Genomic DNA, 72089 nt, shown 5'->3' on the forward strand with positions numbered 1-72089 from the left:
TCTTCAGTTTTGAAGAGTTTCACCTCTTTAGTTTGAGCTCAACATTAGTTATAAATACCTGTCCATTCTCTCAGATTTTCAATACGAAATTCTGACTTCTCCTCCTTTCTTATGCATTGTTTTAACTACAAACAAGTAAGTGTGATTTGCTACCGATCTTTGTATTTGCTGAAATACTGGGTTTGAAGTATCGCTATACTAGTGTGTAATTCATTCTATCCTGGGAGGAAATAATCCACAACCTTGGGTACTAGGAGGGGATTAAATTCCTTAAGGAAACACTATGAATTCAGTGGGCTCGAATTAAATTCTGTTTCTTTTATATTTCTGTTTATATGTTATTTTATCTTCTCCAGAATTATTTTATAAATACAGAATAATAACATGTTATGCTGCCCTTCCCTTGTTCAAGAGAAAGTACAACCCGCTCATTTGACACCCCTAGCCTTGAAAACTCAAAATAACTCATAATTGCATATCTTAAAATATTTAACTTTTAAATTTCACTTTTGGTGTAAAGAGTTTTGTGTAGGGGATGCAAAATCTATTCTACAATTTTTGGAAGCCTTGCAAAAGTTCACAAGGATAGTAGCCTGTAAATACTGTTGCTAGCATAATCTTTGTGCTGATCATTCTCAAAAAATAAAATTAACATATCTAACTACAACTTCAGGAGTTTCCTCCTTCATTGAACATAATCATGGCAGTCCTTGGGGGATACGAACAAGTATCGGGCCAGATGATCAACAAAGCTAAGAGCTCATTTTACATGCATGCCAATGTATCACATGAATTGTCCAAGGCAGTGGAAGATATAGCGGGATTTACTAAAGGACAATTCCCCTCCACCTATTAGGTTGTCCTATCTTTTACACTAGAAGAAGGAAAGACTACTATGATCTAGCGAAGATGGTTAAGTCTAAATTGCACTATTGGAAAGGAAAGTTGCTTTTATTTGGAGGCAAAGCAACACTGATTATTAGTTCTTGACCGCCCTCCCCCCCAAAACACAATCGACCACCTACATAAATTCTTTGCAAGGTTCTTCTGGAACACAAAAGAAGAAGGGAGGAGTAGACATTGGTCTTCATAGAAAAAGCTTTGTCTCCCTAAAGAGGAAGGAGGACTAGACTTCAGATCATTATATGATATTTCAATGGCACTATTTGCCAAATTTTGGTGGAGATTTAGGACAACCAAAACTTTGTGGTCTAATTTCATGTGGAACAAGTACTGCAAAAAAAGAATTACCTACTGTTGTACAATTTAGACAAGGTTCTCATGTGTGGAGGAAAATGTTGAATGTTAGGGAAAAAGTAGAACATGTGATTCTTTGGGAATTGAAGAGTAGAACAACAAATATATGGCGTGAAAATTGGACAGGATTGGTGCATTATATCATGTTGTACCTCAGGAATATCAAGTAAATGAAGAAATGCAAGAGGTTTCAGAACTATGGCAATCAGGAGCATGGAATGAACATCTCATTAATCAATGTATACCTGAAGACATTGTGACACACATCAAACTAAACGTCAACTATGAAGACACTAAGGATTCATGGGACACTCCACAGTGGATGCCAAATCAATCAGGAAAGTTCACTTTCAGTAGTGCCTGGCAGATCCTTAGGCAGAGGTGCAACTTCAATAAAGAGTTCAAATACATGTGGACTAAAGGATTGCCATTTAAAGTATCAGTTTTCTTGTGGAGGTTATGGAGACATAAGTTACCTACATATGACCTATGGAGAAGTCAAGGATATACAAATGTATCTAGATGCTGGTGCTGCAAAGCCCACATGAGGAGACACCTGAACACATTTTCCTAAGTAGCCCTACTGTTGACAAAGTCTGGAAAACATTCATGGGGGCTGCAGGAATTACAACTACAATGGTACAGGTGAAACAGGCTATACCAGCTTGGTGAAATGCTGAATGTTGTCCAAAATTAAAACCTACATCTCAAGCAGCTCGAACTATCATCACTTGGGAATTATGGAAGAAGAGAAATACTTGTAGAAATGGAGGATCAGTATCTACTACTAGAGTCATTCATGAAGTTAACAAGATTCTTCACTTCTTGGCAAGGGTTAGGTACTCATGGCTACACAACATACATGTGTTGTGGCCTGATATGATTCACTTCTTTGAAAGATACAAACCTATTCTTATCACTACAAAAGTTACTTGACAATCCTTATGAAGGGTGGTATAAATGTAACATTGATGGTACCTCAAAGGGGAATCCTAGACATAGTTCACTTGGTTTTAGTGTTAGAGATGATGCATGTGATTTGATCCATGCAAGAGCAGAGGACATAGGGGTAACTACCAATGTTGTAGCTAAGGCAAAGGCAATACTGGCATGTCTGGAATACTGTGTTGAAAAAAACTCCATCAACTCATTTTGGAGACTGATTCCTTGGTTTTGAAGAAGGTCACTGAAGGGGAATGGAATACACCATGGTGCATAGGGGGAGAAGTGCAGAAGATTAAGGGGATAACAGATCATTACAATGTAATCTTCCAACATGTGTTCAGAGAGAGCAACACAGAAGCAAATTTTATAGCTAACTTAGTGTTCTCTTTTGCAGGTAATACTCATTTTGACAAGTTCTATGAATTGCCTGCTGTAGGAAGGAGACTGATCAACATGGACAAATTTCAAATTCTAAATCTAAGGGTTAGGATGGCAAAGAGAAAATCAACAGACTGATGGCTAGCTATCTTAACAAAATGACAGCTAATGATCCTAGTAAAGCCTTATGTTGCAGTATTTTAGTAAGACATCTACCAGTAGTATCAGCATGCTATCATGCTCATTCTGGTGGTGTCGTGCTAAGATTACAAATAGGACATGCAAGTGGTTTAGCTCATTTCAGACAAAGTCTAAATGCTCTAAGATGCCAAGGAACAGGTACTGGAATGCTTTTCTAAGCTGTAAAAATAATATCAACAACACACTACACCTTTCTGTACAAATACTCAAGGTATGACTTGACAACCTGTTCAACAGACACATAATATGGGATCCAACAATGCAATGAATTCATCATCTACAATGTGTTTTACTGCTGATGTTAGAGCACTCTTCAAAGATGTTGACAATGTTACATGCACACTTCAGGGATTGATAACATTAATGCTAATAAGGCAGTTGATACTGATGAATGATTCTCGAAAAAAGTTTCTACCATAAATTAATATCTGTCTTTTGTGAGAATGCTATCAAGTGATATTAGCAGGTTTTCAAGCTCGAGGAAGAAGCTACAGTACACTGGTATTAATCTGGCAAAATGATTAGGAAGCTGCTACTTTAAGTATGGATGGGAATTACACTACATCAACGCATCTTAGTAGTTTCTACAAATACATTTGTGTTTCTGATTTCATCATGCTACTTCTACTTACTGAGGAGCTATCAAAGTTCTACCATACAGTCTTCAACAATGCCAGCCTTCAATTGGTCGAACTGATTGTGCTAGAATCTTTTGAACATTATACGTACAACATGGAGATGAGTCATTACTCAGTGGTATTAGCATTAAAAATGCTCATTCTGGATTGGTGCATCATCATATGGTAAGATAATGACAAAAGGGTCCAGCGGCAATACATACATCACTAGACTGTTTTGATATAATTGTGTATGCATAGCAGTTCATTTTAAACAAATTGAAATCAATCTGGAATGCCTATTGCCAATGCAACTCTGCTATGGATACATCATCACCAAATACAATGGAATGCAATTAGAGATCGATGTGTGCTTGCAAACGATCACTGAACGTGGTGTGGTTTGGACATTCACTTTTGCCATTTTCTTTGGAAAGCAGAACTTGGCGCCTGATGAGAGAAATGACGGTGCTACACTGAGGTTTTGCACATGGCTAGTGGATACACGCACCATCCCATGTGGGGAATTGACAGGAACATCTTCTGTAATAAATTGCATTTATCATTTCACTTGCTACATCCTAGTTTATTTTTCTTTTCAATTTATTCAACCTTTTGTAATATTATGGATATTTGTTTTTATTCAATACATAATATAATGGCCATAAGGCAGCCTGCCTAGTGGTATATTTGCTTTAAAAAAAAACTTAAGAGTTTTGATAATACAATCCACTTTTACCAGAAACAAGAACTGGAACAAAACCAATAGAAATACCAAGCATGTGATTTAAAAGAACATCGGTTTGTTACTATCTGGAAATTCCTCAGCAACCAGTCTACCTTCCGTCACAAGTCTACCTTAAAACTCATTTGCTCAAGTCTTCCTCTGGATCTTTTTCTTCTCCACATCTCCCTCTGCTCCTTCTTCATCTGAATCTAACTCTGTAAAATGACCATTACAAGAATAAGAGATTATTAGAGTTGGAAACTCGACAGAACACATAATACATAATGACATGCTTTAAAAGATTTAACATATATATCTAACTTCAACCAGAAGACCATTGTTAAAAAAGTTCCCCTGTTTATTATAGATGTAAGGGCACAATTTTATTTTCTTTGCAAACAATAATGTGCCACTTTCGAACAGACTTGTATCATCAAATATCCCAACATTTAAAGAACAAATGTTTCGACCAAAGTAGTGATACTATAGGAGAATACTGATGTTAATTGTAGAAGAAATTCTCCCCTCAAAAAGTCTTTCCCACACAGTTAGTTCTCTTACACAAGTAGATCTTGAGGGAAATTTACTAGTCATTCTTTAGCCAAGTCTGCAGTTCCTAGCGTTCAGTTTTTTCTGAAGTTGCTTCCTTATAGATTTGGTAAAGTCCTCAAAAGATGCAATAGAAACATTAGTTTCCAGCGCTCCAATCTGCTTCAACCATATCTTCCTCTGCTGATTCTTCATCTGAATAATATTCTCTATACTAAGTATAAAGTATAAAAAAAAAGAGAGAGGGAGATTATTAGACTTGAAAACTCAGAATAACACATAATCACATAGCCACACTTTCAAAAGAGTTCATCTATAGTTAGTTCTATTACATATACATAATTAGATCCTGAATTTTATGGGTGTCAAAGGGCGGGAACAGGCCAAAATTTTTGGAGCCTGGTTCCATCATCGGGCCGGAATGTATTAGACTCGGAACCGTTTCGATCGGTTTAAGCACCTTAACCCCGGCCCTTAGAAGCCCGATTCCCCAACTTGCGTTTGGCCAGGCTGGTCAATTTTTGTTTTCTTTGGTAGATTCAATTAAACTAGTACAATATAATTTTCATTTGAAGCTTGTTAAACCTGTAACTTACAAATAAATAAATAAAAGATCAAGATTCAAAGAGTAAATTAATAAACACTAAAACTAAAACTTTAAAATTTTAGAAAGTACTATTAAGACCAATATTTAAAAAATGCTTCAAAAAGGCTCAAGAGCCTTAAATTTCATTACAACTTGCAAGATTTACTTTTATATTTGCACTTGCAAAAGTTTATTACAGTTTTTTAAATTAAAAGAAAAAAGAAAAGACTAAATTCAAAGGTTCTCCATCATTTTCGTAAGTTCTTCCATGTTAACATGATTTTCTTGGTAACCTACTTTTAGAGTGCTTTGTTATGATGGAGCGCCATTTGACATGATTTCTTCAAGATCCTCATCCTCCGGAGGATTTTATATCTACATGTCCTTGATTTCTTCACTTAATGTTCAATTTAATATAATCTCTTAAGCATGCTAGAGATTTCAAAGTGTTGCTATCCAATGAGTGTTCGGTGTCTCCTAGTTGGTGCATTCCTTGGCTAGATGCGTTTTCTGATGTAATACTATTTAGCACAAATATTATCTTTGACCCTATCGGTATCCTTTATTTCCGTAAGAAAAAAATCCACCACTTACTTGTCCTTATTGAAACCTCATAGTCGGGGGGCATAGGAAGCCTAGCACCCCTAATAACCCTATACTAAGCGACCTGAGATGGCTGAGACTAACAAATAAAAGAACTACTAGATGTAGGTGCATGCTGTATCAGTATCATTTAAATCATCATCTATACCATATTATTCTTGTAGACTAACATAATCTATATTAGGTGATGTTTCAGAAGCATGTATTTAATCTTTGGATTACCAGAAGAAGCACTTCTTGTTTTCCTACCCATACCCCTCACAAACTCTTTTAATCAAAGCAGCCATTATGCAAATTAAAATAACAAAATTTAAAATTAAATTATGATAAAATTAAATATATGAGGATTAAAAACTAAATAAGAGTAAGAGTTGGAAGTGTACCAAAATATAACAATAATTTGAACATTTGAATTCTTGAATTTGAATTTTGAAACTTGCACAGTAGCACAGGATTAAAATCTTGAACGTTGGGCAACAGTCACATTGTAGTTCTGACTGTAGCATTGTTGCCAACGGTCATATCTAAAAAACCTGTTGAACAACTGACCGTTATACCTGGTCGAGTACTCGGCTCCCGAACCTTTCCGGAATAACCCCCACTAAAACCTATAAACGGCCCAGCCCCTTATTACTGGGCGAAAAACGGGTCAGCCCGCCCGTTTGATACCCATACTTGAACTATCAATCGTTTTTAATCTAAGTTCACTGTTCCTTATGTTCCGATATCATTTCGATTATTTTATTTTTTATTTGATTAATGGACTAGCCCTCTCAAGATTACTTACCTAATGAATTCCGCTCTTGTCAAAAAATAAAGAAGTTCAATAGAAATCTTAATTACTTACTAAGTTACCATCTGGGAAGATTGTTATACACCCTGTCATAGAGCCTATACATCATAATAAAGGACCAAACAGAAAAATCATATGTATGTAATACTGTGGGACCAACCCTAAATTAAAAAGAAAAAAAAGATAAGCAAGTTGCCAATGAGGGCGACTGGAAAAAGATTACAAATTGCAACCAAAATAATGTGTGGACGATGCAAATTACAAAGAACCAATCAACTTAATTGGCTGAGAGGTTGGCAACTTTGCCTATAAATAGAGATGCTTCTCTCTCTGTTAAATACACCAAAACAAAGAGAAGCTAAGCAGAAAGCAAAGCAGTGAGAATAATCCACAGATTGTTGTGTGTGAGATAAATAGTGAGTGACAGTAATATTGTAGTGAGGTATTTTAAATAAAGAGTATTATTTCTTTTAAAATTGTAGTAGCCTCTTGACACTACTAAGTTGTAATATTATAGTGGTATTATTGCTCCGCTCGGGTATTGTATTTACCTCGTTAAAAGAGTTGGTGTCGTTGTTACTCTCTTATGTTATTATTATTTTTCGTGGATATTATTTCTGGGCGGGATTATTACTTTTTTTCAATAACGTGGTATCAGAGTCATGGCGAATAATGGTCCGCTATCTTTTCAGTACCCCCGTCTCACAAAAGATAATTATGAGAAATGGTGTCTACGTATGAAAGCCATTCTTGGCTCTCAGGATGTATGGAAAATCATAGACAAATGGTATGCAAAACCCGATAATGAGGAAGCTCTGCCTCAAAATGAAATAGAAGTCTTGGCAAATATGAGGAAGAAGAATCAACATGCCCTCACGCTCATCCACCAATGTATGGATGATGCCATGTTTGAGAAGTGGCAGAATTTTACAAAATTCTCTTAAAGGAGTTGACAAGGTGAGGAAGGTAAAATTTCAAACTCTAAGGGCTGATTTTGAAATCTTAAAAATGAAAGAATCCAAATGCATTTCGGATAATTATTTAAAAGTGAAGGATGTTGTAAATCAACTAAAAAGATACGGGGAGGACATAGAAGATGTCTGTGTGGTAGAAAAGATCCTTCGCACTTTAACACCTAAATTTGATTTTGTGGTGTGTGCTATTGAGGAGTCTAAAGATTTAGACTCTATAATGGTACAGAAATCGAAGGGCTCTTTACAGGCATACGAAGAAAAGATCAAAAGGAGACAAGAAGTGCCATTTGAATAACTTCTTAAAACTCGGGCATCCTTCTTTGAAGGTGAAAAGAGCTATCGAAGGAATGGACAGGGACGAGGCCGTGACGGTCATGAAAAAGGATGAAGTAATGGTAACAACTTTAACAATGAAGTTAAAATCCACCAGACATTTAGAGGTCGTGGTTGTGGTTATAGAGGAGGAAGAGGACGTGGCTTCTACCAAGAAAATAGTGGAAAAAGGTATGACAAATCAAAAATTGAGTGTTATAATTGTCATAAATTTGGTCATTACTCTTGGGAATGTTGTAGCAATATTGAAGAAAAAGCTAACCTCGTTGACGACAAGAAAGAAGAATATGAGTTAATGTTGTTGATGGCACTCAAGGAAGAAGACATGGATGATTGCAACTCATGGTATTTGGATAATAGAGTAAGCAATCATATATGTGGATGCAAAGAGAAGTTTGTGGAGATCAATAAAATGATGAGAGATAATGTGTCCTTTCGAGATACCTCAAAGATTCAAATCGAAGGGATAGGTACGATTCTGATCTCCTGTAAAGATGGTAGTCACAAGCTAATTCAAGATGTTTATTATGTGTCAAAATTAAAAAGTAATATTTTGAGTTTGGGCCAACTTCTTGAAAAGGAATATGATATCCACATGAAAAATATGCATTTGTGGCTTAGAGATTCAGGTGGAATTCTAATTGCTAAAGTGCATATGGCAAAGAATAGATTATTTTCTCTGAATATTAAAATAATTGATGCAAAGTGTTTAAAGGCTAATGTGCAAGATGAATCATGGTGTTGGCACATGCGATTTGGGCACTTGAATTTTGAAGCGCTCAAATCAACGGGAGAAAAGAACATGGTGCATGGGATACTATCAATCAACCATCCCAACTAATTGTGTGAAGCTTGTCTTCTTAGAAAACATACAAGGAGGAGTTTTCCAAAGAAGTCCATGTCAAGATCAACCAAACCGCTCCAGCTTGTTCACACTGATGTGTGTGGGCCAATCAATCCACCTTCCTTTAGTAAAAGTAAATACTTTCTACTCTTCATTGATGACTTTAGTAGAAAGACTTGGGCTTATTTCTTGAACCAAAAATCTGAAGCTTTTGCTACTTTTAAAAATTTCAAAGTAGTTGTAGAAAAAGAAAGTGGCTATGAAATAAAAGCTTTAAGGTCTGATAGAGGAGGCGAATTCACTTCAAAGGAATTTAATGACTTCTGTTAATCTCATGGAATTCGTCGCCCTCTAACAGTACCTTATTCAACAAAAATGGAGTTGCAGAGAGAAAGAATTGAACGATTCTTAATATGGCTAGATGTATGTTAAAAGCTAAAAATATGCCCAAGGAATTTTGGGCAGAAGCTGTATCTTGTGCAATTTTTTTGAACAACAGGTCTCCAACAAAGAATGTTAGAGAACAAACCCCTCAAGAAGCATAGAGTGGAAGAAATCCAAGTGTCAAGCACTTGAGAATCTTTGAGAGCATAGCTTATGCTCATGTGCCACATCAAGGGAGAACGAAGCTTGATGATCGAAGTGTCAAGCATGTGTTTGTTGGCTATGATACAAGTTCAAAAGGCTACAAGCTATATAACCCAAGTAGCGGCAAGATGGTGGTGAGTTGTGATGTTGAATTTGATGAAGAATTGGCATGGAATTGGGAAGCTTAGGAAGAAACTTCATATGATTTTCTTCCATACTTTTGCGATGAAGAAGAACCAGAGACCGTGGAACTTGTGCAAGATACAAATCCACATCCTTCTCCAACTAATGTTGCATCTCCTTCTTCTCAACAAAGTTCAAATAAGCAACCGCAAAGGACAAGGAGCATTCAAGAGCTCTATGATGGCACAGAAAAAGTTACTAATTTTGATTTTTTTTATATTGCCTCTTTGCTGATAGTGAACTAATGAACTTTGATGAAGCTGTTACAGACAAAAGGTGGAGACAAGCCATGGAGGAGGAGATCGAGTCAATAGAGAAGAACAACACTTGGGAGTTAACAACTCTTCTCAAGAGTCATCGTGCAATTGGAGTAAAATGAGTATACAAGACAAAGAAGAATGCTGATGGAGATATGGAGAGATACAAGGCACGACTTGTGGCTAATGGATACAAGCAAAGGCAAGGAATTGCTATGAAGAAGTCTATGCACCTGTTGCCTGCATGGAGACGATTCATTTGCTGATCTCTTTGGTGGCACAAATGAAGTGAAAGATCCATCAACTAGACGTCAAGTTAGCCTTTTTGAATGGCTATCTTGAAGAAGAAGTCTATGTTGAACAACCATTGGGCTTCGTGATCAAAAACCATGAAGATAAAGTGTTGCAGTTGAAGAAAGCTTTATATGAATTAAAGCAAGCCCTACGAGCATGGAATAGTTGCATCGACAAGTATTTTCAAGACAATGGGTTTTCTCGTTGTCTCCATGAATATGCTCTTTACCTTAAAGTTCATACTAATGGAGATATCTTGCTTGTTTGTCTTTATGTTGATGATCTTATTTTCATGGGTAATAACCAAGTTTGTTTGAAGTTTTTAAGAAAGATATGTCCCGTGAGTTGGAGATGACAGACGTAGGGCCTATGTCATACTACTTGTGCCTATAAGTGAAGCAGATGGAGGATGGAATTTTCATCTCTCAAGTAAGCTATATGAAGGAGATCTTGAAGAAGTTCAATATGCTCGATTGCAATCCCGTGAACACACCGATGGAGAGTGGGACAAAATTGTCCAAGTTTGATGAAGGAGAAAATGTGGATCCCATATTTTTTAAAAGTCTTGTGGGAAGTTTGAGGTACTTTAATTGTAACAGGCCAGATATACTCATTGCAGTTGGAGTAGTAAGCCGCTTTATGAAAGCTCCTACCTCCACCCATTTGAAAGTTACTAGAAGAATTCTTCGTTACCTAAAAGGTACGACTGACTTTGGGCTATTTTATTCTTGTTCTAGTGATTTCAACCTTATGGGATTTTGTGATAGTAATTATGCGGGAGATATTGATGATAGAAAAAGCACAACTAGTTTTGTGTTTTTCTTAGGTGATTCTGTTATTTCTTTGAGTTCAAAGAAACAATCAATTGTTACTCTCTCGACTTGTGAAGCTGAATATGTAGCATCAACATCGTACGCGTCATGCTATTTGGTTGAGAAGATTATTGAAGGAGCTCAATTTATCACAAATTGAAGCTACAGAGATTTGTATTGACAACAAATCCGCATAGGCACTTGCGAAGAATACGGTATATCATGATCGAAGCAAGCATATCGACACAAGGTAACACTTCATTAGATAATGCATTGCCAAAAAGGAAGTCGAGCTCAAATATGTGAAGTCTCATGATCAAGTTGCGGATATCTTTACAAAGCCCTTGAAGTTTGAAGATTTTCACAGATTGAGATCTAGAATTGGAATGAAGAAAAATCAAAATTATGGGAGAGATTTGTGGGACCAGCCCCAAATTAAAAAGAAAGAAAAGATAAGCAAGTTGCCAACGGGGGCGGCTGGAAAAAGGTTGCAAATTGCAACCAAAATAATGTGTGGACGATGCAAATTGCAAAGAACCAATCAACTTGATTGGCTGAGAGGTTGGCAACTTTACCTATAAATAGAGATGCTTCCCTCTCTGTTAAATACACCAAAACAAAGAGAAGCTAAGCAGAAAACAAAGCAGTGAGAGTAATCCACCGATTGTTATCTGTGAAATAAATAGTGAGTGATAGTAATATTGTAGTGAGGTATTTTAAATAAAGAATATTATTTCTTTCAAAATTGTAGTAGTCTTTTGACACTACTAAGTTGTAATTTTAAAGTGGTATTATTGTTCCACTCAGATATTGTATTTACCTCGTTAAAAGAGTTTGTATCGTTGTTACTCTCTTGTGTTATTATTATTTTCCGTAGATATTATTTCTGGGCGGGATTATTATTTTTTCCCAACAAATACAACATCATACGAGCGACGCAATTTTCCCTACCTTATTATAATCAAGCAATATACTAGCAGTTATGCATCAAAGTCTGCAGGTGAATTATATTCTCAATAACTGAAACATATAATGGATATTGAAAATTCATGCTAAATTGTTTTACTTACCACTAATAGTGTCAAAGGCATAAACTTTAAGCACGTCGTTTCCCAAATTCTCTAATTGCTCTTTCTAGATCCGTTTAGCAGAATTCACAAGGGAAGAGGAACATTGATGTAACTCAATTAGCTGCAATGTCATACTATCTGCAAATCCTTGAGGAATCTCATTTAAGAAAAAGCAACTTCTGATAATTATACGCTGCAGGCGTGGGAAATAATCATAAGTGGCTCTCCAATAATGAAGATACAACCACTCAAGGAGCAAGAATTTCTGTTACTTTCCAGACATCTTCTCCAGCATTCTCGCCATCTGCAAAGGCATTCATCTTCAATTTGAGCACCTCAAGTTTGGGCTAAGATGATTAAAGCAAGCTAAGATGATTTACCTGCTTGTATATTTTCAAAATCCTATTAGATAGTTGTACCACACAAAATGCATTTTAAATAAGGCCAATTTTTTTGTTGAGAAGCTGATGAAAAAAATCCCTTAGCAATATATCTCTTTCAGAAAAAAGCTCTTTGTCATTCCCTTTTCCAATATTGGTCTTTGTCGACAATCTTCATCAGAATCACTATTTGTACGATAGCGATGTCACGACCCAAATTTCCACCACAGGCATCGTGATGACACCTAATCTCTAAGATTAGGTAAGTCGGTTTCAATTACATTTTGAAGCCATTTTTTTTATTGAAACTAACAACGAAAATAATTACAATATACAACCTCCCAAGACTGGTAGTCCTGAGTCACGAACTCTAACTGAATACATGGAATGATCACGAGGACCGAATATACAATACTGTTTGATTAGAAATTAACAGTACAATGAAATGAAAAGACTCCAAAGGACTGTGACGGCCAAGCAGCTCTACCTTGAATTCTTACGATCCCGCTTTAACTCTACTCAAGTCCGATATCTCTAATACCTGGCTCTGCACAAAAATGTGCAGAAGTGTAGTATGAGTACACCACGGTCGGTACCCAGTAAGTATCAAGACTAACCTCAATGGAGTAGAGACGAGGTACAGTCAAGATACTCACTAGTCTAATAACTTGTGCATTATAATATACAAAAATACTAGGAAACATATAGCAATAAGGGCAGGATAAAACAACCAGTAGTATACGCAGCAAGACAACAAGAATACCATAAATATCACTCATAAATTAATAAATACATATATGCCCAATTAATTCAAGTTTTTCAAATAAATATCCTTCACATATAATTCTTCTAAATAACTCTCTTTTAAATGTAGTTTTCTCAAATAATTATTTTTCAAATATAATTCTTTCAATAAATCTTTTCAAATATAATTTCCTCAAATAAATATCTTTCAAATACAATTCTTTCATATAATTCTTTTTGAATAAAAATCCTTCCAAATAAATATTTTTGAATATAATCCTTTCAATTAAAAAGTCACTATGTGACACCTCATTTCATAATCGTAAAAAAATTAGGGTCTGAGCCCATTTTCATATTTTTCGTAAACACGGGTCTCAGCCCATTTTTCATATTTCCACGGCACCTCGTGCCCATAATTAAATCATATCACAACTGCACGGACAATTCACGTGCTAATTATCATTATCATTTCATCCCAGCACCTCATGTCCACATTTCATATCACAACTGCACGGACAATTCACGTGCCAATTATCCTTATTATTTACTCACGGTACCTCGTGCCCACATTTCAATTTATAATCCGCCTGGCAATAGCCACAGGCTCTCAATTTCAACATAAATCAGATTGTTATCAATTTACCAACAACAAGACAAATTGCACAAGGTATAAAAGTAAACACAAGAAAATCACAACATCACATGAAAATTATCAACACCACAACGCCACATCATCACATATCGTCCCTGACAATAGCCACCCTTATCGCTCCTATTGCCACCCTTATCACTCCTACATATACCCTTATCGCTCCGCCCAGACAATATCAATAGCCACCATTATCGCTCCTATTGCCACCCTTATCACTCCTACATATACCCTTATCGCTCCGCCCAGACAATATCAATAGCCACCCTTATCGCTCCTATTGCCACCCTTATCACTCCTATAGCCGCCCTTATCGCTCCGCCCAGACAACATTCTAACAAACACAACGGTGAAATGTCACCCTTATATCCACATAATATCAACAGTGAAATGCCACCCTTATCTCCCCAAAATAACAACTCAAACAACACAACAATTTACACGGAAAATTATCACAGCAACATAACAAAAATCAATTCATATCACAATTTGCCCAATGGCCACAACCAAATTTCAAAGCTACAACCAAATCAATTAATTTCACAACAAATAGCCAGAAGCTCCACATAATGTGTACAACACCCAAAAACAATCAATAGAGATAGAAATTACTCAACATAAAGCAAAGTCTTCATTAAAATCAAATTCTCAATAATTATATAAACACCTCTTCTTAAGCTCATTTAATTAATTATTTACAGAGGAAAAATTCATAATTAAATTAAATTTCAATAATTATCAAACCAACAAATTCACGGAATTACATAAATAATCAAGTAACAGTCACATCAAATTGTCATATAACAACAGATTCAACAAGAACAAGGATTTAGGCACGACAATTAGATGATTAAATATATACCAACAATTACCCAATTTACCACACAATATGCTCATGACTTTAACTCAATAAAATTTACACATATAAGCCAAGTACGTACTCGTCACCTCGCGTACATGGCTTTTCACATTTCACAAATGGCACATAAGACTCGATACCTAAGGGGTAATTCTCCCACTCGAGGTAAAGCAAGACACTTACCTTATTGAAGTTATGCCGATATTCCAAAATTGCTTTCTTGCTTGAATTTGATCTCCGGACAGCTCAAATCTATCCAATTCAATTGTATAATTTCATTAAAATTCATCGGAAACAATTCCGGATAATAACACGTCGACTTAAAAATTTATTCCAAAAAGTCAACAAAAGTCAACACGAGGTTGCCTCTCGGAACCCGACATATTTTTCATGAAATTCGAACACCCATTCTGATACGAGTTCAACCATACCAATTTCATCAAATTCCGATACCATTTCGTCCCTCAAATCGTGATTTTTCATTTTGAAAATATTTCTTCAAAAATCACCCTTTTCCTCAACTCAAAACACAATTTAAATGATAAACATAAAGATAGAATCATGGAAATAAATAGATTCTAGGTGAAGAATACTTACCCAATCGATTTGCTTGAAAAACCCACAAGGAATCGCTCAAAACCGAGCTCTACAAGTCAAAATGTGATAAAAATGGCCTAAACCTCGATTTGGAAAACTTATAATCTGCCCAGGTTTGAAACATCGCGAACACGGAGAAAGGCTCGCGTTCGCGAAGAAGGAAGGTAAGGCTGTCCAAAAAAACCCTTCCGAACGCTAGGGAAGGAGTGCGAACGCGAAGAACAAGGGACGGAACCTACGCGAACGCAAGACATTGAACGCGAACGTGAAGAAGAAATATGAGGCGACCATGAAGAGCTTCGCGAACGCGAGTGGCTAATCGCGAACGCGATGGAGGAAAAGGAAAACCTTCGCGATCGCGAATGTGATCATGCGAACGCGAAGAACAATGAATTCCTCCTCCAAAATTACTCTTCGCGAATGCGAAGGAAAGGACGCGAACGCGATTAAGGAAACCAGATGACAGAAAACAGCAGTTCTAAAATAGAAGAAAATGGCCCGTAGCCCATCCGAAACACACCCGAGGCCCCCGGGACCCCGTCTAAACATACCAACAAGTTTCATAACCTATCACGGACACGCTCGAGATTTCAAATCACATCAAATAACGCCGAAAATACAAATCGCACCACGAATCGAACTTATGAACTTCCAAAACGTCCAACTTCTAAAACTCGTGCCGAAACCTATCAAACCAACCCGGAATGACGTCAAATTTTGCAGGCAAGTCCCAAATAATATAACGGAGCTGTTTCAACTCTCGGAATCGCATTCCGACCCCAATATCAAAAAGTTCACTTCCGATCCAAAACTTCAAAAATTTGACTTTTCGCCATTCAAGCGTAAATCAGCTATAAACCTCAAATTCACAGTCTGTACATGCTTCTAAGCCCAAAATCACCCAACGGAGCTAACGGAACCGACAGAACTCCATTCCGGAGTTGTCTTCACACAATTCTGACTACAGTCAAAATCCTAAGACTTAAGCTTCTGTTTTAGGGACTAAGTGTCCTAAATCACTCGGAATCATCCGTAAATCAAACTCGACCACACCCGCGGGGTCATAATACATATTGCGAAGCTGCTCGAGACCTTAAGCCACTGAACGTGGTGCTAATTCTTAAAACGATAAGTCAGGTCATTACAGGCGATTACAAGTGAATATTCAGTAAGTATAAAGTGAAAAGGGTGAGATATTATCAAAGTTAGAAACTCAATATAACGCATAATCACATCCATGAAAAATATTTAACATATCTAACTTACCAAATTTTTTCTTCTTCTTTGGAACAGTTCATGTGCCAGCAATTTGAGTTTAGTCCTCATTTTCCCATTTTGTTCAACTGAAAAATACACAATAATGTACTCTAAATGTAGAAATTTAGAGAATTTGGAGAATTTTTCTTGTGTATTCATTTCTGGTGAATAATGTATATATACATGTATCCTAATAAAATAAAATAAAAATGCTTAAATAAAAGAGAATATACAGGTATGTTAGTGCCTGAAAATATGCCTTAGATTACTCCACTTTGTCTTCTTTGTGGTTGTCCACCACTTCACTTTGTCTTCTTTGTGGCTGTGCACCACTCCACATGTTGCTGTTACTTTGTCCAGATCTTTTAAAGATTATTTAAAGACCTTATTTTATTTGTCTTGCTCTTGTGTACTTTTATGTCTGTTGTTTGAAACTTTGTGTTCATCGACATCACCATATCTCCCTCCATTCTCTTTTCTTCTACAATGATCAGCGACCTCGAAATTGAGAGTTCCAATTTCAACACCCCCCTCAAGTTGGAGGGGAGAGAAGCAACCCCCAACTTGCCAAGTAGATTGTGATGCGGAGAACCATATAAAGGTTTTGTGAACAGATCTGCCAGTTGACACGATGAAGGGACAAACGAGAGTGAAATTAAACCAGAGAGGAATTGTTGCCTAACAAAATGGCAATCAAGTTCGACATGTTTGGTCCTTTCATGAAATATCGAATTCCATGCGATATCAATCGAAGCTTGACTGTCGGAGTGAATTGGAACTGGAAGAGAGGGAGGAGTACCCAGATATGAAAGTAAACGAGTCAACCAAGTGATCTCTGCCATGACTCGTCGCATAGAACGATACTCTGCTTATGCGGAGGAAAGGGATACATAAGATTATTTTTTCGATTTACAGGAAATTGGAGATCCGCATAGTGTGATGAAATATCCACTAATTGATCGGCGAGAGTCTGTGCAAGATCCCCAATCGGCATCGCAGAAAGATAAAAGATCGAGTTTGGGATTAGCAGAGAGAAAAAGTCCCTGACCTGGGTCTGAATGGAGATAACGAACAACTCTGAGTGCAGCTGTGAAATGGGGAATCCTGGGTTGCTGCATGAATTGGCTTAGGTGATGTATTGAAAAAGATAAGTCTGGTCTGGTGTGAGTTAGATAGTTTATTTTCCCAAAAATTCTCCGATATGTAGTCGGATCCTTCAACAACTCACCCGATTCTGCATTCTATTTGTAGGAAGGATCTAGAGGCAATGATACCAGTGGCATATGATCACAATTGTACTTGGCCTGAAGATCCAAGGTAAACTTTCTTTGGCTCACTATCACTCCTTGTTTTTCTCTAAATATTTTCGGTCCCAGAAAATAATGTAAGTCTCCTAGATCTTTGACTTTGAACTCGAAATCTAAAAAACACTTTAATTGAGATAATTCTTCTGGATTGTTGCATGTTAGGATAATATCATCCACGTAGACTGCAATAATAGAAATAAAACCATTTGATTTTTTAAAAACCAATGAATAGTCGTTCATGAATGAAATAAATCCTTCGGAGTTCAAGGCTGTTGTAAGCCTTGCATACCACTGTCGGGATGCCTGCCTCAAACCATATAATGATTTTTTGAGTCGGCACACATGATTAGGACTTGGGGCAGGTAGTCCTACCAGAAATTTCATGTACACTTCTTCTTCCAATTCACCATGAAAGAATGCATTGTTCACATCTAGTTGTGATATTTTCCAGCCCTTTTTGACTGTTACTGTTAAAATGCATCTGATTGTGGTCATTTTAACCACGGGACTGAAAGTTTCATTAAAATCAATCCCTTCTCTTTGAATGTCTCCTCTAATGACTAATCATGCCTTTAATCTTTCAATGTTGCCATATGATTTGTGTTTTACCTCATATACACATTTATAAGGTAAAGCTTTTCTTCCTTCTGGTAAGTTAACAACTTCCCAAGTTTGATTATCAATCAGAGCCTATATCTCAGAATCCATTGCTTGTTTCCACCCTGGGTGTAAGGATGCTTGAGAAAAGATTATAGGCTCAGTCATGCTAGAAATACAGTTTAAAACTTTTTGATTTATAGTTGATAATGCAGGAAAATAATAGGTTGATGGATTGGCAGGTTGGCTAAAACAGGAATTAGTTAGATTAGTTAAGAAGACAGAATTACATACATAGTCTTTCAAGTATACTGGTTGATTATGAGGTCTTTCTAATCTTCTCAAAATGATTTCAGGGTCCTGTTGTCTGATTTTCTCAGATGGTGAATCAGGAGGAGATGAATGATTAAAAGTTAAAGGTGAAGATTCATATGAGATGGGAGAATCCAAATTCACAGTTTTTAATGAGAATCAGAGGTGATCATATCTGAGATCTGATGGATGACAAATTCTTCATCAACTGGAGATCCTTGGCTGGAAAAGAAAGGTGAAGACAAATTGTCAAGGTGAGAATGATCTTGAGAATGGGTAAATAGCTTTATTAAAATGTACATTTCTTGAAACTATCATCTTCCTGTTATTTAATTCCGACAACTTAAACCCTTTCTTGCCATAAGGGTATCCCATAAAGACACATGCATTAGCTCTAGGTTTAAACTTTCCTCTATTGTGTGAATTTGTTGAAACATAACATACACCCAAAACTTCTCAAAAACAAATAAAATGGGACTTTTCCAAAAAGAACTTCATATGGTGTTTTGTTTCTCAGTATTCTGGATGGGTATCTGTTGATCAAGAAAGCTGCAGTTAATGCACACTCTCCCCAAAATGATATAGGAACCTTGGACTGGTGCAATAGAGCTCTAGACACCTCCAATAGATGCCTATGTTTCCTCTCCACAACTCCATTTTATTGTGGAGTATGTACACATGATGTTTGATGAATAATTCCTTTAGAGGCAAAGAAGGCAGAAGACTCTGCACTTCCTCCTAACTCCAGTGCATTATCCGACCTAATTACTTTTACCTTAGTATTGAACTGTCTTTAAACCAGAGCCAAGAAACACTTTAGCAGATATAAGGCATTGTTTTTAGCCTTTGGGAGATAAATCCATGTCCCTCTGCTATAATCCTCAACTATGGTTAAGAAGTATCTATGCCCATCATGAGTAGATACTTTGTAGGGGCCCCAAGTATCAATGTGTATTAATTCAAAAATATTTTTAGAACTGATTTCACTGGATGAAAATGGTAATCTTGACTGTCTTGCCAATGGACAAATATTGCAAGTAGAATCAAAATGAAAAGGAGACATAGATTTTGAACAAACATTCTTCATTGCTGAAAATGGAATGTGCCCTAATTTAAGGTGACACAGCCTTACATCAGTAGCATTTCTTACAGGAATTTTAAAAGAACTAAAAACTGAAAGACAACTAGGTTGTTTTTGACTACATAAAGAAGCCATAGTGGCTGAACTAAACTTCTTAGGATTCTGAATAAAAAACTCTAATAGATAAAGTCTTGTCCTAGCTTCACCAAATTCCAGAGGCCTCTTCATTGAAGGGGCCTGTAATAAACATCCAATAGAAGAGAATATGAGCAGACATCTTAATTGTTAACATAATCTTTGAACTAAAATAAGATTAAATCTGAAACTAGGAACAAAAAGAACATTCTTTAGAGTGACGTTAGAGTTGAGAATGACACTTCCATCTTGAGTTACCTTAATCCTATAAGAATTTGGAAGATTGACAAAAATAGGCGAGATTAGAGATTTTTGTTCTAAAATTATTTTTGAATGAAAGCACATGTGCTCTGTTGCCCCTGTATCTAATATCCAAGTCCTCTTTTTGAAATGAACAATTCTGTAAGTAGAATTATTAAAGGAATTATCAGCACAATTTGCTACATTTGCTGATGCCTCTTGAACTGATCCACTTGGCTGATTTGCATTTATATTTTGAAGTAACTACATGAGTTGTGAATACTGCTCTTGAGTGATTGGTTGTCCCCTGCATCCTACATCAAGGGTGTTGGATCCATGTCCCTGTTCTTTTTCTGTTGAGAATACTGCATTGCTCCTTGCATTTCCTTGAAATTTCTTACCCTTAGTAAACTTGAAATCATTTGGAAATCCAACTATCCTGTAACACTTATCAACTGTGTGTCCATAGTTTCCAGCTCTTTGATTGAAAACCAGGTTGTTCTTTCTTCCTTTTGCCTCATAGTTTCCAGCTCTTTGATTGAAAGTGTTCTGATTCCCAGCCAAGAAAGATGCAGATTCTCCAGGAAATTTTGAGCTTACATACACCTCTCTTTGTTTTTCATCTTGCATTAAGAGTGCATATGCATGATTCATACTCGTAAGAGGAGACATCATTAGGATCTTTCTCTTAACAGCAGCATATGTATCATTTAAACCCATCAAAAAACTTAATCAGTATCTCATCTTGAAGAGATTTGGTCATTTTTGTCTTTCCACCACACTGACATGCACAAGAACAATTCATACTTGTGTTCAGTGCATCAAGCTCATCCAATAGTCCTTTCAACTTTGTGAAGTAACCAGCTATGCCATTTGATCCTTGCACTAAGTCACTTAACTTATTCTGCAAATGATAGAGCTTCGCTCCATTGGATTGTCCAAATATGTCCTCAAGCTCTTTCCACAAATCCCTGGTTGTTTTTGAATAAATAACATTGTCAGCTATCTCCTTGAACAATGAGTTAAGCAGCCATGATATCACCATGTCATTGCATCTGGTCCATAGTTTGAAATCAGCAGAGTCTACATCTGGTGCTTTGTGAGTTCCATCAATAAATCCTACTTTGTTTTTTGCCGACAGGGCTATTAAGATAGATCTTCTCCAGCCTCCATAACCTTTTCCGTTGAAGGATAAGTTCACCAGGTTCATCCCTGGTGAATCTGAAGCATGAAGAAAAAAAAGGTGACTGTGATCTGGTCCAACATCTGTTGTATTGACAGTGCTTGAAGTTGTTCCAGAGGTGACCTCAGATGTTCTAGTCATCCTTTGAGTTTTAGATGAATGCTGTGCAAATCAATGAAGAAAAGAATTAATTAGAGATTAGGATCTCAAAGCTGCTTCTAATACCATGTAGGAATTTAGAGAATTTGGAGAATTTTTCTTGTGTATTCATTTCTGGTGAATAATGTATATATACATGTATCCTAATAAAATAAAATAAAAATGCTTAAATACAGTATTTATGTCTGTTGTTTGAAACTTTATGTTCATCGACATCACCATATCTACCTTTATTCTCTTTTCTTCGACAATGATTAGGGAGCTCGAAATTGAGAGTTCCACTTTCAACACTAAAATACATGTGCTATTGTTACGATCGAGAAAAGCCATTGTAACGACCCGATCATTCGTTCTGAGAGTTATAGCCCAATTTCCCCCATTTCTGCTTCTTATTATGTTGTTCAGCTGTGTTGAGTTATATCGACTTGGTAGGTTTGGGTTTGGAGTAGTTTTTAGAGTGAAATGAACACTTAGTCTCTTATTTAGAAAGCCAAGTTAGAAAAAGTTAACCTGAATTTGACTTATGAGTAAACGAATTCGGATTTGGATTTTTATGATTCGGTTAGCTTCGTTGGGTGATTTTATACTTATGAGTGTGCCCGGAATATAATTTGGAGGCCCGTGGTAGAATTAGGCTTGAATTAGCAAAAATTAGAAATTTGGCGATTTTGGTCAGCAGTGAAAAATTAGGTATCTGGGTCGGAATGGAATTCCGGAAGTTGAAATAGGTTCATAGTGTCATTTGGGACGTGTGTGTGCAAAATTTGAGGTTATTCGGACGTTGTTTGATCGGTTTCGGCGTCATTGGCGAATTTTGGAAGTTTAGAAGTTCTTAGGCTTGAATCTGAGGTTGATTCAGTGTTTTGGTGTTATTTTGGGTGTTCCGAAGGTTCGACTAAGTTCAGGTAGTGATATATGACTTGTGAAAATTATTAGTTGAGGTCCCGAGGGGCTCGGGTGAGTTTCGGATAGGTTTGGGCTGCGTTGTGCTCGTTTTTCTTATGTTTTAACGTCGTTTCTTCCAGCATAAATGGTACCACATTAAGAAACTGAGCTCCGATTTCTGTTTTGATTGAAGAATTAGATCTGTATCGTAATTACGGAGCCATAGCAAAAAGAATCATCAAATTTGGGCATCGTATGAGGAATTTATGGTCATTTTATTAAAAATATTAGGTTGCCAGATTTTTCAACCTAATTACGCAATTGCCACTGAGTTCGTAATTAAAAATCTGCACTATTTGCAAATATTGAAACCAACATATCGCATTTATTATAAGGTAAAATTGAGTGGTTGAAAAACCTAACTTGACTAGAATTTCACAAGGAATCCATTGAAGTAAAAAAAAAAGCGAGTTTCAGGATCGTTTGGCATGAGAAATGAGGCAGAATAGCTGACAGAAAAATATATAAAACGAGAGTTTGTTCATTCAATCATATTTTGAGTTGGGGAGCACAGATTTGGGCGATTTTGGGGGCAATTTTCACCATAAAGATTGGGGTAAGTGTTCTCTACTCAGTGTTGTTTATATTTCATGAATCCATCTTCGTTTTTGGGATTTGATTGATGATTACAAAGTAAAATTGAGGGAGTTAGAGTTTGTGTTTTGGAGAGTTTAAGTAAGGATTTGAGGGACCAAATATAGTCCGATTTTGATGAATTTTATATGGTTAGACTCGGGAGAGGACGAGGTTTATGATTCTGCCATTTTTGACTGATTTCAAGATGTGGGCCGGGTTTTGGCCGATTTCGGATTTTTGGCATATTTATGTAGTTTTTATTGTGGAATTCGATTCTTTAGACTATGTTGATAGTAGTATTCTGATTTTTGGTTAGATTCGGAGCTTTTGGAGACCGAGTCTAGAGACGAGGGCATTCCAGAGTAAGATTTTACGTTGTTAAGGTAAGTAACAGTTTTAACTCTGGCTTTGAGGGTATAAACCCGGAGAATTTGATATCGTGTGACTGTTTGGAGGTGATACCGCGCGTGGGTGTATACCTCGAGGGATTGAGACTTGGTCCGTCACGTGAGGCCTCATGGACATCATCTGTGTTTATGTAGTTACTTGTTGTTGAACTTGTCTGCCTTCATGTTAAGTATCATGCTTAGGCTTTATTCATGCTCACATTAATTATACTCAGTCATAAAAATTATTGTACATGTTTACCTCAATCTCTATTATTTGCTAATATGCTGTGATAACTTGATGTGGGTCGTGTCCCCTTATTTGTTGATGATGGTGAGGCTAGTGAGGTACATGATTGAGTGAGGCCGAGGGCCTGGTTGTGAGGATATTAATACCATAGCGCGTGAGTTGTCCACGTAGCACGTGAGTTGACCGTGCGGGTCTAGATATTGATACCATAGCGCGTGAGTTGTCCGCGTAGCACGTGAGTTGACTGTATGGATCCAGGTATTGATATGATGGCACGTGAGTTGTCCGTGCTTAGCGCTTGGGCTTTGGGAGCCCCTCTGGAGTCTGTACACACCCCCAGTGAGCGCAGAGTGTTGAGCATTGAGTGGTGAGTGCGAGTGTTGAGTGATGGAGTGACATTGCTGTGAGGTTGCATTTACTTTTTCTGTTGCTGCATTTACCTGTTAATTTTCCTTGTAGTCTTACTGATTTATGCAATTACCTTTCTAATCCTATTTGTACTTAATTGTGGAAATAATAATTGGATTATTCTGCTTAGCTCGTCACTACTGCTTAGTTCCTTAGTTATTTCTGTTACTACTGAGTCGGTTGTACTCATACTACACCCTGCACTTTATATGTAGATCCAGGTGAGTTAGAAGGCGGCGATCGTTGAGTTCAGACCGGCTATCTTTGGAGACTGCAAGGTAGTTGTTAGCGTCCGCAGGACCTTGTTACTCCTCTTGTCATTTCTTCTTTTGGACAGTTAGACAGTTTATATATCTTAGTTCATAGTTTTAGATGCTCATGACTTAGTGATACCCCGATGTTTGAGGCTCGTTTCCGTATTTTCTATATTATATTTAGAGTTGATTTAGTTTATGAGAAATTCAAATGTTGGTATTGTTTTATTAAATTCTTATAATCGATTTAGTAGTAATATTTTGGGAAATAGGCTTGCCTTGTAACACGATAGGCGCCATCACGACCATGGTTAGATTTTGGGTCGTGACAAGTTGGTATCAGAGCCTAGATTACATACGTCTCATGAGTCATAAGCGGGTTTAGTAGAGTCTTGCAGATCGGTACGGAGACGTCTGTACTTATCTTCGAGAGGCTGCAGAACCTTTAGGAAAATTTCACATTCTTGAATTCTTTTAGTGCGATATTGATTTAGCTTGAAGTGTAACTCTTTGAATTCCTTCCACGCATTTGTATGCGCACATGAGCGCTCGGTATCAGTTGTGCATCAACGACTTGTGATTCCCTGGATGAGGTGCGAGATGTGATTTCTGTGTGTTGATGTTGGGCCAGTCTGGAGGACTTGAGGCCGGGGGTGACTGTAGCTTGAGCACTGAGGTGTTGATTATGTGAGCACGTGCTTTTGGATTTATATGTTCGATAGTGTCTCTATTAGTGGAAGTGATGGCTGGATGGCTACGTGATGAGTATGATGTGTCTACGAGCTTAGTTCATATAATTTGAATGTGACGAGAATGATTTGCTTGAGGTGTAGAAAAACTATTTGGTGCTTGATTTCCATCTTGATTTGATGTATAAGTTATGGGTGTGTTGAAGGATCTCTTCGTGTTGTTTAGTTAGGGAGTGAAGTAGATTTCATGTCGTGATATGAGTTCAGACTCCATGTATGTTTTGTTTTCAGACTCGTTCGAGGACGAACATTTGTTTAAGAGGGGGAGGATGTAACGACCCGGTCGTTCGTTCTGAGAGTTATAGCCCCGTTTCCCCCATTTCTGCTTCTTATTGTGTTGTTCAGCTGTGTTCAGTTATATCGAGTTGGTAGGTTTGGGTTTGGAGTAGTTTTTGAAGTGAAATGAACACTTAGTCTCTTATTTAGAAAGCCAAGTTAGAAAAAGTCAACCGGAAGTTGATTTATGAGTAAACGAATTCGGATTTGGATTTTTATGATTCGGTTAGCTTCGTTGGGTGATTTTAGACTTGGGAGTGTGTCCGAAATGTAATTTGGAGGTCCGTGGTAGAATTAGACTTGAATTGGCAAAAATTAAAAATTTGGCGATTTTGGTCAGCAGTGGAAAATTAGGTATCGGGGTCGGAATAGAATTTCAGAAGTTGGAATAAGTTCATAGTGTCATTTGGGACGTGTGTGCAAAATTTGAGCTTATTCGGACGTGGTTTGATAGGTTTCGGCGTCGTTGGCGAATTTTGGAAGTTTAGAAGTTCTTAGGCTTGAATCCGAGGTTGATTCGGTGTTTTGGTATTATTTTGGGTGTTCCAAAGGTTCGACTAAGTTCGGGTAGTGATATATGACTTGTGGAAATTATTGAGGTCCCGAGGGGCTCGGGTGAGTTTCGGATAGATTTGGGCTGCGTTGTGCTCGTTTTTCTTATGTTTCGACGTCGTTTCTTCCAGCATAAATGGTACCACATTAAGCAAATGAGCTCCGATTTCTGTTTTGATTGAAGAATTAGATCTGTATCGTAATTACGGAGCCATAGCAAAAACAATCGTCGAATTTGGGCATCGTATGAGGAATTTATGGTCATTTTACTAAAAATATTGGGTTGCGAGATTTTTCAAACTAATTACGCAATTGCCACTGAATTCGTAATTAAACATCTACACTATTTGCAAATATTGAAACCAACATATCGCATTTATTATAAGGTCAAATTGAGTGATTCAAAAGCCTAACTTGACTAGAATTTCACAAGGAATCCATTGAAGACATCAAAAGCGAGTTTCGGGATCGGTAGGCATGAGAAACGATGCAGAATAGCTGGCAGAAAAATATATAAAACGAGGGTTTGTTCATTCGGTCATATTTTGAGTTGGGGAGCTCAGATTTGGGCGATTTTAGGGGCGATTTTCACCATAAGGATTGGGGTAAGTATTCTCTACTCCGTTTCGGTTATATTTCATGAATCCATCTTCGTTTTTGGGATTTGATTGATGATTTTAAAGTGAAATTGAGGGAGTTAGGGTTTGAGTTTTGGAGAGTTTAAGTGAGGATTTGAGGGACCAAACGGAGTCCGATTTTGATGAATTTTATATTGTTAGACTCGGGAGAGGACGAGGTTTATTATTCTGCTATTTTTGACTGATTTTGAGACATGGGCCCGGGGGCCGGGTTTTGGCCGGTTTCGGATTTTTGGCATATTCATGTAGTTTTTATTGTGGAATTTGATTTTTTAGACTATGTTGATAGTAGTATTCTGATTTTTTGTTAGATTCGGAGCTTTTGGAGACCAAGTCTAGAGACGAGGGCATCCTGGAGTAGGATTTTACGCTGTTAAGGTAAGTAACAGTTTTAACTTTGGCTTTGAGGGTATAAACCCGGAGAATTTGATATCGTGTGACTGTTTGGAGGTGATACCCACGCTAGGTGATGGGCGTGTGGGTGTATACCTCGAGGGATTGAGACTTGCTCCGTCCCGTGAGGCCTCATGACCATCATCTGTGTTTACGTAATTACTTGTTGTTGAACTTGTCTGCCTTCATGTTAGGGATCATGCTTAGGCTTTATTCATGCTCACATTAATTATACTCAGTCATAGAAATTATTATACATGTTTACCCCAGTCTCTATTATTTGCTAATATGCTGTGATACTTGATGTGGGTTGTGTCCCCTTATTTGTTGATGATGGTGAGGCTAGTGAGGTACATGATTGAGTGAAGCCGAGGGCCTGGTTGTGAGGATATTAATACCATAGCGTGTGAATTGTCCGTGTAGCATGTGAGTTGACTGTGCGGGTCCAGGTATTGATACCATAGCGCGTGAGTTATCTGCGTAGCACGTGAGTTGACCGTGCGAATCCAGGTATTGATATGATGGCACGTGAGTTGTCCGTGCTTAGCGCTTGGGCTTTGGGAGCCCCTCCGGAATCTGTACACACCCCCAGTGAGTGCAGAGTGTTGAGCGTTGAGTGTTGAGTGCGAGTGCTGAGTGATGGAGGGACATGGCTGTGAGGTTGCATTTACTTTTATTGTTGCTGCATTTACCTGTTAATTTTCCTTGTAGTCTTACTGATTTATGAAATTACCTGTCTACTCCTGTTTGTACTTAATTGTGGAAATAATAATTGGATTATTATGCTTAGCTCGTCACTACTTCTCAGTTCCTTAGTTATTTCTTTTACTATTGAGTCGGTTGTACTCATACTACACCCTGCACTTTATGTGCACCAGGTGATTTAGAAGGCGGCGATCGTTGAGTTCAGGCTGGCTATCTTTGGAGACTGCAAGGTAGTTGTTAGCGTCCGCAGGACCTTGTTACTCTTCTTGTCATTTCTTCTTTTGGACAGCTAGACAGTTTATATATCTTAGTTCATAGTTTTAGATGCTCATGACTTAGTGACATCCCGATGTTTGGGGCTCGTTTTCGTATTTTCTATATTATATTTAGAGTTGATTTAGTTTATGAGAAATTCAAATGTTGATATTGTTTTATTAAATTCTTATAATCGATTTAGTAGTAATATTTTGGGAAATAGGCTTGCATTGTAACACGATAGGCGCCATCACGATCATGGTTAGATTTTGGATTGTGACAGCCATTGAAAAGGAATATATATTATAAATAAAACAAGTTCGACAGAATTATTATATACGATATGTAGTGATTGTTGCGTACACCCTTTCACAGAACCTATATAAAAAGGCCCTAACATGACAATCACATGTAACACAATCAGCAAGTGAATTCCCATCTAATGATTTAACACATGAAATCCAAATTTTTCTTTACTTACCTCTAATTGTGTAAACTTAAAGGCTTGTTATTCCCTAAACTCTGCAATGTTAGTGTTGAGTCCCACATCGACATTGCAGGGATGTGTGGTCTCCTTATAAGTACTTGACCAATCGTCACCTCTTGAGCTAGCTTTTGGGGTTGAGTTAGGCCCAAGGTCCATTTAACATGGTATCAGAGCAGGACCCATCCTGATTTTCTGATGTTGGGCCCCTATAATTGTCCACGCTCCAGATGTCCAGTCCTGGGCGTGAGAAGGGGTGTTAAGTCCCACATCGACATTGAAGGGGATGGGTGGTCTCCTTATATGGACTTGGGCAATCCTCACCTCTTGAGCTAGCTTTTGGGGTTGAGTTAGGCCCAAGGTCCATTTAACAGTTAGTCAATCTGTATTACTATAATAAATAACGAAATAGTAATCTTTCTGAAACAGAAACAGAATGTCGAAATAATAACTAAAAATATAATTTCGAAATAAATCGAGCCCACTGAATGCACAGTGTGTCCTTAAGGATAGTATTCCCCTCAAGTACCCGAGATGCTAGAATATTATTCTCCCAGGATAGAACGATTTAATTTATCGGTGTATTGGTACCAAAAACCACGGTGTCAACGAATCACTCAATGGTAGTAAATCACACTGGAATAGATTTGTGCAGAAGCAGAAGAAGTCTTGAAGTTCAGAAAATTCGTAAGGAAAAATCTGAGGAATCAAACAAATTTATAGCCAATGGAAGTACTGTTTCTAAAAGTTTATAACCCTTCAGAACAACCACTTAAAAACGGGAGGGAAATTTTGAATACAAATTAGGGAAAAAAGTGAATCGGGTGGCGCGCGGATCCGGTTCGAGTTAGATATTTGGCTAATTTAATTAATATTTATTAAATAATTAAAAAAAATTGTCTAAAAAGATTAATCAATCAATCATTGACCAAATCCGAATCTGAATCCGAAGTCGAAGCTGAGCCGAGCGAGCGACGACGGCGGCGCGATACTTACTTACTTTCCAACTCACTTAACACCAAGAGAAGTGCTTTATCAATATAAGCACACTCACCTTTCTCTCCACCACCAATGAGGGACACTTGCTCTTTCCAAAGCAAAAGGGAGCTCACTTTTCCTCCACTTTGTTTCCCTCAATTTCCCATTCACCAATCTTTAATCCCAACAATCCCCCACTTTAATGGAGAATATCTATAAGACAAAGGAATGCACGGACGAGTGTGTGATTTATATGTAAGGATTAATTGCATCTGGATAAGTATGTTTCCATTTGAACTTTCCGTAGTGAACTTATATTGGATATACTCGGTCAATCAGTAGATTTGATATCTTTGAACCGTCGAGCTTTGTTGTATACCTAGACAAAATAAGTCACACAATCAACCCTTAACCATCTATGGTCCTCACGGTTGTGTTCGTTTCAGCTATGAACACCGCCTGGTTTCATGAGTGCTTAGAGAATGGGCCTTTACTTTCATTCCTCTTGAAGCGACTTACATTTCACACTCACATAGGTGATTTCTAAACGTGTAATCCTATAAACACACTATCTGGACATATCCTGCCAGACTTAGAAAATCATTAAAAAACTTTAAGCTTTATTGACTCATCAAAAAGCCTTAATGCTTTACCTTGATTTCTGAACATTGTCTTCATCACGAGAATGGGTTGAGTTATTTGACAATGTTGAACTATCATTCATAACTTTGTTTGATCTCTTTGAACCTAGCTCTTGGGATCTCCGGTCTGCTAGGTAGAGTTACCGCCATGATGACTTGTCCTAGGCCTTAACCCCATCCCCTTCGATGATCTTTCAACTGCCTCTCTAGATAGGCCTTTTGGAAGTGGATCCGACATGTTATCTCTTGACTTTACGTAGTCAATCGTGATACCACTACTAGAGAGTAGTTTTCTAACGGTATTGTGTCTCCGTCGTATATGACGAGATTTTCCGTTATACATAACACTCCCTGCCCTGCCTATTGCCGCTTGACTATCACAATGTATACATATAGGTGCTAAAGGTTTGGGCCAAAATGGAATATCTTTCAAGAAAATTCGGAGCCATTCAGTTTCTTCACCGGCCTTATCTAAAGCTATGAATTCATATTCCATTGTAGAACGGGCGATGCACGTTTGTTTGGATGATTTCCAAGACACTGCTCCACCCCCAATTATGAAAACATATACTCGTGGATTTAATTTCAGATAATCCGGTGATCCAATTTGCATCACTATATCCCTCGATCATTGAGGGATATTTGTTATAATGCAGAGCATAATCTTGGGTATGTTTCAGATACCCCAAAACTCATTTCATTGCCATCTAATGTATTTGATTGGGATACCCCAAAACTCTTTTGAAGTGCATAACTCACGTCAATTGGAGTCTTGGCAATCTTGAAATCCAAATACTTGAACTTGTCAAGTACTTTTATAGCCAATGGAAGTACTGTTTCGGAAAGTTTACAACCCTTCAGAACAGTCACTTAAAAACGAGAGGGAAATTTAAATAAAAATCTCGATCTTTGACCGAAGCCGAAACCGAGCGAGCGACGACGGCGACGGCGCGAGGCTTACTTACTTTCCAACCCATTTAACACCAAGAGAAGTGTTTTCTCAATATAAGCACATTCACTTTTCTTTTCACCACCAATGAGGGATACTTGTTCTTTCCAAAGCAAAAGGGAGCTCACTTTCCCTCCACTTTTCTTCCCTCATGACATATATTGAACACTCTTTGTCGAGAAATATTTTTCACTTTTTTCAAATTTGAACACTCTTGAAAATATTTCTGGCATGAGCCTTCAATTAGAGCACCTCGAGTTTGGGCAAGTTGCTAATGATCGTCATGTCATCCCATAGTAGAAAAGTTTTGCCAAGTGTCAGCTTCTTGAGATTTGTTGGGAAAGAACCCAGACATGGAAGCCTAAGATGCAAACCAGCACATGAAGGCCAATATAATGCAATATTTAGTGCTTCAAGCTCATGTAAACACATTAGATTATCTAGGCAGTATAATATTCATCAACATCGCCAGAAATTCCCAATTCTTTCACTTTTTTAATCCCTTGAAAATAGTTTTGGACCGTATTAATTAGATATGTGTTAATTGTACCCAAAATAATTAAGTAAATGTTTTCAGAAAATGTATTCTCCGGCGATCCTGAGCTGCTACCTCCGATACTCTGTCTCCTTTTCTTCAATTTTTGTTTCCTTAAAAATTCCATGCTCCTTAAAAAATCAAATCAGATAATTACCGAGTTTGATCGGAAAATCTCTCCGGCGATTCCAGTTACCTCAATGACAATGAGAGCTTTGACAGCGCCAATGACCGAGAAGATTTAAGAATAAGTTGAAGGAAGTTTTTTCAAAACGGTCATTCTTTGCAATGAGTGGTTGGCCGTGGGGTTATTTTGGTGAGGAAAAGCTAAAGAATAAATTTTCAATTAAAAAAAATAAATTGGCTCTTCACGCGCTCAAGAGAAGTATTGTCCACATATAATAATAATAATATGACATGTTAGCGTATTTATTGATGTTCCAGTATCTAATAGGAACATGTCTCTTGTTAAAATAAAAAATTAAGACAACTTTGTATGTGCCTTATATTTATATCTATATTTATATTTTAGTGAAATGTTATTAATCTTTTTCACCCTTTAAAAATATATTTCATATTTAATAATTTATTATTTAATTAGTTTTCCTATAATTTATGAGTTTGAAATCAATTAAAATTATGACTATTAAATCTTTTTATTTAAACTGTCTTGGAAGTCTTAATATCTAAGACTTAAATCATTTAATATTTTTCAAAGGGCTACAACGTTAATGTTTTAAGTTTTCCCAAATTCCTTATAGATTATCACGAAATCCTGATGGAAGATAGACTTTTCATAAACTTAGTCGATTTTATCGAATCTTATGCATCTCACTCTCCGTCTTGATTCCAAAACAACTATTTTCACCCATAATCATCCCGATAGGACTTCACTTGTCTAAAATATTAAATTAATAACCATTTAACACATTTACACCTAATCCGAATTTACGGAGTGTTACATACCAAGTGAATGATTTACAGCTTGCAAAATGTTATTCTTCCTCTGCTTGATGAGCACTTTCTGGACAGAATCGATGTCTTTTGTAACTCTAGAATCACTGATAATTGAATGATGGCAAAATACATAAGTGAACTATGGACTAAATCCCTTTACACACTTTTTGCGGATTAAAATTACCTTACACACTTAACCTTTCTAAAGTGTAGCTAAGACACACCTCTTTGTCTACGTGGCCATCGCGTGATTTACAAACAAAATAAGGGGTCTGAACAATATAAACCTGTATATTTGGTGTTTTATATGGACAGTTCAAATCTAATAAAATTTATCCAACTGTGAAAATTGATTTTTTTCCCTTTTTCAGCTTCTTTATTTTATTTTATTTTTTCTAAAGTAGCTCACCCACCTGCCCACCACTAGACTCTTCTAAAGCTCTCTACCTTCCAGGTTAAACCAAAAAAGTTGCAGAGCTAAATCGATTTTGTCATTAACCGAATTGGAAGTGAACACAATATTACAAGCCTAGATATTGAGGGATTTGGACCCGATACAAAGACAATTCCTCTTGCGAGGTCGGAACTGTAAATTGAAAGCGGTGAATACAGAGAAAATTCCTCCTGCCATGGCCAACACTTAAAAGCACCATCATTTTTTACTTTTCCTTTATTTTCTTCCGCCAGCAAAGCACCAGGCTGAATAAAAAGATTGTTTCTTGAACTCATGAAAGGGTGTTATTTTTTTGCATTTTCAACTTGAAATGGATTCTAAAGTTGCAGATTTTGATTTTGGTAAATAGAAATTTCAAAAGTTGATAAGTTTGGGTGCTTCAATTGTATGGATACGAAGGTAGTTGATTCATTTGAATATTTTTTCCTGGTATGTATTTGCCATGACTGTTGGAGTTTAGAGAAGGAATGAAGTCGACGGCAGTGGGGGCTTTGAAGTCTGAAGAAGATGAGAGACGTGGGGGAGGGAGGTTTGTTTTCTTTTTTTCTTTCTTTCTTTTTTTTCTTTTAAAAATATTATCAATTGGGGTGTAAATTTAGTATTTTTTTTTGAGTGGGGACACATGTCACAACCTTATTGGTGCTTGATATCACACATATTTTAAAAATCTGTTCAAGAAAAAAGTGGTGTCTTAGCTACACTTTAGAAAGGTTAAGTGTATAAGATAATTCTTGTCCGTAAAAAAATCGTACAAGGGATTTGGTCCATAAATCAGAGGGTAACTTATGTATTTTGCCTTGAATGAATCGTAACTTATAATATTTGGAAAGGGAGAAATATACTCTTGTATTATCAAAAATAATTTAAATATATCCTCCATTTCACTATCCAATCAATTAGGACCCTACTGTTACACTTAGGCACAAATATAACCCTAATTAAACGGAGTGCCACATGGCATCTCAAGAACAAAAGCTCCAATTTAAATATCTAGATCCAATTTAAACCGACCCCTATTTCGTAAGTTGTGTGTATGTTATTGTATGTCCAATAATACATTGAAGATACAAATAACATCCACAATACATACAAACGACATACAAAATAGGTGCGATATACTCTCAATCTTGCACGTGCAATCCTATAAGCTTCTGCTTTAGAGCTTCTCCTCTTTGCATGATCTTCAGCCTACTTTAATTGCTCTAGCCAATCTATGGTTCTCCTATTAACTTCTTGTTTGAACAAGATCTTATTCTAGATCTAAGCAGTAGAGTCACATTGGAAAAATAAACGTGATCTACTCTCAATCTTATTATTGCAGAAAGGGCAAGACTATGGTACGTCCATTTCCCATTGCAGCAATCTGTCTCCGGTAAGTATTCTCCCATGTGCTACCAGCCTCAATATGAATATCCATTTAGTAGCTCCTAGATTGTAGAAATACACAGAGGCGACCTAAGATTTCTAAAATATGGGTGCACCATTGAAAAATGAGGGGAAAAAGCACTAAGTGGGAATCGATCCATGTTCCTTTGGATAAAGCATTCAAGCAGGTGCATCATTCAACCTTTTTGGAGCATGAGGCCCAACCGATAATATTAGATTAATTTTACAAAATATATACATAAAATACTCGATTTGACGAAAAGACCATGGGTTCGCGTGTACCGCAAAAACAACCAAAATCCACCCCCGGAAATACACCCCTCAGTTTAGTGTACAAGCTGTTTAATAGAGAACTTAGCTATCTCTTTTATATAAACCAAAACACATTACCTCACAAGTTTACCTTAAAAATAGTTTGCTCAATTCTCCTCTGAATCTTCTTCAACCTTTTCCATAACTTCCTCTACTGCTTCTCCGTATTAATATCTGTCTGTACAATGGCCATTACAGGTGAATCTTCAATAAGTGTAAAGTGAAAAGGGGGAGAGATTATCAGAGTCAGAAACTCACATACTTCAACCAGACGACAATTATTCAAAACGTTTCCCTAATTATCATAGATGTAGGTTATCTAATGAATTTCATTCTTGGCATAAATAAATAATACGTAAATAAATTAAACAAGTTCAGTAGAAATACTTAAGGGCAAAGATCCAAATATGCCCTTGTACTATACGAAATTGAACACATTTGCCCTTCGTTAATACTTTAGCTCAAATATGCTCTTACCGTCACATAGTTGGTCTATATATGCCCTTAGAGTTACACAGTTGGCCCATATATGCCATTTTCGAAACGGAATTCACCCAAACTAATTAGCTCTTTCGTTAATTGTATTAAAGTGTATTACAAACACTATTTCCTTTTTATTAGTACTTTTTTTTTCTTTACCTTTCTCTTTTCTTTCTTCTTTTTTCTTTTCTTCTCTTTTTTTTTCCCTTTTTCTTTCTCCCTTATCCGTTTCCTCCTTTACTGATGTCTTCTCCATTTTCGTCACCAATTTCACTTGACAAAACTCATGAATTTCAATTACTAAGAAAATTCTCCCATAAGGTAATCAAATTCCAATTTCACTGGCCCTCTAAATAAACGAAATTAAATTGTTCCAAAAATTATGGTTTAAACTTTAAAATAATAAAAACATCTCAACCTTTAACAATACTCAAAAAACCAAAATATTTAAATTGTTTCCAGAAAGATAATTTAATGATTAAAAGCCTAGAGTTCAAGCTGTAGTATTATAAATTTCAGTTGTTAGTCTTTTTTCATCTTTTTTCAGCTGGACATTTTCTATTTTTTTTTATTAACCATGTAAATTAGGGGTGTACATGGAACGAGTTGGTTCGGTTTTTATCAAAACCAAACCAAACCAATTATATCGATTTAGATTGTTCGATTTTGTTGGATTTTTCGGGTTTTTTGTTACATAAATATTATTTCAATCCTACTTTGTTAAATTTTTTAGAACTAAATATATGTTCAGTAAAAATTTAAAAATTGACAAACATATGATCTATAAAAATATTCTTATGGGAGAATTTTCTTAGTAATTGGAATTCATGAATTTTGTAAGTGAAATTGGTGACGAAAATGGAGAAGACATCAGTAATGGAGGAAATCGGATAAGGGAGAAAGAAAAAGGAAAAAAAAAAGAGAAAAAAAAAAGAAGAAAGAAAAGAGAAAGGTAAAGAAAAGAAAGTACTAATAAAAAAAAAATAGTATTTGTAATACACTTTAATACAATTACCGAAAGAGCTAATTAGTTTGAGTGGATTCCGTTTCGAAAAGGGCATATATGTGCCAACTGTATAACTCTAAGGGCATATAGGGACCAACTATGTGACGGTAAGGGCATATTTGAACTAAAGTATTAACGAAGGGTAAATGTGCTCAATTTCGTATAGTACAAGGGCATATTTGAACCTTTTTCCGAATACTTAATAATATGTGCAATGATTCTTATATACCCTTTTACTGAACCTATATATCATAATAAAAGGCCCTAACATGGTAATCACATGTACCAGACTTTACGAACTATTCAATTTCCTCCTGTTGAATTCAACGATATAGTAGTTATGCACAAAAGAATCATATAATTTAACACAGTTTTTCAGAAGTCAAACATACAATGGATGTTGAAGATTCATTCAAACTACTTACCTCTAATTCTGTCAAAGGCATAAACTTTAAGCATGTCGCTTCCCGAACTCTCTAATTGCTCTTTCTGGATCTGCTCAGCAAAAGACACAAGGGAAGGAATACATCCATGCAACTCAATTTGTTGTAGTGTCACACTTTCTGCGAATCCTTGAGGAATCTCTGTTAAGTACCTGCAATTTCTGATAATTACGCGCTCAAGGCATGGGAAATAATCATCAGCGGCTCTCCAGTAAACAAGATTCAACTCCTCAAGGAGCAAGAATTTTAGTTCAGGAAATCCCATCTCTGTTACTTCCCATGCTGTTCTTAAACGAAAGGCTCCATTCTTCAACTGGAGCACGTTGAGTTTGGGCAACATGCTAATGGTTGTCATGTCCTTCCACATCAATCCAGTGCCGTTAAGTGTCAGCTTTTTGAGATTTGGTGGGAAAGAATCTAGACGTGGAAGCCTTACGAAACGAGACATGTAAGATTTAATTCTTAGCTCCTCGAGATCATGTAAATATATTAGATTATCTAGGCATCTGGACTAACCATCATATTCATCATTTTTGCCAAAAATCCCCAATTTTTTCACTTTCTTAATCCCTTCAAATATTTCTTTTGTGCAACAACAAGGACTCAACCCATAAACACTTTGCAAGTTTTCCAAAACCCGATACTTAACTTCATTAGCTGATACCTTTGGAGGAGAATTCAAATATATCTTCGAAGAGTGGAGATGTCTCAATTGAGACATTTCCCAAATTTCATTTGATAAATATATGGTATGGCATGTATTTGGAAAATATTGAGGGAAAACAAAGGTCTGTAAATTCCAAAGTTTAGAAATTGGTAGATCTTTAGGAATCGTACGAACTATCATAGCCAAATACCTTAAAGAAACTAGGTGTACTATTTCTCTAGGTAAATTGTGGAAGCCCACTTTTTCCAAGTCCAATACTCTAAGAAGTTTGAAATGGTTTAGTCTTAATGCAAGATAGTCTATGCTTTTGGTGAAAGAAATATGAAGAGAACGCGTTTTGCTATGAGTAAGATCACCAAAACGAAAAGGAGAAGAAAAACCTCGCGCTGAATGAAGTGACACCCACTGACGACCTTTAGGGAAAACTGTTCGGTGTCCTTTAGCAATTGAAGGATTAACAACGTACAAGAGATTCTCCTTTTCAGCTTCTCTCAAGCATAAATCATGGAGAAGATCATGAATCCTGCATGTCTTGGTTTTGCCATCCAAACTTCGCTTGCTAACAACAACTAGACTCTTATCGATAAGATCATGTAAAAGACTAGAGCCCAATTTCTCCAGCTCCTCGAGCCCCTTTAGCTCTAAGAGTCCTTCCGCAACCCATAATCTAATCAACTTTTTCACAGAAATCTCACTAGCTTTTGGGAAAACTCCGAAATACAGAAAGCAAGCTTTCAAATGTGAAGGAAGATAACTGTAGCTCAAAGAGAGCACTCCTGAGCAACGCTCATAATCATCAAGGTTTACTAAAGAGCTAACACTTTGAGCTACTTCCCTCCACGCGTCCAGTGTCCTCTTGCTAGAGAGAGTCCCTGCAACCACAGAAATTATTAGTGGTAATCCTTGGCAATTTTCTATGACTACCCTTGCGACATTCTCAACTTCAGTTGGACAACCTTTTTTGCCAAATGCCTTTTGGCAAAATAAATGCCAACTTTCCTTTGGCTTCAGGAGACGCATTGGAAAAGGATCGTTAGGAAAACTAGCATATTGAGCAACATTCATGTCTCGAGTAGTCAACAGTATACGACTTCTGTTACTATTATCTGGAAACCATAGTTTAATCTCATCCCAGGCTTCCGTGCTCCATATATCATCCACAACAATCAAATACCTCCTACCCTTTAAACTTTTTTGCAAGCGATCTGCAAGTGCATCATCAATTTTCTGCAAGCCATCTTCTAATTCTCCATCACTCTTCTGCAAGCGATTTGGTTGTTCTCCATCGCTTTTCTTATCGGCCTCTTCATCCACCCCAATAGCATCTTGAAGGAGGGATAAAAGCATCCTTCTTATACTGTAGTCCTTGGACACAACAATCCATGCGCGAACATCAAAGAAGCTCACAATTGAGGGATCAAAAAATATTCTTTTAGCAAAAGTTGACTTACCAATGCCGCCCATCCCAAAGATAGAGATGACTTCCAGTTGAGATGAGTGTCCCCTAAGTTGACCCAGCATGAGTTCTTGTTCAATGTTGTACCCCACCATTTCGTTCTCGAGGGTTAAAGCATTTGATTGTGATGAAGTAGAAGCGCCAAGCGAACAATTTCCAGCTCGCATATTATTCTCCCTCAGCTTCATTAGCTCTTTGTTCACAGAGTCAATGTCTTTTATAGCTCGCTGCAAGATCATAAGAAGCCTCGAATGGGCATTTGTAGGAAGGTGGAAGACTCGTTGCAACATCTTAAGAAGCTTCTTCTGGGCCTCTCTTTGAATGTGTGATTCAACTTCGTCTTCTACTTTATGTGCTACATCTTTGACCTGTTTTAGCAAATCCTTCATTGGTTCATTATTAGAATTAGTGTCAAGAAACTCTAGCATAGAGCCAACCTTGTCGTAGAGTAATTTCAAGTGTTCTTTGTGATCCTCCTGAAGGTCTGAGGTGGATTGTGAAATCAGTTGTATTGTTCCCATCAGAGAAGTTACTGCAGCATAAACTGTAGCCATATCTCTCCCAACTTCTGCAAAGAACTTTCAAGATTTGTGAATGAAGAAATTTGCAGAAAGTTGGCACTCAAAAATGATAGACAAACTTGACTACTACTGCTAACTATATCAAGTGGTGCTCATTAATTTGTTGAATACTTCCTGATAATTTGTTGAAGTCAACTATTGCACACTGGAAACAATAAAGTTTGATACATAGTAGGGAGTACTACTATATCAAAATCAAAGCAAATTGTTTATTCTTTTTTTTAAAAGCTGAAGACTTGAGAATTCTACCTACCAAGGTACTAATTTTGAATAATCATTGGCACATTGTGGACATGGAAAAAGAGAATAAAAGAACAAAACAAAAGGAGGAAGAAGCAAAGATGCAACACATATAGGTTTATCAGATACTTTCTGATAAGTTTCCATTGTTCAATAACTTTCTCCATAAAAGAAAAATGGGTGTTCACACACCACACCTTCTTTTATTTTATTAATTATTCTAACGCATCAACTTGTTTTCACTAACTGCTTGTTTGGATGGTTGTTACCTATTGTATTGTATCGTATTGTTACTTTAAATACAATGTTTATTTTGATTGTTACTTAAATTTTATTATATCGTATCGTTAAATTCATCGTTTCGTAACGACGAAAAGTGTCACTTTATGGAATGACGGATTTGGTGTATTAGCATCGTTTCCTTGCTTTTTTCTCTCATCTTGTCCTTCCTTATTATTAAATAATTATATTTTATCATTTACCCTACTTTTTAATATAATAATTCTAATCCGTATACTATTTTTTTAAGTAATGTTGCAAGTTTATTCTTTATACTGTTGGTGCATGATATCATGAAACGACGACAAACGATACAAATACAATGCAGTACAATACAATACCATACATTATGAAACAACACGTAATAACAATCCAAACAAGCTGTAAAGAGTAGTTAAAGTAAAAGATATGACAACGTTTTGTAGGAGATAACTACATCTCCTCTGTTGAGTCACCGGCAGAAGTTTTACCACCGGCGAGCAAGTCCGGTCACCGGTGCCGTCCTCGACCTTAAAAACAACTCCGAACTGCAGCTCCCCGAGCTCTGTCTGTGAAACAAAATGGATTTCCCCGATAACCTACTCTCCAATTCTTCTCCTCATTACCTCTCCGCTGAGTTCTCAGAGATGGAATCATCATATTAAAACAGCAGTTGCTTGCAAATGGATTTGTTACCTGAAGTAGTGGAGATATTGGAAATGGAAGCCGAGAGCAGCTATGGAGTGGCGGCGAGTCTCGATTTTTCAGTGACCAGCTCTTGAGAAAATTAAAATATGCATCAAAGATTAGCCACTGAAGAGTGAAGACAATCCAAGGCTGTGCGGTTGAATTGAATTTATTGGCTACACCATAACTTCACTTACACTTTCTAGTTCAGAGAAAACAAAGATTTAGACCTCTCATAACTTCTGTGTCACTGTGTCTTAACAGAAAAACAAGGTGCTCCTGTTTCTGGGATGTTGGGCATTGGTTCAATCGTAGTAAGTGGAAACGGTTAGCTCTCACCAGATTCTCCCTGTACAAATGGCCATTACAAGTGAGTCTCGAGTAAGTGTAAAGTAAAAAAACATTGAGAGATTATTAGAGTTGAAAACTCACAATAACACATACAATTACTTTAAAGATATTTAACATTTCAAACTTCAACCATCCACCTATTCTTCAAAAGGGTTGTCGTCTTTCACCAAATGTCCCAACAATTCGAATTTAGACTTCATTTTGCCATTTAATTCAACTATAATGTACACAATTAATGTAGTCTAAGAGCACATGCAGTTTAATGCTAAGTTAAAATTGAGAGAAGCCGTTGAAAATGAATAAAATGAATATGGATTATCTCATTTCTATTTTAATTAAAAGATGAAACGCGCAGTTCATCAGAATTCAAACTTATAATGGATGTTGAAGAATCATATAATTCAGAAATACTTCACTTACATTTAATGGTGTCAAAGGCATAAACTTTAAGCATGTTATTCCCCAAACTCTCCAATTGCTCTTTCTGGATCAGCTCAGCAGAATTCACAAGGGAAGGAGAACATTGATGTAACTCAATTAGCTGCAGTGTCATACTATCTGCAAATTCTTGGGGAATCTCTTTTAAAAACCTGCAATTTCTTATAATTATACGCTCGAGGCATGGGAAACAATCATCAGTGGCTCTCCAATATCTAATATTCAACTGCTCGAAGAGCAAGAATTTCAATTTAGGAAATTGCATCTCTGTTACTTCCCAGACTATGTTTGGTACAAAGGCATTATTCCTCAACTGGAGTACCTCGAGTTTGGGCAGCATGCTAACGATTGTCATGTCCTTCCACAGTAAAAAAGTGCAGCAAAGTGTCAGCTTCTTGAGATTTGGTGGAAAGGAACCTGGACAAGGAAGCCTAAGAAACGTATCAGCTTTGAATTTTCTGTATGATACAATAGTTAGTGCCTCAAGCTCATGTAAATCCACTAGATTCTCGAGGCATCTAGGCTCACTATTAAAATCATCTTTAGTTCCATAAATCCCCAATTTTTTCACCTTCTTAATCCCTTCAAATATTTCTTTTGTGCAACAACGAGGAATCAACCCAGAAACACTTTGCAAGTTTTCCAACGCCCGGTACTTAACTTCATTATCTGATACCATTGGAGGAGGAGAATATAAGTACATCCTTGTAGACCGGAGATGCCTCAACTGAGACATTTCCCAAATTTCACTTGGCAAATATATGACCCCTTGGTATTCTGGCATATTTTGAGGAAAAATAAAAGTTTGTAAATTCTTAAGATTGAAAATTGGTAGATCTTTAGGACTCCTAGAAACCTTCACAGCCAAATACCTTAAAGCAACTAGGTGTACTACTTCACTAGGGAATTCATACCAACTTGTCTTCAATTCCAATACTCTAAGAAGTTTGAAATGGTTTAGTCCTAATTTAGAACGAGAATGCTCTGTTATGTAGGAATAAACCTGAAGAGAACGTGTTTTTCTACAATTAAAACGGATTGGAGAAAACCTACCGTCCTTTGGATAAACTGACACCCACCGACGAACTTGAGAGGAATCCTTTCTAGATCCTTCATATGTAGTCACCGGCGTTTCTGTAACATGCAAGAGATTCTCGCTTTCAGCCTCTCTCAAGCATAAATCGTGCAGAAGATCATGAATCCTACATGTCTTGATTTTGTCATTCAAACTTCGCTTGCCAACAACAACTAGACTTTTATCAATAAGATTACTTAAAAGATTAGTAGCCACTTTTTCCAATCCCTCAAACCCCTTCAGCTCTAGGAATCCTTCGGCAACCCATAATCTAATCAACTTCTTCACAGAAATCTCACTTGCTTTCGGGAAAACTCCAAAATACAGAAAGCAAGCTTTCAAATGAGACGGAAGATGATTGTAGCTCAAAGCGAGCACTCCTGAGCAGCGTTGATAATCATCAAGATTTACTAACGAACTCACACTTTGAGCTACTTTCCTCCACTCATCCAATGTCCTCTTGCTAGATAGAGCCCCTGCAACCACAGAAATCATTAGTGGTAATCCGTTGCAATTTTTCACAACTTCCCTTGCAATATTCTCAAATTCAATTGGACAGACGTTTTGGTCAAATGCCTTTTGGCAAAATAAAGTCCAACTTTCCTCTGGCTTCAGGAAACGCATTGGAGAAGGATCCCTAGGATAGCTAGCATATTGAGCAACCTTAATGTCTCGAGTAGTCAATAATATCCGACTTCTATTATTGTATTCTGGAAACCATAGCCTAAACTCATCCCAAGCTTCTGTGCTCCATATGTCATCCACAACAATCAAATACCTCCTACCTTTTAAACTTTTTTGCAAGAGATCTGCTAGTTCTCCATCGCTTTTCTGCATGTGATTTGCTAGTTGTACATCACTTATCTTCTTTTTCTTCTTCTTCAAGTTACCTTCTTCTCCTCCTCCTCCTCCTCCTCCTCCTCCTCCTCCTCCTTCTCCTTCTTCTTCTTCTTCTTCTCTGTGTTCTCCAATATCGCTTTTCTTATCAAGCTCCGCATTTACCCCAGCATCTTGAAGGAGGGATAGAAGCATCTTTCTTAAATTGTAGTCCTTGGACACAGTAACCCATCCACGAACATCAAAGAAGCTCACAATTGAGGGATCATTAAACATTCTTTTGGCAAAGGTTGACTTGCCAATGCCGCCCATCCCAGCAATAGAGATGACTTCCAGCTGAGACGAGTGTCCTGTAAGTTGACCCCGCATGAGCTCTTGTTCAATGTTGTGCCCCACCATGTTGTTCTCGAGGGTTGAAGCCTGCAATCGTGGTGAACTAGAACCACCAAGTGAAAAATTTCCAGCTCGCATATTATTATTATTATTATTATTATTATTATTATCCTTCAGCTTGTTGAGCTCTTCCTTGACAGAATCAACTTCTTCTATAGCCCGTTGCAAGATCATAAGAAGCCTCTCATGTGCCTTTGTTGGAAGGTGGAACACTCGTTGCAAGATTTTAAGAAGCGTCTTATGGTTTCCTCTCCAAATGTGTGATTCAACTTCATCTTCTACTTTATGTGCTACATCTTTGACCTTTTTTAGCAAATCCTTCATTGGTTCATCATCAGAATTAGTGTCAAGAAACTCTAGCATAGAACCAACCTTGTCGTAGAGTAATTTCAAGTGTTCTTTGTGATCCTCCTGAAGGTCTGAGGTGGATTGTGAAATCAGTTGTATTGTTCCCATCAGAGAAGTTACTGCAGCATAAACTGTAGCCATATCTCTCCCAACTTCTGCAAAGAACTTTCAAGATTTGTGAATGAAGAAATTTGCAGAAAGTTGGCACTCAAAAATGATAGACAAACTTGACTACTACTGCTAACTATATCAAGTGGTGCTCATTAATTTGTTGAATACTTCCTGATAATTTGCTGAAGTCAACTATTGCACACTGGAAACAATAAAGTTTGATACATAGTAGGGAGTACTACTATATCAAAATCAAAACAAATTGTTTATTTTTTTATGAAATTTCCTAGATGTGGACAGTCACTTTTTCTTGGTTTTGATTTTTTTTTTAATTTTAAAAGCTGAAGACTTGAGAATTCTACCTACCAAGGTACTAATTTTGAATAATCATTGGCACATTGTGGACATGGAAAAAGAGAATAACAGAACAAAACAAAAATAGGAAGAAGCAAAGATGCAACACATATAGGTTTATCACATACTTTCTGATAAGTTTCCATTGTTCTATTTTCTCCACAAAAGAAAAAAAAAGGTGTTCACACACCACAGTTTCTTTAATTTAATTAATTATTCTGAAGCAGCCATCAAGTTGTTTTCACTAAAGAATTAGTTCAATGACAACGTTTTGCAGGATGTCCCTAAGTCAAGCAATTGAAACATGTTTGCTATTTGAAGGTCCGCCAAATGGCACCTCAATTATTTTAAGAAAGTTTGTAAACATAGACTCCAAATATCCCATTTAAATATTAGTGTAAAACAAAGGCGGTGCGTGAAGGTCAAGAATTAAGATAGAAAGTTAGTAGCTAGTCGACGTGTTAGTATGACATATTTCTTATTCTTAAATTGCTATTACTGCCTAGTGTTTGCTACGGTTTTCTTATGTTATTACTGCTTGTTGCCCCGCCTTTTTTTTTTTTTTTTTTGAGTCTGAAAATCTATCAAAATAATCTTTTTGAAGTAGAAGTAAAATCTATATACACAGTATCATCCCCAAAAGTCAGTTTTGGGATTGTTGTTATCGTAAAACATTAGGAGTACAATAAGTGAGGACTATAATTCTTAATCTAAACAGTAAAAGTAAACCAAGAATAGAGTATTATTTGAAAAAGAAATTCCCATATATTTAACCTGTCAACGATATCAAAATTGAACTAAGATCACCTAATTGACTGAAGCAAAGGAAAGAAATCTTTGACTAAGACAACTACATCTCCTCCGTCGAGTCACCGGCGAAAGTTTTACCACCGGCGAGAAAGTCCGGTTACCCGTGCCGTCCTCGACCTTCACAACAACTCCGAACTGCTGCTCCCTGAGCTCTGTCCGTGAATCGACATGAATTTCACCGATAACCTACCCTCCGATTCTTCTCCTCGTTACCTCTCCGGTGAGTTCTCAGAGATAACGTCATACTAAAACAACAATTGCTTGCAAATGGCTTCGTTACCTGAAGTAGTGGAGAAATTGGAAATGGAACGGTTGATGGTATGTGCAATTGGAGTTGTTGAGGATGCAATTAACCATAGTTCAGTAAACAGTGCATTATTATTAATTTTTTTTAAAATAATCCTTTAAACATGTACCCTAATTTTTGAAACGAAAGGCAATAGAATTTATCATACCCTTTATATTATTTGGAATTTTAGATAGTTGTATATTTAAATTCGTTGTTAGATGATGACGAAAAAATGTCACTCTACTCTACGTAAGGACAAATTTGACGTGGTAGCATTGTTACCATAATTTTTTCTATCGTCTTGTCCCTCCTTATTATTAAATAATTTTATTTTATCTTTTATCCTATCTTTTTTATATAATTTTAGCTCATACTTTATTTTTTTTCCGTAATATTGCAAGTTTATTTTTCACGATAAATAATATAATTTATCCAAATATTATATTTATTAAAATAATACAGTACAATTACTATACAATAAGAAGATATAGTAATACATTATGAAACGATTCATAACCAATCATTCAAACAAGCTGTAAATAACCATTCACCTCTCAACCTCATATCCAAATACGAGAACTCATGTCACAGTGACACATGATTCCCTTTAAAGCAAGGGAAAAAGGTCAAGCTTACACCTTTGCTATGTAAAAATACTCTATCCGTTTTAATTTAGATGATTTAGTTTGACTTGACACAAAGTTTAAAAAAATTTATTTTGATAAGGGGCAAAAACTTTGTAGGATCATAATATTGTTGTGGCTATAAAAAATTATCATTAAAGAAGGATTGAGAAACTACCAGCTATGTCCATTTATCAGTAGTTTATTATAAAAAATGGTCAATTCATATAATATTACTAATATTAGCCAAATATTATCAATACTAGCAAATTAGCTATTAGTAGCAAAAACAAAAGGTCATATTTTTGCTTTCTTTTGATTGGATGTTATTAGAATAGATTGGGTATATCTTAAGAAGCTTGAATCTCAATTTTGGGATGATTTGGTAGAGTTTTCAAGTGGTTTGAATTGAAAATTTAAAATAGAACATGAACATGAACATGAAAAAATGATATGTGTATCACACTGTGCATTATTTTTATATCACATATGTATCATAGTTGTATCAAATGTTTATCACATGTATACCTATGTGCGAGATACATGCGTGATACATGTATCGCAGAAGAATTTTTTGAACTCGATTTTAACTACGAATTTTGATACCAAATCAGTCCAAATCACCTCCAATCTTCATCAAATTTTGTATATTGACACATCTATTTGTTTTAAAGAATTTCAAACATACCCATTGGAAAAGGTCCTTTTTGGCTTAGTTTTTGGAATCTTGTTGTAATGACCCGACCAGTCGTTTTGAGCTTTAAGGTTTCGTTCAGTGGTTCGAGGTCTTGAATAGCTTCATATTGTGTATTATGACTTGTGTGCATGGTCGGATTTGAATTTCGGATGCTCCGGAATGAATTTGGATGAGTGATTCTCACTTTAGAATCTTAAGTTGAAAATGTTGACCGAGATTTGACTTTAGTGAAAACGACCCTATAACTGTGTTTTGATGGCTCTCATAATGATGTTGGACTTGGGCGTTTGTCTGGAATCAAATTCGGAGGTCCGTAGGTTGATTTGTGTTGTTATGTTGAAAGTTGACAATTTAAAGGCTTAGAATCTTTACAAGTTTGACCGTAGGTTAACTCATAGATATCGTGTCTGGATTTATATTTTGGGACTTGGAATAGGTCCGTTTCGTCATTTGGAACTTGTCTGCAGAGTTTGGCATCATTTCGAGTTGATTTGATAGGAATCGGACACGCGGTTGTATTTTTAGAAGTTTTTGAGTTTCATGTTGATTTCATGTATTTTGGAGGTTCGATTCGTGGTTTCGGATATTATTTTGATGATTTTATTGAGCGATCGAGTTTGTGTTATGTTTTTAGACTTGTATTGATGTTTGATGTGGAGGTCTGAGGGCTCAGGTGAGTTTCGTACGCGTTTTGGAGTGTTTGGAAGAGGTTTAGTGTTGCTGGTGTTGATCAAGTCTTGCAGGCCTCGCATTTGCGAGATATATGTCGCATTTGCGATATCAGACTAAGTCGGCTAGGTTCGCATTTGTGAACCCAAAGTTCGTATTTGCGATAGGGGCTGGGTGAGCTTGTTCGCATTTGGGATCTTAAGGGTCACATTTGCGAAGTGCCCCATGTTCGCAATTGCGATGGCAGTAGGGGTATGAGATGGTTCGCTTTTGCGATCATGTCCTCGCATTTGCGAACCCAAGGACGCAATTGCGACATCTGCGAATGGACATAAAAGCTGAGGGACGGGAATTTGGTCTCATTTTCATATTTTGGAATCCTAGACTAGGTAAGAAGCGATTTTGAGGAGGGATTTTCATCTACAATCATTGGGTAAATGATTTTATTCAATTTTCAACTATTTTACATGATTATATGTGAGTTTTAACATCAAAATTATGAGAATCAAAGTAAAATTTTGAGAAACATTGTTTATATTTTGAAAAATGAGAATTTGCATTTTGAGAGTCGATTTGGATTCGGATTTTGAAACTAATCACATATATGAACTCGTGGGGTCATGGGTAGTCAGAATTATCATTGGACAAGGGTTATGACTGGGCGGGCCTCGGGTTGATTTTTGTTGACTTTTAAGGAATTGTGTAAAATAATAGCTTTATTTATTGGAATTGATTTCTCTTGCATTATTTGATGTTCGATTTTGGTTAGATTTGTGACGAGCGGAGGTGAATTGTAAAGGAAAAGCTATTTTTAAGTATTGATTGAGGGATTTTGAGGTAAGTAACTTGCCTAACGTTGTGTGAGAAAAACTACCCCATAGGGATTGGTTTGTTTGTACTATTTGAACTACGTAAAAGGCGTGTACACGAGGTGGCGAGTATGTATGCGGCTTATAGGTGGAAATTTGACCGGTTTAGACTCTTATGTTCTTATGTACATTAAAATGAAGTTGTCTTATCATGTAAATCCTCCATTGCTAAATTTACCCTTACGTGTCTTGTATGAAGTTGATTGGTTCATGTTCTACCCGTTATTGCCAAATATACTCTTATATGCCTTAATTGAAGTTGGTACCTCTTTTATCACCATGTTATCTCTTCCGTAGTTGATTATCCTTAATTGAAGTTAATGTTATCTCTTCCATTATTGTCTTATCCTTATTTAAAGTCATTGTTACATGTTATCTCTCTTATTGTTGAGTTATTCTTATTTGAAATTATTGTTACATGTTATCTCTCTTATTGTTGAGTTACTCTTATGTGACATCGTTGTTACACACTATCTCTCTCATTGTTGAGTTATTCTTGTTTGAAACTGTTATTACTTGTTATGTCTTTCGTCGTGAGCTCGTTCTTCCGTTCTTTATGTTTTGTAATTCTTGTGTTGATTTACTTACCGTACTCTCGTGTTATTGTTGTTGTTGTTGTGGTTGTCTTACTCAGTGTTGTTGAGCCGAAGGCTATATGTGGTTGTGTTATTAGAATTATTTTAAGGAAATGTTGTGGCTCATGGGCACATGTGGTGCGAGTCGTTATATTGTGTTGTTATATTTTTGGCACATGTGATATTGTTGAGAGGATTGTCGGGGTATTCGCACGTGAGTTGTCCATGCTATTATTATTATTGATATTTGCACATGCGTCGTGACAAGGCAGGCCATATATGTGGGTTTGCGCATGTGCGAGACAACGTATGATGATTATATGCGTGTGTGGTGAGACAAAGCGGGCATTTAGCGAGACAAGGCGGGCATTTACTTTATTGTTGTGCACGTGGAGAGACAAAGAGGGCTATGTCGGGGATGATTTGTGATAACTTGTGATGGCCTAGGGGAATTATTATTGATGATATTTATGCAGTGGTGTGCCTACTTTTTCGTGAGTCATGCATTTTGTGTTTTTTATGTTGTTTCCTATGTGTCATTCGTTGTCCATACTCTTACTTGTTGACTCGAGTTGTGATAGAACACTTGCACAAGCATACACGTAACTGATCACTCCTATCGGTTTAAGAAGATGAACCCTGATGTTTATTGATCATTTACGTGTATTCTCGTATACTTGTTTTTTGTGTGCGAGTTGTACCGTTGATACATGAATTGTCCTTGCAGCACGTTAGTTGTCCGTGTTGTTGTGATTTGAAATGTGGGCACAAAATTCCAAGTGATTAAGGTTCATGACTTGGGATCCCTGCTTTGTGATTAGGAGGTGTGGCACCTCGGAAAAATTCTTGTACTACCGGTTTTGCGAAGTGTATTGTTGGGATTATATTTCAGTAGATTATATCAGTTTATCAGACTTGCTTTAGTATTTTTGTTAATTATTTTTGTTAAGTTATTATTAAATGTTTGGCTTACCTAGTCGTAGAGACTAGGTGCCATCACGACATCCTACGGAGAGAAATTAGGGTCGTGACAAGTTAGGATCAAAGCTCTAGGTTCATAGGTGTTACGAGTCATAAGCTAGTTTAGTAGAGTCTTGCGGATCGATATGGAAATATTTGTACTTATCTTCGAGTGGCTATGTAACTATTAGAAAACTTCACTTCTTTTATTCCTATCATGCGAGTTTATTGATTTCGGAGTTTGAGCCTTTGTCATTCTATTCTCTTACAGATAGTGAGAACACGAGTTATAGTTACTGATGACGCTACCCCAGAGCCGGTGCTACTAGGGGTAGAGGCCGGGGTAGAGACCGAGGAAGAGCACGTGCTACAGCTAGAGCACATGCCAGAGCATCAACTGAGGAGCCACCAGTAGCTCCAATTGGGGGACAGGTACCGGAGGCGCCTGTTGCTACCTCGGGACTTTAAGAGACTTTAGCACAGATCCTAAGCATGTTTGGTACATTGGCTCAGGCGGGATTGATTTCAGTTGCACTAGCTACTTCACAGATCGAGGGAGGAGCTCATTCTTCCGCCGCCCGTACTCCAGAGCAGCGGGTCCACATTCGCCAGGTTTCGAGTGTCATGCCAGCACAACTTGTTATTTTTGGTTCAACTTGAGGTCAAACCAGGGGAATCTGATGAGGAGCAGTTGAGACTTGAGAAATTCAAGAAGTATCGTCCTTCTACTTTCAGTGACTTTGCTTCAGAGGATGCACACGATTTTCTAGAGAAGTGCCATCGTATTCTCCACACCATGGGTATTGTGGAGACGGGCGAGGTTGTTTTTACTACATTCCAGCTATCAGGAGAAGCGTATCAGTGGTGGCGGGCTTACGAGAAAGGTAGCCCAGCCGATGCAACTTCACTTTCATGGATTCAGTTTTCAGAGATGTTTTTGAGAGAGTTTGTTCTCCAGACTCTTCGGGATGTATGGCTCGTGGAGTTTGAGCAGCTGCGCTAGGGTACTATGTTAGTGTCAGAGTGTGCTACTAGATTCAGTGATTTGTCCAGGCATACACATGCTTTGGTTTCTACAGTTAGAGAGTGAATCTGCAAGTTCATTGTGGGGCTCAGTTATGGTATCCGATTCAGCATGGATCGGGAGTTAGAGATGGATGTTTCATTTCAACAGGTGGTAAAGATCGTTCGCTGATTAAAGGGCATGCGGGCCCAGGAGAGAGAGGGTAGGAGGCTAAGAGGCATCGTGGACCGGGAGGATCTACTGATCCCTATTTTGGAGGCAGGGTACGTCATGGTATAGGTTTTGTGGGTCAGCTAGTTCAGTTTGCACTTCAGGCTTCATATGGTGCTTCAGACATTCATGGGTCCCAAAATACCCTTACCGGACAGCTTCCACAACCACGTCAATGGATAGGTTGCTTTGAGTGTGGGGATACCAGCCACCTTGTGAGCGATTGTCCCAGACTCCGGACATATGTGTTACAACAGGGTATTTAGGCTATAAGTTCTGCTCTAGTTGATGCTATACATGCACCGCCAGCTAAGGATGGAGGTCAGGTGGGTAGAGGTCGCCCTAAAGGGGGAGGCCGAGCCTATTGTTATGCTCTTCCTTGTTGCGCGAAAGCCGATACACCAGATGGTGTCATTACAGGTATGATTTCGGTTGAGTGTAGAGATTTATTTGTGTTGTCTTAATCTGGTCCGATTAATTGGTAAGATTCATCCTACCTTGCTTCATATATGGTTGTGTTTTGCGATTCTTGTACTATGTTCATGTGTTCATGCCAGTTGGGGAATTCTATTATGATAACACGTGTCTATTGTCCTCGTTTGGTTGCTATTGAGGGTCACGAGACTTGGGTGTACTTTTTGTTAGTTAATACAATAGGTTTTGACGTGATTTCTTGGTGGTTTGGCCACGATTTATAATTTGGGTGTTCTACATGTATGGGAAGTTTGCTTCGTATTGTGATTTTGGTTCTACGGGGTTTAGTTAGTAGAGTGTTTTAGTTGATGAGGTATTTATTTTACTTGTAATTTTGAGCTAAGGATGGGTACCTAGTGTTCTTTGTGAATAGGTGTGTTGGTGCCGGGCTATGCGCCGCGGTGATGTGATATTAAGGTAAGATTTGTTATGGTTGTTGCATGTGTCTTGCTTCTTCCTTGTGGATTGGATCCACAGTATGGTATCGGTAGGGGGTTATGCCTGTTTGGGTTATTTGACGGTTCTCTCATGTGTTCCTTTTTCATATTTAGTCATATTTGAGTTGTTCTTGTTGGGTTTGGATTGTGAGATATGTGCCCAGGTGGCATTTTAGGCAGCTTGTTGATCGGATGAGTAAATATGAGTTTTCACATGTTTCTTGCATTATTTTCAGCATTGTAAAGGTTTGGGACAAGGTTCTAGTCGATATGAGTCTGTTTGCCTGGACCAGGCTTGGTAATAAGCAACTGTTGTGGTCAGAGTTGTTGCTATGGGCATATGGATGATGTGCTACGTCGTATGGTTATACCATGTGGGTATATGCATGAGATGTTATAGCTAGTTGAGGATTTTACTGTGTGTTTGTGTGTTAATAGGGTACATGGTAGTTGTGGAAATTTGATTCTAAGGCTTTTTGGCATGAGTAGAAGGAACAATCTTCGGTTGAGATGATGTTGTCGATTTTATGCGTTTGGGTGATGTGGGATCACCCGTGTGTATGTGCATGGTGAGTTCATACAGTGATTTGCTGGTTGGGGAAAGACTCTTGGCACATTCAAGGATGGACATTTGTTTAAGAGGGAGAGAATGTAAAGACCCGATCGGTCGTTTTGATCTTTAAGGTTTCGTTTAGTGGTTCAAGGTTTTGCGTGCATGGTCGGATTTAAACTTCGGATGCTTCGGGACGAATTTGGATGAGTGATTCTCACTTTAGAAGCTTAAGTTAAAAATGTTGACCGAGGTTTGACTTTTGTGAAAATGACCCCGGAACGGTGTTTAGATGGCTCCGATAGGTTTTTATCATGATGTTGGACTTGGGCGTATGTCCGGAATCGAATTCGGAGGTTCGTAGGTTGATTTGTATTGTTATGTCGAAATTTGGCAATTTACAAGCTTAGAATTTTTACATGTTTGACCGTTGATTGACTTCATAGCTATTGTATTTGGATTTCTGTTTCGGGACTTGGAATATGTCAATTTCGTTATTTGGAACTTGTCCGCGAAGTTTGGCATCATTCCGAGTTGATTTGATAGGAATCAGACGCACGGTTGGTTTTTAGAATTTTTACATTTCATATTGATTTCATGTGTTTTGGAGGTCCGATATTCGTGGTTTCGGATGTTATTTTGATGATTTGATCGCACGAGCGAGTTCGTGTTATGATTTTAGACTTGTGTTTATGTTTATTGTGGAGCCCCGAGGGCTCGGGTGACTTTCGTACTCGTTTCGGAGTATTTGAAAGCTTGATGGTGTTGATCATGTATTGTATTTGCGAACCCAGAGTTCGCATTTGCGGTGGGTGGCCTAGTTGAGCTTGTTCGCATTTGCGATATTAAGGGTCGCATTTGCGAAGTGTCCCATGTTCGCAATTGCGATCTATTTATCGCAATTGCGATGACAGCAAGGGTGTGAGATGGTTCGCTTCTGCTACCATGTCCTCGCATTGCGGGGTTCGCATTTGCGAACCCAAGGTCGCAATTGCGACACCTGCGACTGGACGTAAAACCTGAGGGACGGGAATTGGTTCTCATTTTCATATTATGGAACCCTAGACGTGGTATGAGACAATTTTGTGAATGGATTTTCTTCTACAATCATTGAGTAAGTGATTTTGTTCAATTTTCAACTATTTCACATGATTATATGTGAGTTTTAACATCAAAATTATGAGAATCAAAGTAAAAATTTGAGAAACAATGTCTGTATTTTGAAAAATGTGAATTTGAGTTTTGGGTCGATTTGGACTTAGATTTTGAAACTAATCACATATAAACTCATGGGATCGTGGGTAATAGGAATCTACCATTGGACCCGGGTTTTGATCGGGCGGGCCCCAGGTTAACTTTTGTTGACTTTTAAGAAATTGTGTAAAGATCATAGCTTTATTTTTTTGGATTGATTTCTCTTGCATTATTTGATGTTATTAAGTTGATTTTGGTTAGATTTGTACCGAACGGAGGTAAATTATAAAGGAAAGGCTATGTTGAGTATTTATTGAGGGCTTTTGAGGTAAATATCTTGCCTTTCGTTGTGTGTGGGGAAACTACCCCGTAGGAATTGGTTTGTTTGTACTATCTGAACTACGCGAAAGATGTGTACACGAGGTGGTGAGTGTGAACACGGCTTATATATGGAAATTTGACCGGTTTAGACTCTTATGCTCTTATGTACATTAAAATAAAGTTGTCTTATCATATAATTCCTCCATTGCTAAATTTACCCTTACGTGTCTTGTATGAAGTTGATTGATTCATGTTTTACCTGTATTGCCAAATATACTTTTATATGCCTTAATTGAATTTGGTACCTCTTTTATTGCCAACTTATCTCTTCTTTAGTTGATTATTCTTAATTGAAGTTAATGTTATCTCTTCCATTGTTGACTTTTCCTTATTTGAAGTCATTGTTACATGTTATCTCTCTTATTGTTGAGTTATTCTTATTTGAAATAATTGTTACATGTTATATCTCCTATTGTTGAGTTACTCTTATTTGACATTGTTGTTACATACAATCTCTCTCATTGTTGAGTTATTCTTGTTTGAAACCGTTATTAATTGAAGTTAATGTTATCTCTTTCATTGTTGACTTATCCTTATTTGAAGTCATTGTTATATGTTATCTCTCTTATTGTTGAGTTATTCTTATTTGAAATCATTATTACATGGTATATCTCCTATTGATGAGTTACTCTTATTTGACATCGTTGTTACACACTATCTCTCTCAATGTTGAGTTATTCTTGTTTGAAACCGTAATTACTTGTTATGTCTTTCGCCGTGAGCTCGTTCTTACGTTCTTTGTATTTTGTAATACTTGAGTTGATTTACTTGCTGTACTCCCGTGTTATTGTTGTTGTTATTGTTGTTGTTGTTGTTGTTGTTGTTGTACTCAGTATTGTTGAGTCGAGAGCTATGTGTGGTTGTGTTATTAGAATTTGTGTGGAGAAAATATTGTGGCATATGGGAATATGTTGTGCGAGTTGTTATATTGTGTTGTTATATTTTTGGCATATTGAGAGGATATTATTGAGAGGATTTTCGGGGTATTCGCATATGAGTTGTTTGTGCTATTGTTATTATTGATATTGCGCACACGGCGATAAGGTGGGCGATATATATATGTGGATTTGCGCATGTGGCGAGATAGGGCAGGAATATTATTATGCGCGTGTGGCGAGATAAGGCAGACATTTACTTTGTTGTTGCGCATGTGGTGAGACAAGGGGCTATGTCAGAGATGATTTGTGATGACTTATGGTGGTCTAGGGGCATTGTTATTGATGATATTTTTGTAGTGGTGTGCCTACCTTTTCGTGAGTCATGCATTTTACTTTTTGTTGTGTTATTTCCTATGTGTCATTCCTTGTGTCTACTCTTACTTGTTGACTCGAGTTGTGATAGAACACTTACACAAGCATACATGTAATTAATCACCCTTCTTAGTTTAAGAAGATGAACCATGATGTTTATTGATCATTTACATGTATTCTCGTATACTTGCCTTCTATGTAAGAGTTGTACCGTTGGCACGTGAGTTTTTCGTGCGGATATGAGGCATTGATGGTATTGACACGTGAGTTGTCCATGCAGTTGTGATTTGAAATGTGAGCATAAAATGCCAAGTGATTAGGATTCGTGACTTGGGACCCGTGCTTTGTGATTATGAGGTGTGGCACCTTGGAAATTTTTTTTTTTACTACCGGTTTTGGGAAGTGTGTTGTTGGGATTCTATTTCAGTAGATTATATCAGTTTATCAAACTTGCTTTAGTATTTTTGTTAATTATTTCTGTCAAGTTATTATTAAACGTTAAGCTTACCTAGTCATAAAAATTATGTATTATCACGATATCCTACGGAGGTAAATTGGGATCGTGACACTTGTATATATATATATATATATTCGTATTTTATAAGCTTATTTGCTACCTCATCCATGAAATTTCTTTTCCGTCTTGCATTTAATGTTGTTATCACATATAAAAATATGGAAGGAGATCTTTGCATGTGATTCTTGAAGAGAAATAACCTTATTTATTTGGGGTTTGAATTTTTATGTGTGCTTAGCTAGTTTGGTAAGTATATGATTAATGGCTATAGCGGGTAAAATAAAAAGTTTAAAGTTAAACTGTTTCCAAATATAGAAAGAAGAATTAACCCAATTAGCTGCCCACCCAAACGCATAAACTAAAAATAGCCAATGAATGTATAATATATGTACAATCCATATATAATATATGTATAATCTTGTATAATTAGTATATAATTTAGGTATTCGGCTAGAAAAATCAAACATTGAATTTGGCCGGTTATTTGTGTAAAAATCCCATATAAAAATGTATAATCTTTTTTGGAACAAACTAATAAGCAAAATTATGTCATTTAATTATTTAATTTTATCCTCTGTTATATTTTTTGGGTAAAAATACCACATAACATGCCACCTCACCACACCCAACTCATTTTCCCTACCTCTCCTCCTTCCCTCCACCACCAATGCTATCATTAACACCACACTAAGGGGTCGTTTGAGTGAGAAACAAGTTATCTCATGATTAATTATCCCGTAATTAGTTATTCTGGAATTTGTTATCCCATCTTCCCAAAGAAATAAAAAATATTATAATCTCGGGAGTTGGGACTAATCACGAGATTATCTATACCACGATTTTATTCCAATCAAATATGAGATAGACTCATCTCAAGTGATCCATGATTAATTATCAATTATCTCTTCTACCAGTCGAGTTCCAAATCCCTTCAGTTGGTTCTTCATTTTTAAATGACGTACGTTTTCAATTGCAATTCTAAGCCATTATTAGCTAATTATGTTCCCACTTTTACCTTTGATTTTACCATTTTCCTTGTCAATATTCCCATTTATCCATAGTTCGGGGATTTTTTCGATTGAAATCATTTCTAATTTAGCAACTAAATCGACAAACCAGAGAGGTGATTTTTGGTATCACTTAAACTAGAACACAAAAAGAAATTGAATTTATTGACTACACATTGCTTTGTTGATACTGGCTATTTCCCTCCTTAAAATTTTGCTATTTTTTCTTGAGATGGGTTGAATTTTTTAGCTCTCTGATTTCCACTTTTGGAAAATTGTGTTCTTCATTCTGGGTATTTTTCGTTTTTTGCACTACAATTTTAATCGTACCTGATCTTTGCTCGTTGGAAAGTTGCTCTCTATTTGGCGGGAGCTATGTGAATCTGATTGTTTATCTGAAACTCTCCGTAGAGAAAGATGACCTACTCTCGCTTTGAGATTGAGTCTTCATCTTATGACAACAAAATGAATAACAACTGTTACGCGACACCTACATGGGCAACGTAAGGCTAAGCAACCGATATTAGTGCGGTTGTTGTCTGCCAACTGAGGTCTTCTCCGTACACTAGACGAGATTGTCTGTGCCGTACAGGAAAATCAATGTCATGAGCAATTTAGAAAACTGAAATGAGCAATTGTGAATGAAAGCTGATTTCATTAATGAATGAAAGTTATTATAAAAGGCTACGCGGTGTTGAGGGGAGAGAACAACAACAACAACAAACCCGAATGTACGCAGACCTTACCCCTACCTTGTGTAGGTGGAAAGTTGTTTCCAAAGTCTTCATCTTATGGAGATTGCTATATATGTACGTGGGTCTGATTATGTGGTGTAGATGGTGGCACCGGTGGCACGCCATGTGGTGTCCATCTCACCAGAATGCTTGTGTGCCATGTGGGATTGAGATCTCATATTGGACAACTCTAAAGGAAGAGGGGTATATGGTTTTGTAAAATTAAACCTTTTCTCATAGCAAGAGTTAAATTTGATCCTTTTTTGTTAAAGTAATAGTACTGTTTTAAGCATGCGACTATGCAATTAATATTTGAATGCTCAAGTTAGATGTGCTATAGGTGTTCAGTATACTACTTGCATACAAGAGTTGTTCCCAACATTAATAAAGTATTTACCTTATAAAGGAAAAAAATTGTGCTTTTATTTCATGTTTGAGTTTAAACGAAAAAAATAGCAGTAGTAATACTTTTGACATTGTTACTCGGAACTCCTAGCAAAAAGAACTTCACATTCTGAGATCGAAGTTGGACTAGAGCTGATCAGATCAGCTTCTTTTTTATTGGATTCTGCAAACTTATGGAAGAGGGATTAATTTATAGCACTAAAACCAGCCGGATTGGCATTTTTTAAGAGGAGAAGGGTTCTTAAGCCCGAAGGGTAATGACTCCGATCAAACCAGGATTTCATCATCAAATCTTAAAGAACTCAAAAATCACAAACATTATGCACCGCCGCACGCCACTGTGGGACAGGTTAGAAAAATAACTTATCCTACGAGAAGGTTAGCTCTCTCCACCACGAGAAGGTTAGCGTACATGGACAGGTATAAGATAACTAGGAAAGAGGCTAAGCTAGCGGTCATGGAGGCTAAGACTGCGGCTTATGGTCGTATGTACGAGGAACTGTGGAAAAAAGGCAGGGAAAAGAAGTTATTCTGGCTGGACAAGTTGAGAGAGAATAAGGCTCGGGATTTGGACCAAGTTAGATGCATCAAGGATGAAGATGGCAGAGTATTGATAGAAGATGCCCAAATTAAGAGGAGATGACAGACTTACTTTCATAAACTTTTGAATGAAGAAAGGGATCAGGATATTGTGCTAGGCGAATTGGATCATTCCAAGAGTCACCGTGATATTGGGTACTACAAGCGTATCGAGGTTGAGGAGGTCGTGAGAGCTATGCGTAAGATGAGTAGGGGCAGAGCCACCGGGTCAGACGAGATTCCGGTGGAATTTTGGAAGTGTGTGGGGAGAGCAGGTTTGGAGTAGTTGACTAGGTTATTTAATATTATTTTTAAGGCGGAGAGGATGTCGGATGAGTGGAGGTGGAGTACGGTAGTTCCATTGTATAAGAACAAAGGTGATATCCAGAGTTATAACAATTATAGGAGTATCAAATTACTGAATCATACCATGAAAATGTGGGAGATGGTGGTTGGAGCGAGGGTGAGGATGACAGTGTCTGTATCCGACAACCAGTTCTGGTTCATGCCGGGACGTTCGACTAAAGAAGCTATACACCTTGTTAGAAGGTTGGTGGAACTGTACAGAGAGAGGAAGAAAGATCTTCACATGGTGTTTATTGACCTAGAGAAAGCATATGACAAGGTTCCTAGAGAAGTTCTCTAGAGATGCCTGAAGGCAAAAGGTGTGTCGGTTCCCTACATTATAGTGATTAAGGACATGTATGATTGGGTTAAGACTCGAGTTAGGACAGTAGGAGGCGACTATGAGCATTTTCCGGTTGTAATGGGGTTACACCAAGGTTCTGTGCTCAGTCCGTTCTTATTCGCTCGGGTGATGGACGCGTTAACACACCATATTCAAGGGAAGGTACCATGGTGCATGCTATTCGCCGATGACATAGTTATGATTGATGAGTCGCGAGCTGGGGTTAACGAGAGGCTGGAGGTTTGGAGATAGTCTCTTGAGTCTAAGGGTTTCAAGTTGAGCAGGATGAAGACGGAATACCTGGAGTGTAAGTTCAGCGCTGAGCCGGGGGAAGTGGACGTGGATGTGAGGCTTAGATCACAGGTCATTCCGACTAGAGGTAGCTTCAAGTACCTTAGTTCGGTTATCCAGGGGGAAGGGGAGATCGACGAGGATGTCACACACCGTATTGGGGTAGGATGGATGAAGTGGAGGTTAGCATCTGGAGTCCTGTGTGACAAGAGAGTGCCACCGATACTCAAAGGTAAGTTCTATAAAGCGGTGGTTAGACCGACCATGATGTATGGGACTGAGTATTGGCCCGTTAAGAACTCACATATCCAGAAGATGAAAGTAGAAGAGATGAGGATATTAAGGTGGATGTGCGGGCACACTAGGATAGATAAGATTAGGAATGATGATATTCGGGAGAAGGTGCACGTGGCTCCCATTGATGACAAGATGCGGGAAGTGAGGCTTAGATGGTTCGGACATGTTCAGAGGAGAAGCCCAGATGCTCCGGTACGGAGGTGTAAGCGGCTAGATGTGGAGGGCACGAGAAGAGGTAGAAGGTGACCTAAAAAGTATTAGGGAAAGGTGATCAGGAAGGATATGGCGAGGCTCCAGATTTCCGAGAACATGATACTTGATAGGGAGATGTGGAGGTCGAGTATTAGGGTTGTAGGTTAGGAGGTAGTTGAGTCTTTCCTTACTTCGTACCATTGTGGGACTAGCTAGGTAGGGTTTTGTCTAAGATATCTAGTGGCAATGTTGTGTCTTACTATTTTGCTTTCCAGTGCATGACCTATTTACTAGCTATCACTTTTGCTTTGCATCTTTCTTCTGGATTTCATGGTGTTCTTATTTTTCCTATGATTGTTGTGGTGATATTAATATTGTCTCCTTTTGTCCTTTTGTCTTTTTGTTTTCTTGAGCTGAGGGTCTTTCGGAAATAGCCTCTCTACCCTTCGGGGTAGGGGTAAGGTATACCTACACTCTACCCTCCCCAGACCCCATTAGTGGGATTTTACTGGGTTTTTGTTGTTGAGAAGGTTAGCTCTCTGCTAGAGTTTCTTGATACTAATTGTATTGGTAGAAAATAAATAATACACGTGGAATTATATGTGGCTGACAAGGCATGATACATGGATCACTAAGAAGATGACAACTGGAGTGTAATAATTAAAAGATGTACGAGTTACAAGAGGTACGAATAAATCACTCACGAGATGAAAGGATGCAGCTGCTCGAGCCTAAATTGTTCAATGAAGAGACACGAATGAAATGAATCAAGACAATAAAAGGGAAGATTCACGAACATCCAATTAATAAGGAAGAAGAATCGGAACCGTTACAGAATCTTCATGGACAGTTACGATCGCCAATTATAACAGTTCATTTAATGTCATTAATGCTCATAATGACTCAGACATAAAAGGAATAAAATATTATATTTGTAAACCCCTATATAATGGAAGAGAATTTCACTTGTAAAGGCACGTTCTGATTCTTACTGGAATACAATTACTTTCTTTTGTTTTCAATCAATTATTTCCATATTTCTTGTCACGTTTATTTCCTTTCATATAATTGAGAAACTACGGAATATCTTGGTTATCAGTAATTCGAGTTCTTCTAAAAATAGGCTTTGACCGAGAATCTTATTTTTTGGTTAAACAAATTGGTTCCGTTACCGGGAATCTGATAATCTTTTTACTTTCCAAATCTTTCTCTCTCACAACCAAATCATGTCAACTGTCAATGACAACAACCAACAGGTAGAAGGAACTCCAGTTCCATCACCTCAGGGATCTCCACGCACTTTTCGAGAAGGAACACCTGAAAGATCTGCTATGCACACAAATGAACAACATGGAGATGAGCAGACCATTGAGCAGGATGCTCTGAAACAGCTGATCGCTGAACAAGTGAATAATGCTCTCCAAGCTTTCATGAGGGGACTGTCAACTGTACCACCAACTCCTCCCCAAATAATACAGCAACTGTGGAAATTCCACGCCCAGGGCTTGCTAATTCAGGAAGGGGGGGAACTCCCAATGAGTCACGTGAAGGGAGACCAGGTACACCAAATAATTATGATTTACAAACTTTACTACTAACTTTGCAGAAACAGGTGAAAGAACAAAACGACTGCATCGAGCAAATACTTGGCGTACCACTTGTGATTAAGGGAGTGGATATCGACAAATATTCGCAACAACCCTGAAAACCAAGCGCGACTCCATTGCCTGTTCCCAAGAAGTTCAAAATACCTGACATCCCAAAATATGACGGAACAATCGATCCACGTGACCATGCCACTGCATTCACCACAGGAATAAAAGGCAATGATTTAACCAAGCAAGAAATTTAGTCAGTGTTGGTCAAAAAGTTTGGAGAACCACTCATGAAAGGGGCGTTAACATGATATTCTCTTTTACCTGAAAATTCTATTGACTCTTTTGCTGAGCTTACAGATTTACTTATAAAAGCACACTCGGGGGCCCAAAAAGTTTAAAAAAGAAAGGAAGATATCTTCAAAGTGAAGCAAAGAGATACAAAATTGCTCAGAGAATTTGTAGATAGAAAGAATGATGCTACCAAGAGTACCTAATAATTGGGCAGCCATAGCGTTCGCGAGTAATCTAAATGAAAAAAGTTCAGAAGCCACGAAGAGGCTCAAAGAAAGCTTACGAGAATTCCCTGCCACAACATGGAATGACGTATATAACAAGTATAGTACCAAGCTGCGGATTGAAGAAGACATCATTGCTCAGTCAAAGGTTGATGAGAGAATAGGATCGAGGCGGTCGGAATCTGAAAAGAGGTCCGGTAAAAATAGGTACGAGCCTTATATGGGATCCTCAGGGCGAGATACACGTTCCAAGCTAGAAAATGTACGATCTGACCATAGATTGAGGAACATTGATTCAGGTTCATCATCATCTAGGTTCAGAAAAGATCGAGATGTGCATGATGGGGATACCAATGCAAATGCAAGGATTGGAGACTATAGTTTCAATATTAGTACTTCTGAGTTGGTAGTTGTTTTAAGTAGTATGTGAGATAAGGTGTGATGGCCAAAGGAAATGAGATCAAACCCAAATAGAAGAAATCCAGATTTCTGGTGCGAGTTTCATAATGACCACGGCCATAGAACATCAGATTACAGACTGTTACAAGGTGAGTAGAACATTTGTTGAAGCAGGGATACTTGACAGACCTGTTCAGCGAGAAAGGTAAATAGTCTTACATGAAAAATAGACAAGAACCTCCAAAACCTCTATCTCCAAAGAGAACAGTGAACGTGATAAGCGGGGGAGAAGAAGTCAACGGTGTAATGTACACAGTTGCAAAAAAGACGGCGAAATTCACAATAACACACGGAAAGCGAGTTCGACAAACCTTGGAAAAAGATAGCATAACATTTGATGATGTAGATGCGGATGGCTTAATGATTCCTCACAAAAATGCACTGGTAATATCTTTCCTTATACATGATACTAATGTAAAACAAATTTTGATTGATCCAGGTAGCTCCGTGAATATTATCTTATTGCGAGTGGTGAACGAAATGCAAATTGGCGACCAGATGATACCAAAAGCACGTTCCTTATCTGGATTCAACAATTCAACCGTTACTACGAAGGGTGAGATAATGTTAACTACATTCGCGGAAGGAGTCATTAAAAAGACGAAATGGATGTTGTGCCGTCTACGTTACATCAAGTTATTAAGTTTCCTTCAAAATGGGGAATTCAACAAATTCGAGGAGATCAACAAACTTCTAAGAATATCAATTCAGTGGTGCAGTCACACAAGGAAAACATTGATACAAATGAGGATTTCGTGGAAGATGTGGTAAATCAAATCTCATCTGAAAATGTATCAAAGCAAACTGATATGGATTCGAGACCGGATGTAATTCAAGAACCATAGGAGAATGAAAACATCAAAACAACAATTGAGGAGCTCGAAGTTGTTGTGCTATTCGAACAATGGCCAGATCGAAAAGTTTATATTGGAGCAAAGCTGAGCCTAGGAATGAGAGGTAAGTTAGTTGAATTTTTAAAAGCTAACGCAGATTATTTTGCTTGGTCGCATTCATATATGACAGGTATACCTCCGGAGGTGATAGCTCATAAATTGAATGAAGATCCATCATACGTACATGTCAAGCAAAAGAAGAGGAAGCAAGGTTTATTCAAAAATCAAGTGATTAATGATGAGGTACAAAAACTCTTAAAGATCGGTTCAATACGTGAGGTAAAATATCCTAATTGGTTAGCTAATATTGTGGTAGTTCCAAAAAATAACGGTAAATGGCGAGTTTGCGTAGACTTTACTGATCCAAATAAAGCTTGTCCAAAAGATTCATTCCCTTTACCGCATATAGATCAATTGATTAATTCTACCGCAAGTCATGAGCTATTGAGTTTTTTAGATGCGTATTCAGGTTATAATCAAATAAAAATGGACCCTTTGGATGAAGAAAAAACTTTATTTATTACGGACATGGGGACTTATTGTTATAAAGTCATGCCTTTTGGTTTGAAAAATGCTGGAGCCACATATCAAAGGTTGGTGATCAAGATGTTTCAAGAACACTTGGGAAAGACTATGGAAGTATATATTGATGATATGCTAGTCAAATCTGCACGAGCGGAAGATCATTTTCAAAATCTTTTAAATACCTTCGAGACCCTCCGCAACTATAATATGAAATTGAACCCAGAAATGTGTGCCTTCGACGTAGCTTTAGGTAAGTTCTTAGATTTTCTTGTATCTAATAGAGGTATTGAAGTAAATCCTGCACAGATCAAAGCTATTGAAGAAATTCTTGATATACTTACGAGAAAAAAAGAGGTACAAAGATTGACAGGAAGGATAGTAGCTATGGGAAGATTTATTTCTAAGTCTTCGGAGAAAAGTTTTAAATTCTTTTTAGTGCTAAAAAAGCAAAATCAGTTCGAGTGGACTGAAGAATGCCAACAAGCCCTCAAAAATTTGAAGGCATACTTATCAAATCCTCCTTTGCTGGCTAAACCAAAAGATGTTGAGAGGTTGTTCGTTTATCTCGTAGTTTCAGAAATGGTTGTAAGTGCAGTTTTGATACGAGAAGACAAAGGTAAACAATCTCCAATTTATTATGTCAGTAAATCTTTATTGGATGCTGAGACTAGATATCCTTATTTAGAAAAACTTGCTTTAGCATTAGTTATGGCATCTAGAAAGTTGAGATCTTACTTTCAATATTACCCTATTTCCATAATAACTGCTTATCCTTTAAGGAACATTTTACATAAGCAAGAATTGTCAGGTAGATTAGCCAAGTGGGCAATAGAACTTAGTGAGTATGATATCATATACCAACCTATAACTGCAATAAAATCACAAGTTTTAGCATATTTTGAAGCAGATTTTAGCACAAAAATAGTTCTTGAAGTAGAAAAGGAATTACAAATATTCACCGGATCTAATTCAGGTACGTGGACTCTATTTACTGATGGCTCCTCAAATATTAAATGAGCGGGTTTGGGTATTGTTTTAATTCTACCTTCGGGAGAAGGTATAAGACAAGCAATTAAATATTACCATATTACTAACAATGATGCAGGGTACGAAGCTGTAATTGCAGGGTTAGAACTGGCACGAGAACTCTCCATAAAGCAAATCGTGATTAAAAGTAATTCTTAGTTGGTAGTCAATCAGATGTAGGGGACTTACATAGCCAGAGAGGCATAGATGCAACAATATTTGGAAAAGGCATGAGAATTGATAAGGCAATCCCAATCATGGAAGATTGTGCAAATACCCAGGGAAGAAAATGCAGAAGCAGATGCACTAGCTAATCTTGCATCAGTTACGGAAATAACAAGTGCAAAAAATGCTATCGTAATATATTTATTTCATTCAGCACTGGACCAGGATAAAAACGAAGTAAGTTTCAATAATCTGACTTGGGATTGGAGAAACGAGCTTGTTAATTTTTTGCAGTATGGAACCGTACCTGAAGGCAAAAAAGAGTCTCAGTCGCTTCGACAAAAAGCTGATCGTTACTGTTTAATTTGAGGAAATCTATATCGAAAAATGTTCGGTGGACCTTTAGCAAGATGCCTTGGACCTGCTCAAACAGAATATGTGATGAAAGAAGTACATGAGGGGCATTGTGGAAATCACGCAGGAGGTAGATCTTTGGTAAAAACTCTAATTAGAGTAGGATACTACTGGCCAAAAATGGAGAAAGATGCAGAAAGTTTTGTAGCAAAGTGTGATAGATGCCAACGATATGACAATAATATGCATCACCCAGCAGAATTATTACACACGGTTATTTTTTCGTGGCCATTCATGAAGTGGGGAATGGATATAGTGGGTCCTTTGCCACAAGCTAAAGGAAAGGTATGATTTTTGTTAGTATTAACGGATTATTTTTCCAAATGGGTAGAGGCAGGATCTTTCAAACAGGTGCAAGAAAAGGAAGTAATGGATTTTATTTGGCAGAATATTATATGCCGATTCGGAGTGCCAAAAGAAATCGTATGTGATAATGGCCCACAGTTTATAGGCTCGAAAGTCACCAAATGTTTTCAAAATTGGCAAATCAAATGAATAACTTCCTCACTTTATCATCCCGTGGTAAATGGACAAGCTGAGTCAACAAATAAGATTATCATTAATAATTTGAAGAAAAGATTAGAAGAATAGAAAGGCAAGTGGCTCGATGTGTTACCAAGAGTATTATGGGCTTATCAAACAACATCAAAGACAGGCATGGGAGAAACACCATTTTTACTTGTTTATGGTTCAGAAGCCTTAATCCCAGTTGAAATAGGAGAGCCAAGTATGAGATTCACACAAGCAACAGAAGAATCAAATGATGAAGAGTTAAGAATGAACTTGGATTTACTCGAGCAAAGAAGAGAAGCAGCTCTAATAAGGATGGCATCACAGAAGAAAATCATTGAACGATACTACAACAGGAAGGCTCATCTCAGATACTTCAAGATTGGGGACTTCGTTCTCAAAAAGGTTTTTCAATCAACAAAAACAGTTGGAGCAGGAAAGTTGAACCTAAAATGGGAAGGTCCTTATAAAGTTCGAGGTATCGCTGGGAAATGTGCTTATGGATTAGAAACCATGGACGGCAAGGTGTTACCTTAGAATTGGAATGTTGTTCATTTGAAGAAATAGTATTTCTAAGCAAGGGAAATACCCACAGTCAGGTATCACTTAACTACGATTTTGTTTTGTTCAATTAAATTATACTAATAATTTTAGATGATAGGCAAAAAACTGGCCCACGCCAAATGATGATATTAGACCTGAAAGACACGCGGGATACAAAATTATTCCCGGTCTGGGTTACAACCTTTTTGATGGAAATAAAAAGGGTTAAGCAGTCATCATCTAAAAATATACCTCCGAGTCTCGTATGTATTTTCCTTTTCAGGAAATGGACCACATGGAAGGAATAATCAAGTGCTCGAGATTTCATACTTTAAATCTCTAATACTTGGGGGACTATGGAAGGCAAAGAAGACTGAAAGGCAAAGAAGACTAAAGAAGACTAAAGAAGACTAAAAGAGTCAGAATTCAAGTCAAGCCTGGATCAACCCAAAAATTAAAAATCAAGAGCTAATCAAGAGCCAAAAAACAAGCCCGATTCAAAAACCTTTGTAATAATCTTTGATAAAGTGTAAACTCGCGGAGGTAAATTACAAGATCCTACGAGTACTTAGGTTAAAGGCAATGATTAGTCATGGGTTGCAAAATATACCCTAGAATTTTATGAAATCTGTAATAAGGAAAACAGTTATGAAAGAGTTGTAGATGTTATACAAAAAGTTACTTGAATACATGTAAAGTGTTATATAATTTAAAAGTTCAAAATATGAAAATTCCTCAAATTATTCAAGAAATCTCTTCGAGACATGTATTTTCCTACTTCTTTCATATACTTGCACCAATATGAAGTTGAGATGTCTTCTTCATTAGTGTCGTTTATAAAAGGGCCCTCTTTTATAAAATTTGTGTCTATGCCAAAATAACGAAATACGAAAGCATTTTTAAAATGCAAGTCAAAGAGTAAAACATATGTTCAAACGAAATATTATATAATAAACCTGGCTAAAACTAAGTATAAACTTAGTTAAAACTAAGGTATTAGTTTGATTACAAACCCCAAAATGGACCAGGGGTAAAAACTAGCCAATCATTCCAAAAATAAAAAATAAAAACAAACCAAATAAACTTCCCATCAAAAGTTCAAGAAACAAACTAAGAACACTATGAGGCAGAATCCAAAGCAACACTATCAGCAGCGGGAGAGGCATACTCCAATATGGCATCATCAATAGCGGGAGAAAATTCGACTTGAGCAGAAGAGGCTTGAACACCAACTTCACCAGGAGTAAGTTCATCACCTTCGGGAACTCCAACCTCAGGTGAGGAAAAGTTCTGACTTTGCTGAGTTTTTTCAATAGTTTCCTTAGCCTTTGCAATCTCAGCATTCAAGTCAAAGCCTTCCTGGCTAACCTCCATCAAAGTCTCGAGGCGCGTGTTCAGAAAAGCCCAGCTTACGTTAAGAGTTGATTTATCTTCGAGAGCCTCGTAGTCCTTCTCCCATTGCTCAATTTTAGCCTTCAACTCTTCTCTTTTAGTCAAAGAGGCATCATAAGAAGCCTTCAAAGGGGCGAGGGATCTCTCCAAGAAATGGATCTTATCAGCAGAGGCATAGAGGTCTTCTTGAGCTTGAGTGAGTGTTTGAACAAGCTCCCCGACATAGGTCTCCTTCTGATTAAGGAGTTCTTTCAAACCCCTAATCTCTTCGGTAGCTTTGGAAATTTGCTCTGCAAATGAAGACTCAAAGATGTCTTTATCTTTGCCAACTTGACTGGAAGAGGCTTTTTCAATTGCCAATTCTGCCGCCATCACTCTTACTTGCTGTTCCAAAGCACATTTCTCCTCATCTAAAACTTCTTTTTCCAACTGAAGACCCTCGTATTGTTCTTTCCAGTTGTCCGCCTCCATACGATAATTGTTGACTAGCTATTCAGTGTGGGCAATTCTCTTCATAAGCTTCGTGCCTATCAAGTTGATCTACAAAAGAAAAAGAAGAAGTGATTATCAAACAAAGATAAAAAAATCACGAGGAAAATGAAGGAAAGAGATAAGACTTGTACCTTCAAAGATGAATGAACAATATCATTCATCCACGTCAAGGAACTGTGGCTTTCCAACTTCGACTTCTCAACTGGGCCAAGTAGAGGTTTTAGCCATACGTCGGCTTAACCAGATTTTTTCAAAAGATTACCATCCTCGGGGACTTTTATGGTAACCTTTTTCATCATCCTATTGCTACTGGAAGTACCAACTTCAACATGAGAAGTGGTAGCAATAGGGACAGTTGAGAAAGTGAAAACAGCCACCGGAGAAGCAGTAGCAACAACAACAGGAGCGGAAATATGAGAATCAATAGGAACTGACACTGGAAAAGAGGCAAGTGGTACTTCTTCGGAAACAAGACCAAAATCTTCACTATCAAAACCATGGGAAAAAAATTGATCGGTAGAGTCACGAGGGGAAACATTCATCTCTTCACCAGAACTCACTAAAGTAGCACTTTCAGGCTCATTCACATGAACCGAACTTGGATGAGGGGTGGTTTCATCATCCGAAATAACGCGCCTCCTAGCCCGAGGCCTGCGCACTAAAGGACCCTCTTCTTGTTCCTCTTCACCCTCCGAGCCACGAGCTCCCTCCGCTTTTCTCTTTGATGAAGAATTTAAAATCATCTTTTGAGCAAGGGACAAAGAGAGTCTTGATGAAGTAATAGATGCGGCACTGACACCTCGAATGGGAAACCCTAGCAGAGGAAAAAGTTAGTAACCTCCAAGTAAATACAAAAGAAAGGAGGAAAATTAAAGAGAAAAGATACCATGAGTCTTGACCTTCCAACCAAACCTATGAGAAAGGTATTTCCAAGACCTTCCTTCCATATGAGCAACCGACAACAATTTCTCTACCCAAGCACGAAAGTTTGGTATTTCTTCAAAAACTTCCATGGTCGCTAAAAAGAAAAGGAAAAAAAATCCACGAGATCGTAAGTTTATTCTTCCCTCATAAAAGAAAAAGAGAGATACTTAAAAAAAAAAAACTTACGTGCAAAATTCCACTTTTCTGGAAAAGGCATATTCTCCTCACCCACCAAACCACTTGTAGGAGCAGCAACAAAACGGGTGTACCAGCCACGATCTCTATCTTCTTCAGGGCTAAACAAAACCCTTTTGCTTCTGTCCACGAGAGTAAAGACCCCTGAACGAAGCAACTTAGGGGAATAAAGATGAAGCAAGTGTTGAAAGGTAAATGGTAAGGAGGCCAAATTAGATAGGTATCGTAGACATGCAACAACTCTCCATACAATAGGACCAATCTGTCCTAAGCAAACGTTAAAGAAACAACAAAATTCTATGATCGTTGGGTCAATAGGTGATCTGAAACCTAAGGTAAAATGATATGTGTAAACAAAAGAATAACCAGCCTGGTACGAAGTTATCCTTTGGTTTGAGCCAGGAACTAAAACTGGAAAAGCAGATTTCCTGTGGCATTCTCTTCGCACAAGAGAAATCAAGCCATTAGTAATCTGGGAAGGATAAACATCGGCACGATCATGGGAAGTCATAGAAGTAACTTGGTTCCTAATTGATTCATGATCAGTAGATAAAGAAAATTCTTAAGGAACGATTTCATCAACCGTTGGTTCTCGAATGGGTCCACTTGATTCCCTATATTCTGGCATAAGATTTATGGGTTGAAGAAGCCCTAGTCCTAGAAGAAGAAGGAGTAACAATGTTGGTTTAGGAAGTAGAACCACGAATAGATACAGATCCTAAACTACGTAATCTACCACATCTTTTACTCCTAACAGGAGTAGTTGAAGGGGGAAGTTCATCTACAATTACTACTCTCCTAGGATCAGGGTTTGATGAAGACATGGTTATACAAGAAAATAATACATGCTGAAGAACAAGAGGCTATACAAGAAAATAATGTGTGTTGAAGAACAAGAACGATTAAAGAAGAAGAACACTGTAGATTAAAGGTTTCGCAAAACTAAAAGTGACTGACGCAGCCGCAAGAAAGCCCTAAAAACCGCTGAAGAGTCGCATACCCAATCGACAAAGGCCACATGGCACATACATTAAATGGAAGTAACATGCGACGCGTTGGTTTTGAAGAAGACGCAATGATAAATGGGAAATGGCGGCAAACAATTCCCGCCATAAATACGTACCACATCCCAAATATTCAATTGCAGAATATTCAGCAAGTGGGGGGACTATCTGTATTGGTAGAAAATAAATAATACATGTGGAATTATATGTGGCTGACAGGGCATGATACGTGGATCACTAAGAAGATGACAACTATAGTGTAATAATTAAAAGATGCAGGAGTTACAAGAGGTACGAACAAATCACTCATGAGATGAAAGGATGCAGTTGCTTGAGCCTAAATTGTTCAATGAAGAGACACAAATGAAATGAATCAAGACAATAAAAAGGGAAGATTCACGAACCTCCAATTAATGAGGAAGAAGAATCGGAACCGTTACAGAATCTTCATGGACAATTACGATCGCCAATTATAATGGTTCATTTAATGTCATTAATGCTCATAATGACTCAGACATAAAAGAAATGAAACGTTATATTTGTAAACCCCTATATAAGGGAAGAGAATTTCACTTGTAAAGGCACGTTCTGATTCTTATTGGAATATAATTACTTTCTTTTGTTTTCAATCAATTATTTCCATATTTTTTGTCACATTTATTTCCTTTCATATAATTGAGAAAGTACGGAATTTTTTCTTTATCAGTAACCTGAGTTCTTCTAAAAATAGGCTTTGACCGAGAATCTTATTTTTTCGTTAAGCACTAATTCTGATGACGAACCAATGAAGCATTTGAAAGTAAAGGTTAAAGATCTTGCATATGAAGTAGAAGACAAAGTTGAATTGCGTATTCAAAGATGTTGCAACGAGTCTTTCACCGTCCAACTAAGCACATGAAAGGCTTCTTAATATTTTGCAACGAGACATAGAAGCCATTGATTCTATCAAGGAAGAGCTCTTCAAGGAGAGGGAGAATAATAATATGCAAGCGGGAAATAGTTCACTTGGTGGTTCTAATTCACCAAGATCTCATGTTTCTACCCTTGAGAACAACATGGTGGGGTACAATGATGAACAAGCGAGCATATTGCGTCAACTTTCTGGAGACTCACGTCAATTGGAAGTCATTTCCATTGTTGGTGTGGGGGGCATAGGCAAGTCAACTTTTGCTAAAAGAGTGTTTTTTGATCCCTCAATTGTGGGCTTCTTTGATGTTCGTGAATGGATTACTATGTCCAAGGACTACAATATAAGAAAAATGCCTCTTTGGTTTCCAGAATAAACTATGGTTTCCAGAATACAATAATAGAAGTCGGATATTATTGACTACTCGAGACATGAAGGTTGCTCAATATGCTAGCTTTCCTGAGGATCCTTTTCCGATGTGTTTCC

At 37.4% G+C, this 72089-nt stretch overlaps 2 protein-coding genes and 1 long non-coding RNA gene across 6 annotated transcripts; 1 reads left to right on the plus strand and 2 right to left on the minus strand.

Annotated features, from left to right (window-relative positions):
* Nucleotides 1-16815: 16815 nt before the first annotated feature.
* On the plus strand, nucleotides 16816-21714 carry LOC107771207 (uncharacterized). Its single transcript, XR_001644771.2, has 3 exons — nucleotides 16816-17814; nucleotides 18758-18967; nucleotides 21311-21714. It is a non-coding gene; the product is annotated as an uncharacterized LOC107771207 (long non-coding RNA).
* A 12716-nt stretch (nucleotides 21715-34430) lies between these two features.
* LOC107771208 (putative late blight resistance protein homolog R1B-8) lies at nucleotides 34431-40502 on the minus strand. The gene is made up of 3 exons (XM_075230601.1): nucleotides 40422-40502; nucleotides 36506-39214; nucleotides 34431-34772 (listed from the first exon to the last, which is right to left on the minus strand). The coding sequence occupies exon 2, from the start codon at nucleotides 39198-39200 to the stop codon at nucleotides 37035-37037; it is 2166 nt and encodes a 721-aa protein (XP_075086702.1). The 5' UTR covers nucleotides 39201-39214; nucleotides 40422-40502; the 3' UTR covers nucleotides 34431-34772; nucleotides 36506-37034.
* On the minus strand, nucleotides 40070-45585 carry LOC107771209 (putative late blight resistance protein homolog R1A-3). Of its 4 annotated transcripts, none has more exons than XR_012699141.1 (3): nucleotides 41184-45585; nucleotides 40610-40761; nucleotides 40070-40502 (listed from the first exon to the last, which is right to left on the minus strand). XR_012699141.1 is itself a non-coding variant. In XM_075230600.1 (3 exons), exons 2-3 carry the CDS (start codon nucleotides 43993-43995, stop codon nucleotides 40748-40750), a joined length of 2826 nt encoding a protein of 941 aa, XP_075086701.1. In that variant the 5' UTR covers nucleotides 43996-44009; nucleotides 45127-45585; the 3' UTR covers nucleotides 40070-40747. The 4 variants fall into 4 exon arrangements, 3 of the variants coding, with proteins under 3 accessions (XP_075086701.1, XP_075086700.1, XP_075086699.1); XM_075230600.1 differs by having other exon boundaries at nucleotides 40070-40761; nucleotides 41184-44009; nucleotides 45127-45585; XM_075230599.1 differs by having other exon boundaries at nucleotides 40070-40761; nucleotides 41184-44009; nucleotides 45094-45585.
* Nucleotides 45586-72089: the final 26504 nt, after the last annotated feature.

The sequence above is a fragment of the Nicotiana tabacum genome, chromosome 15 (assembly GCF_000715075.1).
Source record: "Nicotiana tabacum cultivar K326 chromosome 15, ASM71507v2, whole genome shotgun sequence".
NCBI classification, from domain to species: domain Eukaryota; kingdom Viridiplantae; phylum Streptophyta; class Magnoliopsida; order Solanales; family Solanaceae; genus Nicotiana; species Nicotiana tabacum.

Coding starts and splice junctions, on each gene's coding strand:
- LOC107771208 (XM_075230601.1), bottom strand. CDS start 39,200: ATGGCTACAGTTTATGCTGCAGTAACTTCTCTGATGGGAACAATACAA.
- LOC107771209 (XM_075230600.1), bottom strand. CDS start 43,995: ATGGCTACAGTTTATGCTGCAGTAACTTCTCTGATGGGAACAATACAA.